Consider the following 62,500-nt stretch of genomic DNA (forward strand, 5'->3'; position numbering starts at 1 on the left):
CAGTTACTAGTGCCATATGGATTACACGAAAACATGTACCTCTCTGGGACTTACCTGCCAGGTTGGTGGGCACCCAGCTGAGGGTAAAGACCCCACTTACCCTAATGAGAGTGTGATGATGACATAATAATGAAAACCGTGGTATATTTGAATACTGCAAATCAACAAAATTTTGCAAGTATTTAACTTTCGTAAATTTCATAAGCATTCTCAAGTTTACTAAAGTTAAATACTTACTAATTTCTCTGCTGCTCTCGGTTTTAGTAACACTTCAAATAGTACAACGCGTGCCAGACAGACACACCTGATGAGATAGGACACATGCCTACGCGTTTCGTAGATATTTATGCACGGCGCTGTGGTTTTGATTTCCTGTTGATTTCGTGTTAATGTTCTGCACAGAAATGTGGCTATGTTCAACAAACTCACACTGCCAAATACCCCTCTGAAGACTGCCATGCACTGTAAATGTACAACAAAGATTCCACAACTTGGAATTTAGTAACATGCTTATGAGCCCCAAAGAGATGTCGTTATTCAATGTCTACTGACAGTCTGTATCACAAGCAGAAGGGGAGTACAAAAGACGAGTGACCCTGCCGTGAGCTGGGCGTAGCAGTGTAGTACATTCGTTGAGTACGACTCCCGGTCACGCAGTCGTGACTTCTGCCGTTAGTACAATTTTGTACTTCATCAATGCAACGCATAAGAAAGTTTGCTGCTTACGAAATGGCAAATTTGGACACTTATGAAAATTTCCACTTACGAAACTTTGTTGATATACAGTATTCGACTACATCACAAGAGCTAACAACAGTATATGTATACTACATATATGATTGCCCATATGTTAACTACGTAAGCTATATACGCACATTGTCAATCTAGAAATAAATTAGAGCTAAGTTACTATTAAAGTCACACTGCAGAGATATGTGCTAGGCTATTGGCTCCACCTTCACTCACTAATGGGCATTCCATACCAATGAAGTTGGGCATCTGAGCGCTATCTCAGAGCAAACCCGACAGATGTACGTTTCATAACTTAAAACTGACAAGTCCACTTCAAGAATTTTGTCTGCCAAGTACAGCATTTTTGGGACAAGATCATATCACTTGAACATGACGCAATCAAGTTCCCAGAAATGGTGTCGCTGTTGTTTCTGTCACTCCAAGCACTGTGGAAACCGTCGTCCTACTTTCAGACTTTCTAGAGACTGACCTTCTTTACATGCAATATATTTCCGTACGACAACAATCAAGAAAATTAGGGTTTAAGAAAGTTTTGGTGTTAAATGCATGGACACTGTTGTTGATCAAGTTCTAACAGTTTACAAGGCACTCATCCCTACACAGGAACACTCTTGTGAACACTCTCCATCTCTGGACCTAGCTATTTCAGTTGTGCACTATGCTGCACACTACACGTTGTGCAGTTCTCCAAAGTGCACCTTTAAACTCTTGCCACTACACTGAGACAACCCTCGGCGGCAGTAAGTGAAATTAAGCCTTCTTTCTGCAAGCATTAAAGCTAGTTTTTGACAAAAGTTGTTATTATTCTGCCATTTCCTCCAATGCAGGAAAGTACGATAAGCATGAATGACACAAGTTCTACCTGAAGAACCCTTTGCTCGTATTTGCAATGTTTGTCTTGTTCATGTTGACGAAAAAAGTGAATTAAGTGACGAGGAAGCACAAGACAGACAATTTAAAAACCAAGACGTCAAAAACATCTCCAAACAACCTGCCCAAACACCGCGTGCTGAAATGTCTAACGAGCTTCTTTGTGTTGGCTGCAGACTTAGTTGAGCAGATGGCCAAAGAAATCTCAAACTTCATTATGGCGCAACAAAGGAAGCCACCACTGGGACAAGCCATTGCATGATCTGTGATAATGTTTCCAGTTGTAAGTAATAAATTGAATTAATTAATTAGTGTTTTTTAAATATTAATTAATTGTAAACACTAATAACTTACTGTCCCAATAACAGGAGTCCTTAATTAACTCATAATTAAAGTGCCTGGTAATTAAAAATATTGATTAACTATAAGGTGCTAGAAATGAATAGGATGTAATTAATTATAGTTACAGTTTGAACAACAAAAGGGCTCTTTTACGTCAGTAGTACATTTTCTATTCCAAGATGGTGACACTTTCTACAAAGATTCCAATCATCAGCTGTTAGTCGGTTGCAGATTTCCTATTCACATAGAGAGAGTGCTAGGTCTAACCTACCACCTTCATTTAATGAAACAACCAAAGTGTTGCATCACTCTTATCAGGTGCTTTCTACAGCAGTTACCTTGCTTCTTTTTTCTGTTTGATGAGATTCTGAAATGGATTATTGCTCTTCTAGAATTATTTTTGTATATGGTGTTGGCTGTAGCTAAGTTAATCACTAGCTGACAGATATATATATATATATATATATATATATATATATATATATATATATATGTATAGTAGAGCAACAGTCAGTTTTCTCTCTGTGCCATTCAATGGCTGTGGCTTTGCTTTTGTTCTTGAGTGAACTATTTCAACTTGTTCCTTTGAAAAGCTTTCTAGGTTCTTCCTTTGCTCCTTTGCCTGTCTCTCTTCTTTCGTATTTGCTCTTTTTTACCTTTTCCTTTCTCTTGCTTTTTCTGTAATCTTATTTGCCAAGTTTTCCTCACTGATCAAGACGTATCTTAGTTTCTGGTGTATTTGCAGCCTTGTGAACAACCTCTGGAATGCATGGAAGATGTAAAGTGGGTTGCTTAGTATACTGTATAGGTAGTCTCAATTCGTCCTGACAGACCTTACCACAACAGAAAATTGAACACCTGTTACCAGTGCCCTAAAGTATCTGTATTTTATGGGAAGCGTGTTTCAGAGTGCTAGGGCTGTGTATTGAGATACCAGATCGTGTGGGTTGAGTAGGCTGTCTCAAACTGACAACATCTTGTTCTGCTCTCACATCATGCCTAACATAATTTATCACAGTTCACCAGATACTATACAGTACATTTTAGTACGCAACATTAACAGACAAGACAACCAACATAGTAGGCTGAAAGAATTTAAGTTAATTAAGATTAAAATCTCCTTGTAACTGCTATAGTCACCTCCCTCTTAGAAACAAAAGTACAAATGGACACCCACAGCATCAGTGGCGTATATTTATGTATCACATAATCACTAGGATTATATTTATGACACCCAACTGACAATTGATTACAGCAGACTATCGAAGCCTGTCCACACTGTTTGCATACTGTACATGCTCACGCAGTACATGTATGTACAAGAGTGCTTATTGTATTTCCACTGCTAACAACAACGTGTATTCATTGGTGTGCCCACATAACGTCTCCAGATAGTGCAAGTACAAAAGTGAAAATTAGTTATTGAAACTATAATTAATTAAATTAGAAGGCTCTCTTGCTATATGCAGTCTTTCCCTTGTGAACTGAGGCAATCCAGGTGACTTGCTAACAGTGACAATTCGACCTTAGTATTTCAGTCTAAAAAATGGCTTGATCTTGCACTTCTTTCTGCGCCCACATAGTCTCCATCTATCCTCAAGTTCCCGTACATTATCGCCCCGACTTCGGTCTAACTGTTCACAACAAGATCCTACCAACTTGAATAAACCCATCAAATCACTACAATATTTTAGTGTTGTCATTCCATGGTCGCAGAACACTAGACTTGTTCACTAAGGTGTCCAAGATTAGGTCACGTGAGCCAGCATCCTGCAGGCGAGTCTGAGAAATGAAAGGAAAGCAGTAGAGTGAAGATATGACAGATGAAGAAAGAAGAGACGTCTACCTCTCAAACAAGCCAACCAGTGGTGAGATACCTTTACTTTTCCCACATGGGAGCATTCGTCCGAGATTAGATGCTAAGTGTCCGACTATTAGACGAAAACACTCTGAGAGGTTTGTTGGAACAACGGTACAATAGTTACCGACATTTCTCAGCCACAAAGTTGGTCAACACTGGAGCTAGCGATACAGCAACAAAACAAATGCAGATCGCAGCAAGCAGAAGGCGTAGAGGTGTCTGAGATAAAACGATGTCCGAGATATGATCTGGGAGTCTACTATTAAGATGGAAAAACAAGTAGATGTAGACAATGCTTATATGCTGAGCACTAGATTTGCACCATTAAGCAAGCAAACAATTTTCCCAAAACAAAGTGATAAAAAACAACGTATTCGTGCAAAAATTCAGCACCAATCAATACAACAAAAAGCTGTGACTTTTGTAGTAGTTACAAGCACTACATATCAATTAGGTTAGAATAGGCTTACACGCTGACATCATGTGAGAAGAAACCCAACTGCACCACTCTACCTAATCCAGTGCATTATTGGCTGACTAAGTGTAAGTGTTGGCTGTTTTCCACTGCTCTTCAGTCTACTCTACCCTCCCGCCCAAACCTGTCATTTATCATCTATAATAAATACACTAGTGATAGGGTAAGCACAACCACCAAGAGTAACAATGTGCCAAATGGCCAGTTGCCACTGTAAGCAAGACTGCCGCCTGGGGTAACATGTGTTACCTTCACCAACTGGCCACACCCTATCCTGTCCATGTTTCAATCCAACAACAGTATTATCACTGTGTATGCATGTTGTAGCAGCTACTACTTATATATTATCACTTCTAGCTGTGATGGATAATTATTAATTATCATGTCTCTTTCATACCAAAGTAACTGTTCACAACTGCTAACCTTTACTCTTGTTTCTCTTGACAATTTGCTTTTCTCACACCAACTACTGCCTTTTGTACCAGGTCCCTTCAAAATAAGCAAAATAACAAGCAACAGCTCCACAAAGTGAATCACACAATTGTCAATTACACAACAATTGTCTCAACACTAACCACATCAGTAGCAAGCAGCATAACTACAAAATCGGTGATGACTTCCTGTCTCTGTTTAAGAACAAGACTTGGCACTGCTTCAGCCACAAAGCGCAATGACATAAGAACAGTCAGCAGCTGGGCATCACTGGTGTCAAGACGATTGAACAATTTCTAGATTAGACAAAATAAGCTGTGTTAGCAGCATATCTGGAAAAAACTAATCTATTTCACATCACTATCACTAATGTGAATCTCTATTACATTAGTATAATTCTGGCGTTTTGCAAGACCTGTTCACAGTGCTTCTACAAAGCAGTACTTACGTAAACTGTAGAAGCACTACCTACTAATAGAAATTCAGATAACTAACTGCTGACAATACCTAAACAGGATCAGTATCCTGTTGCTTACTATAATTGTTTGAGACAAGAATATGAATGGCCACAATACAAATATAGCAAATTCAAATGAGATGAGGCACTGTCTTTATGTAAGTAACTCTGTAGCAGATATTATTATCCTTCATGATTCTGCTTGATTTTGTTTGCTCGCTTCCTGCTTCTGCCAGACACCCAATGGCTTGATAAAGAATTTAGCTATACTTGCTAAAATGACTGAGTTGGTAGACAGACTACTCAAATACAAGCAGTATAGAATATAGAAGTCCCTAATAGACTATTTGTCTCACAAGTTACAAAACATTATTCACTGGAATGCTGACAAGCATACCAATAAAACAAGCAAACAACAATAAAATTTGAAAGAATATTTCCCACAGTAATGTCTAATTAGACTTAGCTCACATTGATAAATATATGTTAATGACATAAATGTAACAAGTAAAAGTTCTAACTAGAATCTGATTTGTTCAGCAATGCTCAAGGGCATGACAAATACCAGGTACACTGAACGTACCAGCAGGCACAATTGCAACAACATTAGTAAAGTAACAGCATGATCAAAGCAACAAAGTGAAACTGCAGATTGACGAAAAGATCATTTATGAAAAGAATGAGTCTTACTTAGGCCACACCAAAATAATTGTCTGATTGGGGTAACCCGACTGCCCGTGTTTGGAGGGCCACTGAGTTTTTATTCTTCGTGTGTCTGGCGACTGTGTCTTCATGAGGTATTGCAGGAAGTTAGATTCAGTGATCGACTGGACGATGCACTCAGTGCGATGTGTTTGGACGGTCGCTGTTTTTGCGCATGCACATGCTGAGAAATAAGATGTTTCTGTTGCCCTGTGCATATCCTTGTCCAAGGGGCACACGTTTTAAAAGATGGCAAGATTCTTCGTGTGTCTGGTGACTATAGTCTGTGTGGGGTGTTGCAGACGGTTGAATTTGGTAATCAAGTGGACGATGTACTCATGCAGCATGTGAACTACGACTACACACGCTTCCTCCAAACAAGACGCTAAGTTAGATAATTAAAAAATTAAAAATAAAAACTCCAATCGCTTGCTCGCTTGGCCGCCTGCCCGCCTGTCCGTCTTTTTCCACTGTCTGTTACCCCAATCAGACAATTTTTCGGTGCGGCCTTATTTAAATTTAAAACTTAATGAGACTACAACATTCATTCTTCTACTGCATACCAAGAAATTCAACAATTAGTAATGCCAGGGCTCTCATTCTGTTCAGCAAACGCTTATCACAGAAACTCATAAACAATTGATCCAAAATTAGTAAACCAAAAATTCTGATAGTATACAACAAGCACAATATCTATGTACAAAACTACCATTTACTCAATGACAAAAAGGGATATAAAATGACAAGACCAATTCAATAATTCATGCTGAGATAGTCCCAGACTTTCCCCAGGCATACCAAAGAAGTGCGGGCCCACACTGCTTTCCTCTTCAGCCCTTCCTTCACGCCATTAGTCAATTGCCAGTACAGTAACAGACAAAAGACTTGAACAGGTAAGAGAAATTTAAAAACAAAACCTAATATGTAATCAAAGAAGAAATTGTGTACGAGACGACTGCCTAGAGCACAGAGCCAGTAAAGAAATGAACCTATACATGCAAGCAGCACCCACGTTAACAATTCAAGATGACCTTCTACTGAGTGAATGCAGATTGGTAATACCTAAAGGGTTGAAAAAAGAAATATTGATGTGTCTACACAACAAACATATGGGAATTGTTATAGGGAAAATCCAACAAAAACGTACTTAATTACCTTGTATGAGTAATTCTTACAAAGACAAATCGATTGGTATAAGATACTCAGTTATTTTTGTTTTCGTAACCAAGAACGAGCAATGTTTCTGTGATGTGCAACGCCCATGCGCTACTCCCTGCTTCCTAGTCATTTAAGCTGTGCCCACTGCAAACGAATCAATGAGTTTATGAACGACTGCTATAATATATCGAGAATGCCGAGAGTGAATGCAAAGATACTATGCCAGACTTTCTAGCAGAATTCCTCATTAATACAGCTTACCTAGAAAATTGTTGATCCTTGTTCTTTTAATATATCCTAAGAGAAACATTTAGATCACCGTCTAGAGTGTGCTACAGAGGACGTTTCTATTTGCACATCTGATCAGCAGCAAAAGAAAGTGAGCAGACCAAATGTAAAATAGAAACATCCTCTGTAGGACAAGCTAGACGACGATCTGCATGAAAGAGCAAGGATAAACAATCATTCAAGCAGCAGCACATTCTGTAGATAAACCGTAGTAACGCGGAATTCTCCTTGAAAGTCTGACGTAAAAACAGCTCTACTGACACCACTTTACTGTACCACTGACGGCGAGAAAGTAGATCTTCCTAATACTGTATAAGATGAAGTATCAGCAAGGAATATATTTTGGAGGGTTCGCAAATTTTTCAGTGAGCGCCAATATAAAATCCACCATTAATTTGGCCACTGGGATATGTTGCCATCATCACCCACATGGATCAGGCATGAAGCGCTATGGCACACGATCACAGCTTTCAATCGCAAACTCCTCCATGATGCGAGCACTTCACTAGTGGGTGGGAAATATTGTACATATATCAATTATCTAACAACGATGTCCAACAGCCAAAATAAAATCTCCCAATATGCTTTTTCCCATAATTTCTTAGGAAACCACCAAAATAAATTCCTGCCAATGTTTCATCTTATACGGTATCTTTGCATTCACATTCGACATTCTCAATGTATCGTAGCAGTCGTCTGTAAACACATTGCTTCCTTTGCAGTGGGCAGAACCTAATCGGCTAGGAAGCGGAGAGGAGGTGCGTGGCCACATCAAAAACATTGCTCGTTCTCGGTTATAAAAGAGTAGATAATGGAGTAACTTAGATCAATCAATTTGTCTTGGTAATATCTACTCACACAAGCTCGATTCATTTTTGTTGGACTTTCCCTTTTATAGCCAAGAAAGCGTAAACAAACAGTATGGTGGCCTGGGACAAGCACAGAGCTCAAAGAGTATGTGGAAAAGTGCGCAATTTGTTGCGAAGAAGGAACAACCCAACAGAACCTCTCCTTCCCACAGAATTTCCAAAGTTGTCATGGTAGACGATAACCACTGACCTACTAATGTTCAAGACAACGTTATATATCAATTTGTTATAGATTACTTCTCATGCTATGCCGAATTGGAAACACTGCAGAACATAACACCAAGAGAAGTGATCCAGCACCTAAAGAAACTATTTCTAGACACGAAATTGGTAGGTTTGACAATGGACCACAATATACTTCAGGAGAGTTCCAGCAATTTGCTAGAGACAATGGATTTAAAGGGCAACGTCCAGATGTTGTGCACAGAAAAGCTTCAATCTATCTTGAATTCTGTATACATGTTTTCAAGGTCATTAAAATAAAGGATCTTTAACAAACAACGCTTGTAGATCATGCTACAGTAGTACATTTTCTGTATTCTCACAAAAAGCAAAGATTCGGACGCTTTGCAGCTCACAGTTTGAGTAGCCATAGCAACCAAACCATAGCACAGTTCTTGTAGATGTATTAAAGTGTCATCTAATCTGAGGCTCACTGTACTAAGTAAATTGACCTTATCCACGCTAGTGGTAACCATGCATGGTCAGGATGATCACACAGCAAAACTCTTGTGAGAATGTGCTCACTTGGTTCCATGAACACAAACGTACTTACCAGCTGTCCAGCGTTCCCCAGTAAACCCTTGTACGTTAGATTTATCCTCCAATTGAGCTACATCCAGTTCATTGCATGTTCCTGGATAATATAGAGCTTGCAGTTCACGTCACTTAAGAAAGTGTGGTGATATCTATATATTGTCACCACCAGTGTTGTGTAACACTGATGCATAACAAATGCACATCCAAGAGTGCTCTAATCATTTTGCTGAGTGTCTCCCATTGCAAGAGTTGCAATGGATAGAAAAATCGTTTACTTCAAGAGCATCTCAACAGCTGCAGAACGTCTCACTATACAATGTCTGTATATGCATGTGTGATGACTTGCTAGCGTAGGCTTCGGTAACACAACACAAGACTGAATCTATATTTGGCAAACCCAACATATTCTTAATTGGACGGCGTACCTAATCTTGTCGGGGGAAGAGTGTCATGAGTAGCGTTATGCATTTGTTTGATAAAAATCATTATCATCATCATCATCCATGCACTGATATTCGGCCTCTTCATATCTGTTAGCATATGAGTCCAGTGAGAGATGTCTCACATCACGTCTTTGCTTCACTGGATACTGTCCTGTATGTTCTTCAGGCTGCTCTATCTGTTCTTGTGATACCCCGGGTCATAATAGTCATCTTCTGCTATTGTTCCTTCCTGAGCTAATTCTAGGTCGTTGTAATGCCTTTAAACAGTTCGTGGGTTTGTCCCTTCCATTTCACGACACCATTATGTGTCTCCTTGTTTGTCGATTATCACATATTTAGTGCTCTTGTAGAGTGAAAGTTTTCCTAGTCTCCTTCCGCTGGTGATAACTTCATTCGTACCACTTGATCACTTCATATGGAACACACCTCGTTGTATAGCTCGTACCTTCCGGTTTTCTTAACACTGTGCAATCTGCCTTCAACATTTCTAAATATTTTGTCCATTTTCTGAATCGAATTTAACACTCGCCTCCTAGACATTTCCTTGTGTGTCCTGTCACTTTTCCTATCCTTGTCTGACAATCTTCCTGATTGTGATAGCTGTCTAGCTAACACTGTTTCTAGACGTCAAGATGCCTGACCAAACAATAACTCTTGAAGAGTACATATCCAGTGGTAGCATTCTCTGCGGTATTATATGCAAACTGCACTACCTCTACTGGTCTAGGCCAAAAATATGGCTCATCATCTATTGCACAACAAATACTATCCACCAGCTGATTCTGTTGCTCAACCTGGGCTTGAGATTGTGGGTAATTTGCTGAACTCAATTTGTGTTTAATCCTTTAAAGGCCTACAAGACTCTTGAAAAACCAATGCTGTGAAATGAGTACCTCTATCTGACTGTACAATGAGAGGAATTCCAAACTGGCACACCAAACTCTCTCGAAATACTTGTGCAGCAGTCTCTGCTTTACAATCTCTTGTTGGTATTAAAATACAGTATCTGCTGAATATGTCTTGGCTAGCCAATATGTACTCCATTCCATCTGGAATTGAAGGGTCGCAGAAGTCCATTCGAACTTTGTCCAAAGGACATCCTGGAATATCTGTATTCCATAATGGAGCTCTACCAGGAAATTTTGTTCGCTGATGTACTGACACTTATTACATCCTTGTACATATGTCATCACATCTTTCATACCAGGCCACCAAGCTGCTCTACGAGCTCTCTCCCATGTTCTCACTTGTCCCATATGACCTGACAAGGGCAAATCATGCACTAGGAATAAGCGTCTTCTCAAAGATTTGGTAGTACCATCAACAACTCCTGTTTAACACCCAATGAGTGATTTCATGTTGCTCTACCCCAATAATTCACAAATCTCAATATCCCATCGGCAGTCAACTGTAATCGTCCCTTAGAATAAGCTCTCCCCAGATCACTATTGTGCCATTCTTTATCCATGTGCTATAATTCTGGATTGCTTCGATAACTTGATCTACTTCAGACTCCTTAGACTGCCCTTGTCAGATAGTATCCAACTCAAACAACTCTGACGTCTCCTCTTTCATAGTGACATCAGACCCTTGTTGTAAAACTGCAACTTGCCTTGTGTATAACCTTGAAATCATATTGTAGTAATAATTCTAACCATCGTCCACGTCGTCCTCCATGTCCAGTGCCTGTAACCACAGTAATGCCTAATGATCTGTAATTAAATCAAATGGCTTGCCCAGATACACTCTAAACTTCTTAATTAATTGCCCATAACAACCACCAAGAGTTCTTATCTGTTGTGCAATACTGTCTCTCTCCTGAAGTAAGTGTATGATGAAAGAAAGCTATTGGTTTCAGTTGACCGGTCAGTTGATTACCTTCTCTGTTTGCAAACATTGCACCAATGGCTTCATTACTACTCTTTATTCATCTTAACCTGGCTGATCGTAAACTCCCTATAACTTCACTACGCGATGTTCTGGAGAGACGATATTGGTATCATTCAAAACCGCAGAACATCCCATTTCTAAGTGGAAATGGTTGACATCAATCTAGCAGCGAGAGCTGTAGTGATACGACATCTGCATATCAAAGTTTCCTGCAACCACTAATGATCTTTAAAGATGTGATCTAACTAAACGTTACGTCGTTGTCAGTGATAGTCTCTGTACTCTCAATGTTTACAATGATGTATACCTGACACCATTTAGACCAATACAATTAACAATAAAGATCTAAAGAGCACTCCTAGAGCCTGACCTTTCTCATTACCTACTTCCGTCAACCAGGTCAACGCGAATGAAGAGTAGCATCTGCGACTAAAACAAACTTCTTCAAAAAGTTTTGAATATTCAAACTTCAAGTTTGCTGTTCTATCTTACAATACCATGAATGCATTCATTTCTTCTGTCCATATCAGCTTCTGTCTTCCATTCTTCTCTAAAGCTCCATACAAGAGTTTTTGCTATTTCTGCCATCCCCGGAATCCATCTCTGCAGATGCTCCAAGAGCTTTTCTCAACTCCATTACTGTTGTTGGTCGTTTCAGCTTCCAAATTTGTTCTACCCATTCTTCTTTAATTCTTACCTGTCCTGCTTCTATTACATAACACAAGTATTCAATTCGTCTAGCTCCAAAAATACACTTGCTTGGAGACTGTACAATTCCTACTGTCTTAATCTTGATTAAGACAACTCGCAAACAATTCATGTGCTCCTCCAGTCTCGACCCCATATCAAAACATCATCCAGACTTCCTCGTATTGACTATCACCCAAATTACTGTCATGATCCGTTGGAATGTTGATGGGGCTCCTGACAGGCCAAACGAGCAGCCTCTTTTCCATTGGTACAGTCCCCACAAATGCTGTCAGTTCTTTATCCTTGTCTCTAATAGGCATCTGATGATATTTTGATTTCAAATCTAGGGTAGAGAAGAAATGAGCATTGCCCAATCTATCCAACAAATCTTCTATCAATGGTATCGGATGAGCCGAATTTGAAATTGTCTGAGCATTCAGAGCTCTATAACCCATTGCTAGTCACAGCTGACCATTGTTCCTCTTAGCACACACAATTGGGGCTGACCAGAGGCTACTAAGTCTCTATAAGACCTTGCTGAAGTAGATCCTCCATCTCCTTTCGAACCTCCACCATTTCTGCCTGTGATAATCGACGTGGCTTACTCATCTTAGGCTTTACCCCCCTGCTTCAACTACAACTTGTGTTCAATCCCTACCTCTACCACAAGCAATGGCTGTCCTGGTCTCCACATGACAGTTTCATATTCTTGTATCACTGCTTCTAACTCCTTGCGCTGGTCTTCCATTAAGTCTCACTAGTTTTCGTCATTTGACGAGTTTCCAAAAATTTTAGGTCGTCAAAATTCTTAGTCTAGGAAGTCATGTTGATATCAATCATGGCATTTAATGGTATATATCGCCATTTTTTAGCGCGAGCACACGGAGAGGACTGTGTACGAGTCTAGTGCTAGCATACAGCACAGTGTTCTGTACTTCACAATGGCATGCAACCAAGAGTATCCAACACATTACCACTGAGCCAATGGATACAACGTGTTACACTAGACAGAGCTAAGACATCTTCAGAAAGACAATGGTGATAGCTAATTGAATTAGTGATTAAACGCATACCACCTCTCTTTGCCAAAACAAGGCGGGATTTCAACCACACTTCCACATATCACATTGCGGAAGTTGTCCGTTTCTTGCTACTAAAATCATACGTGTATATACCCTATTTCGACCTACAGGATTTACCATTGTCTCCACTTTCTCACGTCATAAACTTCATGCCTGTACTCTGTCGAAATCCTGAGATGGTTCTCGCACTCCCCCGTTTCATGATCCGGGATTAAGCAGTTTGTCGACGTATGCTGCTGGCGTAATAATTCATTACACCTACATGTCATTGTACGACATATGTCCCAATGTGAGCTTCAACCACGAAGAGGCGCGTGTTTCAGTACAGTACAGCGCTATCCGCCTGCATACTTAGAAAGCCATTACAAACTAGCCTTGGTGCTATAGTCGTCATTTGACGACCTAGACTACAATGCTAGTCGTCAGTTGTAGAATTTAACTCGTCAAATGACGACTTCACGACCTATTTTCAAGCCCTGACATAAAGTAGCAACAAATCCTCCCTTTTGAAGGATTTGTGACTGGCTATTAGCATTTGCTACTCAAGTTTCAGCAATTTGACTGAGGAATAACAATTAATGCGGTGGTTTGACCATTGACTCATGGCTTTTCAATGGTTCTACTACATATTCTTGTCCTTGCCTCATGCCTCGTGCTGTACACGAGATAAACATCTCACTTCCAGCTGGAACTGACACAAATTCCTGTACATGTGCATGTATAGTTTCCAACTTCTGTCCAACATCATTGTAGTCCCCTAACAATTCTTACTGTTTCTCCACTTCCAGAAACCAACTTCATATCATGAAAATCGAATGTCACCTTCCAAGTCTAGACATGAAGTCTATGCCCAGAATAACTAGTACCACTAATCCTTCTACCATCAATACCCGTAGCTGGAAAACTTTCAAATGTGTTCCAGTCAACTGGACATTTCTGCATCTTTGTCCTTTTACCTGAACCAACTCACCTCCACCACTCTTACACGTCATAACTGGTGACCCTTTCAGGCAGTTCAAACTATCTTCTGATAACCAATTTGCAGACATTAGGCTGAATTCCACTCACGTGTCTAGCATTGCAGCTATATTCTGATGATCCAGTACACCAGTAACAGAAAGGACTCTTAGGTAGTCTCTTCCTTGCCACACCAAACCATCTATGTCTATCTGAGGTATCACCAGAAACTTGTAGTACTGCTGTCGTCATCGTTGATCAAGCGTTATACCTTGTTTGACGTTGCTGGGTTCCCATTGAGAATTCTCTCTAGCTCTCTGGCAACAATTTCTATAACTGCCCCAGTGAATTTGTGGCAATACCAACATTCTATTCCTCGTTTTCTTGTCGTAGTTCTCTTTTGCGCTAGCTAGGGTTCCCATTGAGAATTCTCTCTAGCTCTCTGGCAACAATTTCTATAACTGCCCCAGTGAATTTGTGGCAATACCAACATTCTATTCCTCGTTTTCTTGTCGTAGTTCTCTTTTGCGCTAGCTGCCCCCTAGAGACCACTTGCCTGCATTCAGAAATTGTTTGACATGCGCAAGATTGTTCCATCCCTTGAGAGGCAAGAGCCAAACAATCATTTCAACCTGTTACTGTCATTGGTACCGCTGCTCTCATTCCCATTTGAATTGATCTGGCTTCTTCTGCTACATTGAGGATTTTCGTTATATTTTTCAGCTTCCCTTTGGCTGTTAAACATTTATGACACAAAATTTCCTGTCTGACAAAGTCATTAGTCATTCTTGCAATGAAGCGCAACAACACTGAGACTGCTTCCTTTCCGAGACTTCATTTGCAAATGCATAGACTGCCATCTGTCGCAACCGAAACAAATATGTGGAGAGAACTTCATCAGGTTGCTGCTGGACTTCTTCAAACCTCCGGATAGCCTGTTCTCTGCCATCTGTGGTCTCAAACCTCCTTTCCAAACATGCAATTATTTCTTTAATATCACTTAGCCAGGCTTCTCTGGCAGCTTCTGCTTGATTTAAGCACATTTCAATCTCTCCTGACAACTGCAAACCAACATCATGACACAGTACTCTGCATCTTTCCAATGTTGAATGTTATCTGCTTGGTTGATTCGTTGTACCATTAAGTAGTAACTCTTGAATACCAACCAATGTGACGGAGACAAGCTTTCACCAAATATACGTGTGAGACGTACCTCCCGACTTCTTAGTGTGTCAGTCCTTTCAGCCATATCAACACAACAAAGAAAAGAAACTAACTCCTGTCACCACTGTGATGACTTGCTAGCGTAGGCTTCGGTTACACAACACAAGACTGAATCTATACCTGGCAAACCGAACTTATATATAACCTACGCGACTGCACAACACTACTCATGACACATGTATACAGTGTATATATGGTTACCACCGTGAATAAGGTCAAGGCCATGACCGATTAAATGATACCAGAAATGAAGTAAATCTTACACCTGACTTTCACTAACCTCTGTAATTTCACACTCTTAAAAGTACTAGTTGATGCTTCTCCAACAAGGCTTCACATCAGTAAAGATGAGCTGTTTAGCACTTAGCATTTCGACAACCTGTTGACACTAATTGAAGATTTGTGTCCATAGAAAGCATTGACAGTTTGAATTACTTTAGTGCTTACTGCAGTTGTGTTGAGCAACAATTTACCAATCACTTACATCTATTGTCACGTCAAAGTGTCAAGTTCTCAGTTAGAGCCCACTGTATTAATTTACTGTACATGCTGACAAGCCACAAACGAAGACTTACTCAAGCAAGTACAATAATTAAAACACGTCTGATTAAAGTTGAAATTAAGCAACTAAATAAAATGAGTACCTTGTAAAGTTGTGTAAAGAACCGATCCACACCTGAATTTATACTTAAAACTGCTCTCAATCCACACTTTGCTTGATGGGGACTGCCATCAAGAGCCAGCTTGTTCACAACATTAGATACAGTTCTATACATAATATTCAAAATTACCAAGTCTGTAAGAGTATACACAAATATAAATGTTAATTAATAAATACTGTAGTGCATATAGCAATTTAGAGAAAGATTCAATCATTAGACAGCAAACACTAATAGTGAGTTGTGTTTCTGTTGAGTTACATACAGCGTTCTCCCAAAGTCCTTTGCCCTCATTCCATGCCATAAACTGAAAAGAAGACTAGAGATTGTGCCCACAGGCTTTCAATAATTATCTGCCTGCATAGTAAGAAAATTTTGCGAGGAAAAAATTCTTGCTCTATTTTGTGATTGCAGTTCATCTCACAATTAAATTTCACACTTTAGGGTTCTTGCTGTAATTATACTATAAATACACACATACTGTAATTAGTAGTTGGGTCAGGGCTGTGAGTGCACAAATTAATTCCGCACTAATAGTGATGTTCCCTGAAATCGCAAGATTTTTGCCCCACAACATTTTGTTCTTTCACGGTATGCTTTAGGAATGTGCTATGCCCTATCATGAAGAAATGTTAGTGCTGGGTCATACATGGCAACCACAGACAATGGATGATCCACCAATCATTACTGCCAGTGTCCATGAAAGAGTTTTTCTACCTGATCAGTGTAACCTATGTTGCAATTAGACTACTACTACCAGCTAGAAATAAAAACCAAACCTAACAGTCTGCATCTGCTAACGCAAATCAATCACTTTCCTAGCTTACTACATTTTATACAAGGATCTAACATTGCATATAACCAGCAACATGTATGTCCCATCTAAAACTCTTCTTTGACGAATACAGACTATTTTAGCAGTGCTATGGACTTCGTGGTTATGTGAAACAACAGTCACTTTGTATAATTTTAGATAGACTGTACAAGTAGTGTGCTTACAAGCAAATGGTATCTAAATTCATAATGCTTTGTGCCAATTCTATCATGATTTCAAAAGTCTCAAACCTGTAGAAGCAAGAGTGGAACACAGCTTCAGTTACTAGTACCAAAAATTTTCATTGCACACTGTCATGGACTACATGCACAATATATTCAAAGTATATTCAAGATATCTTTTTCGTCTCTGTTTTCTATACAAAACCTAAGCTTCTGGCTAGTCAAGACAATTGGTCAATTTTATTGCTGTCTTTAAACACAATACATAAAAAACTATGCATTACATTGCAAAGTTTCAAAAACCAATTCATACTACAAATGCCATCTTTAGCCTTCATTTCAAAACTTTCTTTGTTTTGCCACAAACACACATCCTCCTCATGCAATTTCCAACAAAAAGAAATAAAGACTATAGTACATGCGCATGCAAATGTAATGCTAGCTTTGTACCACAAACATCTGTATCATGCACTATCAGTGAAAATTCCTAAACCTTTTGTGCCAAGCCTTTCAGACTTACCGACCTAGACAAGTCTGACAGCTCGCGTGAAATTTAAAATTCAAGTCCATTACCACTTTCTTCCAAAACAAGCCAACACTATGTTAGAGACAACTCTTGGTTTGTTCATGACCATTAATCTGGTTAGCCAACACGTCAGAGAAAGACAGAAAAGAGTGACAATGGCATAGCAATTCAGAAATTACTTAAATTACAAGAACATGAGAATTTACTGAATGCTAAGTTCACACTCGTCAGTCTCTTTGTATACTTCTACATAGCCAACTATCCTTATAACCTACTAATAAAAGTAACTGCAGTCAAGCAGCTTGTAAGAGCCTGCACCACAAGACCACAATAGAAAAATAATAATAAGACCTAAATGCAATGCAGATTGGTCTCTGCTATGCCTTACTACATGTGTACGTCTAATAAATTGCTAACAAGTGGCACTGTGATCACAAAATTGCCCTTTCTATCATTATAATATGTTGTTTGTCCTATTTAATTAGAGAAGCAAGCCACCCTGCCTAGATTTTGCATGTCCCTTATTGAAACAAACACAAGCATTGACTTGACAAGATCATCTCCCTTCTTGATGAATGAGTGCAAGACGATATCAAAATAGCAATATCATTTTGAACTGAAATCAATAATATCAGTATGCTATTAATATCAATAATGATCTGCTCATTTTCCCACACAACTCTGAACATGCAAATATCAACTTATTAAAAAGTGGCATAAAACTTGTAAATTTAAGACATACCTAAACTAGATGATGATACAACTACAGCTATTTACAATGCACTTTATCATGCTGTTTTCATTACTTGACCAGATCACACTGTTACTACTATAGTATTTGCCAAATAAACATTAAGCACGTACACTATCTCAATAGTTAAATACCTGTACAGTAAGTCTGTATCAACATTTGATGTGAAAAAGTATGATTAGGCCCAGTGTGAACAAGCCCCAAGCACAGACAAGGAGCAAAGGAAACAACTTGTTAATTAATGCACTAAATTTGACTGTTCAGCTGCTCCTAATCATGATTAGTCTAATGTCTTCTAAACCTTGTAGAAAGCAACTTTACAACTCCATTAGTAGTAGTAGTGAAAGCACATGACAACAAATATGGAAGCTCCGCCGTTGGTGTTGTTTCTCTATTTCTGACCTCTGCATGAGACTCAGCAAACTGTTGATAGGGACAAAAAGCAGCATCAATTGAGGTCTGTAGTCTCCTGTTCCCTCCAGTCTGGTGACTGAGCTCTGCATTTGCTACCCCTGGAGTCAGAACCATCATTCCTGTCATCACCAAATGAGCCTTCGGCATTCATCATTTTTGACATCACTACATCCACCAGAGACTGCAGACTCCATCATTTGTGCATAGATCTCAAATATGGACAGTATCATATGTTGCACATGCCATGATGCTAACATATAGACACTCACGTGTGCTGCATGTGACTCACAAATCATAGCGATGCAAACACATTTGCTCTAATCCTGCTTACTCACAAGTACTTTAGCTATGATTTGCCTGTGAACACGCTCTTGCAGGATGAGACAGTTGCACCTATGTGTCTTTTTTCAAAGCAAACAGATACATAAAGGTCTGTTACTGAATGTTTATCAGTCACTGTGAATCACCACAAATAGTTTTTCTCTCATCTTTCTTAGGTTTCTGAAAGTGTAACATTACACTCCATCTCCCCTTATCCAGGCTGCTTGGAACCGGGCACTGTCCGTAACTTGAAATTGTCCAGATGTCATATATTATACCCTTACCTCTTATCTCAATCCATATTTCAAAGCATGCACTGCAGAAGGTCATACATACATTACATGTTCACTCTATGTCACTGGAAACAGTCACTATAACTAAATTTTGGGACAAAAAGAAGTGATCAACGTTTGCTGAAGGGACTCCATTTCTAGGCCACATGCTCCACACTAAAAACATGTGATGCGAGTAGGTGTCTGGTAACTGGATGTGCCCAGATAAGGAAAGTCTGGATAAGAGAAGTTTGAGTGTACTCTCTCTGCACTCTGTGTACCCGTTAGTACTAAAACTGAGACTAAAACTACATGTATCATTAAACCGCAAGGGTGAAAAGTAAATAAATATGACTAAGAGAATGCAGTGGCCTCAGAGAACTAGTTGCCTAATTTTGATAATTAGTTGCCTGACTAGGACAATTCATTGTCTGCGTCATATAATTTAAGTAAGCAAGAACTACTATGTAGTACATCCATACCCTGCAAGTCCTCGTAAAGTCTTTGTCAGCTCTTCTTTGCCAACCGCTGTCAAAATCTGCAACGATGTTGTTGCTGAATAAACAAACACATCAAACCATGTCAAATTCAACTCAGCTCTGAGAATACATAAAATGCATACCAACGAGTTCTTCCTTTTCATTGGCAAGAACAAGAAGAATGTGAATGGCATCTGATGTAGTAAACAACCAAGGACATACTTCACCAAGTATCTAGAATACCATGCAATGACATCATCACAACTGGCAACTCGTTAGTAGTAAATCCCATTTTTCATAAAAACTGATTTTCAAATACAGCAAAACGCCACTTATTCAAAATAATTGGAGATCTATGTCTTCATAAATTCAAATGTATGTATAATCAAAAAACAATTTTTACATAGTATGCAAGAAGTTATCTTTGACCGACGTTGACTAAAGCTTCCTGGTCAAAATGGTGCACTGTATCTCCTTTGCATATGCAAGTGACTTATACATACCTACGTGGTGGAGCAGTGGTCATGTAGAGCAGCGGTCATGTGGAGCACCATGTGCAATGGCAGACACTGCCACATGCCACTGATCTGCCAGTCTGATCGTTTCAATTAGAGCGTGCATTTGGAAAAATGAAAACATCCGGGACCTTGCAGGGTTACAGGTTCAAGTCACAGTGATGGCGAGCTATGGCATAATTTCCTTAAGCAAGAAACTTACACACAATTGCTTCTCTTGACTCAGGAGTATAAATGAGTACCTGGTCATTGACTGGGGTGGACATGACCGCTGGCTTGGCAGTCACATCATGCAGCAGATGGTACTTGCGGGCCTTGGTGTCCAGTCCCAAAGCTGCGCCATAGTCAGTCCCCTGGTTGACTTTGGCCAAGCTCCAGATGGATTGTAGCACTGGCCCTAAGCCTCCGCGTAGCGCATGGAGGCCCTGTCTCTAGAGGCAGGGGAGCTATCTCCGCAACTGACCTTAAGGTTGATGTCATTCACGAATGATGTGGAGGGCTTGACATTTGTCCATTGTGTGTGTGTGTGTGTGTGTGTGTGTGTGTGTGTGTGTGTGTGTGTGTGTGTGTGTGTGTGTGTGTGTGTGTGTGTGTGTGTGTGTGTGTGTGTGTGTGTGTGTGTGTGTGTGTGTTGATGCAAATCTTCAAAGCAGTGCGTCGTAGCTCCACAAAAGTTTGCTCACGCATGCCAATTTGACCATTGTATACACTGAAGGTTTCATTGTCTTCCAGAGTCATCCAACAATGTGATTTCTTGCCTATCAAACCCACCTCCAGCGCTTGAATTTCTCTAGAGTGGCACTTCAGATCTCCACTGATTCTGAAATGCCGATTCCTGACCTTGGACAGTACACACAAAGCGTGTTGTTTCTTACCAGTGACGTGAATACAAGCAAGATTCTTAGAGTATATTTGGGTCTTTTAGAAATATGAATAACCTTTGTTTGCCTGCGTATGCACATCAAATAGCTGTCAAGTTTGCTACACCTGTTCTGTGTAAGGAACATCGTCCAAGTGACAACGCCTAACAGAAATGTCAAAATACCTGCAAGATCAGACGTGTATACGAAATTTTGTGTTGTCCACACCCAATCCGAGACTTAGTGCTGCATGCAGTTTGTGTTAATTTGCCCGAGCAAAGAATGGGCAAATCAGCTAATAAGAAGAACATAAACCAAGACCACGCCTAACGGCTTCTTTCTGATAGGCTATCTCCTACTCGTAACTCTAGATTGCTACAATTTCATACTAAAAACCGTCACAAGCAGTATGAAACCCAGCCCAACAATGTCACCATCAAACTTAGTTCACTTTCAGAAAAAGTTTACCTGGATAAGATGAACAGCACTTGTCACATCAACCACTACACCATTGTCTCTCTTAGACCGTTTATCCTCACTCCCAATGTCTCCTGCAGCATGTTCAACATTTTCCAACAGCTGTTTTAGTTTTTTCAGCAACAGAAGGATAGCATTGCCATCAACTACTCTGAAAGATGCACGATGGAACAAAGAGTCCACCGTGTGACGAATTGGGCTTTTTTCTCCTAGTTTCCGTAAAGTTTCAAGCTAGAGAAAAACAAAGCCATAAAACAATATTGTACTATTACACAGCAAATTTACAAACCAGACAAAGTCACAAACAATAATATATAATAAACTTTTTCTATAATCCTAATTCTCAACTTTCTGCAGGCAATATTACAGTACAATTCGTTCAACACACATACTCAACACTAGCTAGCTCTCCCTGTGTTCTCATAAACAGTACTTAATCATCTCTGGTTTACTATTGACATACAACATCACCAAACGTTCTGCACTGACGAGGAAATTAACACATTCATTAAAATAACACATAAACAAATAAAAATATATTATCTATTGTTTCCTCAAACTCTCAGATAGCAGTAGACTCCACTGCAACAAACTAGTTTTAGATGATCGCAAAGTAATACATATATTACATACAGTAACAGACAACAACATGTCTTTCTAAACTACAAAGCAATTCTAAACTACAAAGCAATGGCGATCTTGCCAAATACGATCATATATGTATTTCTATCAAAAAGTTTGTAAACTGTAAGACATTGTAAGCTGTGTTTTAACTAGCTTCACATCAAAATAATTTAGCTTAAACAAGTTTATAAACTAAAGACCAGTGCAAGGAGACGACCGGTTCCACTAGGAACTTGTTCATCCAAGATGTGCGAGGTATCCGGACCAAATCCATTTGCAATGGCACAGTATTTCTGAAACAAATCTTGCTGGAACAACAATCAGTCATCACTGAGGCTCCAAATTCAACATCTAGGTACATGCAGTGCTGCTGATTTCTCTCCTTTAGTCAATGATGCTTCCCTCTTTCAAAGCAATCAAAACGATAGACATCAAACAGACTCTGTCAGAGACCATCTTCAAGTGCACACACTACTGTCACGTGACAACAGAACCTAAACCACTTGCTAAACCTACTACAAACCAGGTTTAGGAAAATCAGTATAAGTTCAGAATATAACTGGTTTAGTGCTGGTGGAAACAGGTCAATCAGTTGTATAACTGGCTCAAGCACTAGTGGAAACAAACCTTACCTGAAAAATTGAGTCAACTCAAATTATCAACTAATACTTGTATCCTACTTGCTAAAAGTAAACATAATTCTGAACTCGGGTAAGTCTCTTGTGCTATTTTCTGCTTGTCCAACAAGGCCCTTCTAGACCTCTTGCCTGTAAGAATGATCTGTTGCCACATGTATAGACTACAATTAATTAAAGATTGAGTGTCTGTGTGTAGTATTTGCGGTCTGAAGCCCACCATTAAACTTTAATCAGTCACTTTGGCCAGTTACCATATTAAAGAAGTCAAGTTTTCAACTAAGACCCCACCTAATACTTTACAGTAGGATGCTGCCCTACCACGAACATAGAACAAGTGAGTGAAATAATCTAAGAACACTTATAGGAAGCAACTGAAGAAACTGCCTTGGTTGAAAAAGTGGGTGTAGTAGTTCAAAAACATTCAAAAATGTTTAATTGGGTGTGTACATTAAGCTTCTTCTGCTGATCCGCAATTTAGCCAGCATAACATTAGAAGATTTAATAGTACAGGTAATCGTAGACTTGGTCAGTTGTTTTTATAATCTGCTACTTTGTTGCCGGTCATGTGATTGACACTAGCAGCACTCTTTAAGTTAATATTAACAAATGCCTCAGTAAAATTTTAGGGCTAATTACTCCTATGGTCTAGAAGAACAACAGAAACTATGAGCCGAACTAACACAATGAAATTGATAAACCAAACATTGTTTAATACCGCAGCCTGAGCAACTTCAGAACATGATGATTCTCTACTGGTAACAGTCTTCAGGCACAAACTCAAACGCTTATCGTTCAATTTGCTCCATAGCTGAGACAAATGTTCTTTTGCTCTTAAAGGATCTTCTAGATATGCTGCAACATCAAAAGTCATTACAAACAGTAAAGCACTAATAGTTCACAATTACCAGTGATACTCGACATGTGACACAAGAAATACTAATCAACACCAAAAGTTGCACAATTACAAAAAAATGTCATTTACAAAAGTTAGTGCTATATATGCGAAAATTTGTATAAGATTATTTGACATGAGTATGTCATAGTTAAAAAGCCATTAGCTACGTAAGTTAGTTATGTTAAAGTACCACCAAGTAAAGGAACATGCAATTCTGAAGCACTACGCTAATCAAATCATACAATTTCAAAAATGGCTCAATGCCAACAGCTGACAAAATGCAGTTCTTGTCGTACTGTATAAGAAAATTAAAAACTATCAATCAATCAAACAAAATATAGCCCCTCCCCCCAAAATAATGCCACTCTGATCCATCAAAGTGCTATAAAAATTGGCCAATCAAGCAAAGGGCATCATTGTCCCCAACAACACTCATGCATTCCAAAGTATTCATGATAAAAATGTAAACCCCATGTTCTATAGTAATTAAGACACACACCCATGTGGTCATCTGAAAACTTCACACAAGTACATTTTAGAAACATCTCTTGTGATAAACTACAAAAGTAGATTTCAAATCAAAAAAGTGCGAAGATAACTATTTTACATATGAGACTAAATCACAGACTTCAAAGAAATCATGTGACCTGGTAAGGAACATACTTGATAGAACTAAAATAACAATAATTGCATGTGCAGTGCAAGCATGTAAAGTAAACAAGCAAACGTCAGTCAGTAGCAGAATTCACATCAAATGTCATAATGTGAGTCACTATGCTACTGTTCCATCAAAACCTGACAGTACTAAAACCTGTAACTTCACACCACACAAGAAACGTTTTCAGCAAATCCCGCACTAGTAGTTAGGGTTTCCCCAAAGGGAAATCAGAGTGAAGCGCTCCCTCTAATACTGCATAACGTGTTGTTTTCGGTAGTATTCTATTTTTGTTAAATTTGGCGTGGCTTTTCTTCACCTAAATTAAGATAACACCTAAAATTTCCTAAGTACTGTACTCCACGTGCAGAAACCGCCAATAGAATGGAGTAACCGGATAATTCACAAAACACCCGGAAGTTTTGTACGTACTGATGAGAACTGCTTGCTTGGAGTTTCCCTAGAGCAACCCACAAACACAAGAGCTAAGGTGCACTATGTTCATGATAACATACGTAGTGGGCAAGTGGTATTAGATCTCATGTGACGCCCAAAATCTCTTTTACTTCTGCCACACCAAATATGTGCCTCGTCTAATTTCGGAAGGTATTTGCTTCTGAAATACCAAAATTTTAAAACACTAAAAATAACACGCTACAGTAGCTGGTTACGTTTCTACTTACATTTTCATTCATGTGATTGTCTTGTTACAGTCCATATGTACCTAGACAAATGCTTGCATGCCATTTTCTAAGCTGTGCTTGACACACTATTTCCTTTGGCTATTCCTCTGGTTATTTGCATTTTTTCGTTTCATGGCAAAATGTATGACTGATATCTAAATAAGCTGTACAAATGTATCATCTGCAGACCAGAGTTGCCAAATAAGGTTTCTTGACTTCAATAAGATAAGTAATTGGTAATATATATTAATCATGCACCATTTTGAGGTGATTGATGGGGAAACCCTGAAACTGGCAACTTGAAGCGCGTTTCTTTATTTCTCTTCTGCTCTTCTAGAAGAGGTAGACAAGCAATATTCAAAACAGGGCAGAAGAGCCGTGCCCACTAAAGCTGTCAAAAAAGCAATGAATAAAAAACAATCGGAAGAGGCACAAAGATGCACAAAAAGGCACAAGCATGCGTAGTAGACTCATCAGTCAGATTCAAGTCAAATTTAACACCTATATAAAGGAAAGTGGTCCATGGGTGCAGTCATTTTGAATATTTGTTTTGTAATTGCTCGCAAACAGTTGTTCTTTTTTGCTCCCACTTTAGCACATGACCTTTTCTAGATCCGTAAAGCAACTGGTGCTCTTCATGGTGGCTGGTGCCCTGTACTTTGCTTTGCGCTGGCATTTCGAAAATTGTGACGTCACAAAAAGTTTGTTCCCTATGCACTCACAAACCGCTGCACTTCTTCGCTGCTCCTTTAGCACGCAACCTTTCTCACTTTGGAATAGCAGCTGCTGATGTTTTCAGTACTCTGTGTCCTATACTTATGTGTTGCTGGCATTCATCTGTACTTCTTGATGTCATACTATGGCTCCTAACTGTTATGTCACCTATTGTGACGTCGCACATTCATTTTGGCGTCACAAATGCTTGCATCATTTCAGCAACCCCGCCTGTACGCTGTCAAAATGCCTCCCAAAAAGTGCTCTCTGTCTGCTATTTCATCAAAGGCAAATCAATGAAAGTTATCACTGCAAAAGGAAAAAGATGACAAAGCCAATCACTCGCCAATTAGAATAAAATTGACGTCAACTTGAGCCAGCTTTCACTATTCAAAGCTAACGATCGAGCGGCATACAAAATCTAATTGCATGTACATTAATGAAATATTCGCAGCTAATTACTTAGAACATCTCACTGTCACGTACTAACATTCTAGACAAGATACTTTCATGGTAATTCCTCACAATTGAATGCACCCGAGCAAAGTAGCCTGTTAATACATAAAACTAACTTTTATATGCTCTTACTCTTAGCAGTTCCTAACAAGCTGATACCGAGATCCGGCATGTGTCAACGTTAGGCCCCTGCGAAACCTGGCTTGCGAATCACTAGGATTCCACGACTCCAGCAAAGAGAAATTACACGTTAGCACGTCTATCACAGATTTGATGCTGTTCCCATACTCCCTGCCATCCGGTTTTAGAAGAAATGTGCATGTGTTGCCTCTTTTCTTCTGCTCCTCCAAGTTTCTGCTGAAGAGCAGAAGAGGTCACGAGACCTCTCCTAGACCTCTTCTGTTACCTTTGAAGGGAAATAAAGAAACAGTCGAAATACTCTACAGCTCTTCTAGTCTTCTCCAGAAGAGCAGAAGAGAATAAAGAAACATGCCCTTGCTTTAGCTTAACAAAAACAACACATGGTTCTGTAGATCAGACAACAAATCTGAAATCTGACTGAACCTTATTATAGACTAGTTCTAAAGTAATGAAAACGAGCACTACAGTGCTGAACCCTAGGTGCCAAGAAATTGACCATTTTCCAGTTCCGGATACTTTGATTGTATTCTAGCTACAATTAGCAATGTGCTTCCAAACGCACTGCAAAGCAGGAAACTTACATATGCGTGTGTTCCTAAAAGACCTAATGATTTTGATTTTAGCCACAACAACAAGGCACAGGTATGTACTCCAATCAAAACAACACCAAAGAGTTGCTGCACACGTACTGGCAAGCACCTACGTGCAAGCATCTACTTGCAAGAATGTGCACGTCTCTATTATAGACCCAAGATCCCAACAATTGTTTAGACAGGTGGCTGACAAGGAGAGGCAGTTTTATCATCAAACAGTAAATCACTTCAGTGTGCTTATCGCAGGTTGACTCTCTGTTCACTTAGTCTCCGTTCGCTATGACCTCGAAGGTACTTTCAAAAGTCACGATCAGTAATCAAAATTGGAACATAATGCGTGACTCAGCCCAGACTAGCGGACAAGCTCCAACAACCACACATATGTCGAGATTACACGAGCATTAATAACAATGAACGCACGTTATACATTCCAAAGTCGTTACATTGTCGTTTCCGTCGAGTCGGTATTTCCGTCAAGTTGGCCGCCACTTCCAGTAGAACGACTACTATAACCCTTGCTACGCCTAGGGTTAATGACATTCTGTGTGCACAACTGCCTACAAGTATGCCCAACTATTATAACTTTTTTCATGCAATGCAAAGAAGAAAATTCACACTTGTACAGTACCTGTTCGTAATGAGACGATCACTCACATCTAAAGTACACAAGAACTAACACTGGCAACTAACAACAACAAAATATCCACTCTAAAGCGTGTTAACGTTAACGCAGTGATTTCTGTAAATCCACATTGTAACAAGTAAAAGTAGTAATGAAAAATGATGAGGAGACACAACAAAACATTATGGTCCATACCTCCAAGAATTTTACGAGTACACTGTACATATTAATTTAGTATGTCTTGTCAAAGCCAAGAAATTTCTCTTAGCTCTACAGATAGTCTCCCTACCAGTATCTCAACCACGTCATGCATGAATGAGATGAGACATGACCAGCAAAACCGGTGTGCATGTATTAATTTGTCAATTGCAGATAATGTGGTGAAAAAAGTAGTGCTATACTAGGTAATTGATCACAAAGCAATTATAATTCCACAACAGGCAAAGCACTTCAAGTAGCACTACCATTAAATTACCACTGACCTGCTAGTCTTGTAGTAAGAGACATCCTAATTCGTTCTCTTTCCTTCAACACACTTCAATAGAAAAGTATCCGTAGTCAACAGTATAGTCAAAACAAACCTCTTCTTCCTCATCATCATCCTCAGTGTGTTTGACAACAATATCTTTGAAAATGCCACTAATGCTACAAACCAAACCAGTAAATACTGCAGTTAAAATATTCTTCAGACATAATTCAACATTAGGTAATATTACAGTAAATGGTTGCAATTTCCCATAAGGGTAAATCATCACTTAACTATACATAAAGCACTTCCACTTCACAACCTCATAAATTCGATTGCAATCTATATTAAATCAACTTCCTCTGCAATGATATTGTAAATGCCAAGTTGTTTCACGAGAAAAGAAACATGTGTGCAGCCTTATAATACCTTACTAAGTCCACAAAAAGCATTCGTTACTAGTTACACCATAACCCAAGCCTCTCAGTTTGACAAAGACATTCTAAAAGTCCAATACTTATGTCTCACTGGCATTAGTGGCAAGAAGGTAACTTTATTTTGCTTTGGAAAAACGCTCGTTCTGACGCAAGCATATAACCCACAGCTGGCAACCAACCATCAATGAATAATATCTAATGTTAGTCGAGATCTTTCTAGCCTGGGATGGCTGCTTTCATGATGCCACATGTTTCTAACTTCTGTCGGTTGTCCGCTATTTAACGATCCTGTTGCTTCGAAGATTTAAAAAGCACACCATCCCAGTTACAACCTTCCAGAATGAACTGACAATGTACCTCCATTGTTGTGTGTTACCTCAGAATCTGTTTCAGAGATACTAAACACTTTCTCAGGACTTCCAGCCCTGGATTTTCAAAGATAAAGTTCCAACACTTACTTGAAGCTATTCAAGGCACAGCTGTTCCATCTTCTCAGCATTGCTTAAACAACTTAACACGTTGAATCTGTTATGCATTATCTGGTAAATAGATTGACAAATTGCTCCTTGGCTTGTTGGTGCTCCACTTACTGCTCTCTATAAAAAGAAAGGTTTTCGAGATGTCCAACCAATCGCTGTAGAAGAAAGCTTACATGACCTAGTCATCAGAATATGCTGCCATTCAGTGACGGCCAAACTTCATTTACCTTAAAGTCAGATTAGAGATTCTGTCCAAATTTTAATATTAAAATTATATTAACACTCATGGTATGGTTCTTGAAAAGTGCTGTTTAAAGATCAACATGAAAAATACTTGGTATCTGGATGACGGTTTATATATTCGCAATGCTCTGCTTTCATCTCTGCTGGATCTCTTAAAAGAAAAAGGATCTCAAATTAGTCTTCATCTATCAAAATTTGAAAGTTATTGGCCTAGTAGAAATCAGTCATTTCCTGATGTTCCTGCAACAGTTCAATGAGTTGATATCAACACTCATTTTTGGAATCTCCAGTTTTTCGGCTTTGATACCTTCAATGACGCAAAGACATCTTACAATGATTCCTTCCACAACATATAGTCAATATTCCGTCAACCCACCAACATGAGATCCAAGAACAACTCGTTGCCAATGTTTGCTAATCATCTAACCTTTATGATCGAGCACACCTAAACGTTATTGCAGCCAAACATTGTGGTGCATGGAAATGCCAAATTCTTCTCAGACAGGACATGCCACCATAAGCAATAATCATTTCCTTACACATTCAGCTTCCACTACTACTGTTTCCCGCACATGTGCTTAACAAAACTCTGTTCTTGGATCATGTTAAATCATTTTGGAGAACACATTCTTGGACACAAACAGAAATCCTTAAGAACAAAGGCCACAAAACCCTCTGTGACATCAGTTTCCATGCTTTGCAAGAAGACAATTCTCAATGTCGGTGACATTTTTTCACCCAGACCTCAATGTGGTTGGCCAGTGCACTTTAATGCGTATGTGCGAATTTGTTGTAGCCCAAATTTTAGTAAGAAGCAATCACTGTGCTGGGTACACTGTTGAGGCAAGATAGAGAAATATTTAAAACACGAAGCATCAGTTTAAACTGCAGGAAAAAAATTCTTTTCCCTTATTGTGGAAACATTGAGATCATGGGAAAGCAAGCAGCCTTGAAGCTCTAAAAGCAATAGCCAAACGAATAACCTTTTGTTGCACCCACTCTGTCATGCTAAACTGTTACCAGCAACGAATGCTGGGCATGAAGCTCTTCAAATGCTGCAAAATCTCATCTTCAAGAGCACATTCAATATCTATTGTCCATCAAACTTTGGCTTTAGAAATCTTTGAGAAACTTGCATCAGACGATAGTGATGATACTTTTGGGTTAGTTTGAGACAGTTGAATTTGGATTGGGGTTGGCAATAAGTACAAACATAATAAATATCACACACACACACACACACACACACACACACACACACACACACACACACACACACACACACACACACACACACACACACACACACACACACACACACACACACACACACACACACACACACACACACACACACACACACACACACACACACACACTCACTCACATGCACAAACACACACACACACACACACACACACACACACACTCACACACACACACACACACACACACACACACACACACAAACACACACACATGCACAAACACACACACACACACACACACACACACACACACACACACACACACACACACACATGCACAAACACACACACTCACTCACATGCACAAACACACACACACACACACACACACACACACACACACACACACACACACACACACACACACTCACTCACTCACATGCACACACACACACACACACACACACACACACACACACACACACACACACACACACACACACACATTCCGGTTCTGAAGTTTCCCTTCTAGGCACTGTCAGCTTCTTGTTTTAGTCATCAGTTGTTTCTTGATGTCTTAAACTCATGTTCAACAGTACGTTGTGACATCTTTTTGTTGGGGGTTCTACGAGATCATACAACAGCAACGATCTGTCAAATACCTTACAGTGACTGGGCTTTGTTTCTCTTTTTCAATGATTTGTGCTGCCTGTTGTCATCAGTTTGAATGACCACATTAAGCTCAAACTTCTTCTCTGGCTCTGACTCTACAAAAAAAGGGAGAGGGGGAAGACAGCGACAATGACAAGCCACCTGTTTGGGATGAAGTTGACTGCACATTTCAACGGAAATTGGCTTGTTCTCTCTATTCAATGGTAGCAAGAGATACGGTACGCCTATTTCAACACATAAATACGCGTCATATTGTTTGCCGCCGATTTTCAGATGTGGATTTCTTAAACTTCCATCACTGTCACCTCTGTGCAGAATGTGGATTTGCGTCTAACAAACGTCTCTGTTTGTAGACAATCCTTGGTCCACGTCGGCCTAGATATAGGGATATGATGACGGATCCACATCTGTCCTCACAGATTGAAAAGAACAGTTGCATTCCTTGTCCATCTGTGTCACAACAACTATCTTCGCATTCACAGACAAACCATCTACACAAACAAGGACCAATTCCGTCAGCAACTCCTGAAGTTATTCCGTTTTCTGACCTAGTTATACAAGGGATCAGAGCTGCTGCTAAAGTCCATTCCAACAATACGTGCAGTGTGGAAAAATTACCAGATCTTGGTATCCTGAGCACTTAGAAACATGGAAATGATAACTCTGGAACGCATGTGAGGAGGTGGAGACACTGGTGCATTCTAAAAGTTAGGATGATGCTCAAATATGTTGGAATGAGAAGCTTCTGGAAAATTACAAATGTAGACTCCACCCCAGTCAGACATGGCCCATCCTATTCTAGCTAAAGAGTAGATGTAATCACCTTAATTGCATTTCTTAGAATACATTAGACAGCCAATTAGTTCCCAATGACGTCTCCAGAGTCACAAGTGAACTCCATTCAGAACTTTAGGAGACATCTGCACCTACTTTTGTCAGTAGCATTTCTGCAGCTGTTCTAGAATGCCATCAGAAGCTTGTAAATGAGTGTTTACATTGTGTTTAGCAGACATCATTGAAGTAGTTACGCTACTTCAATTCCTATTTTCCCCATTAGGCAGCCCAAACTGACAAAGTCCACACTCACAATTCCTACACTGCGCCTATTGTTGAAATGGACTTCAGTCTTGTTTCACCTGTAGATAATGAATTCGCCATCTTCTCAACAGTTATGAATAAGGTAATGATCCTTCATGTTGACAATGTTTCCCATATTTCATCTGATCGCCCTCTCCTAGCACAAGAATGGCTGAAGAGCTTCATCGTGCTTGTTCTGAAGATGGGATTTTACTCACTTTTTCCTATTCCCCAAGTCTTTTCTTCATTTGCCACATTGTGGAGAAAAAAAGAGAATTGTAATCTACTCTGTTAACTTGCCATCTTCACCAATGGCAGAAAGGAGCTGCCACTGCATTATGGGAGGAGGCCAGGTATGATGCCAAGCCTAGATCCCATACCATAAGAGATGTAACTTTCGTCGTGCATTGAATCTAGCTAAGGAAAGTCGATATGGCCTTGCTATGGTTCATTGGGCTATGTGCCCCCAATGATAATGAAGCTCTTAAAGGGGAACTCCAATGGAAATGCAACTTAATCTCAAAATGTAGCCTTTATCGTGAAACTTCGTGCTGCGCTACTTTCAGGCAAACAGTCGCTTTGGTAGCGGAGAAAACACAGGTTAGGTACAAAGCATGCGCAAGGCTGACACGTCATTGGCGCTAAGCTCCACCTACACCAAATGAATTGCATGCGTAGCTCAGTTACATGTATCTTGCCAATAAACTACACAAAAACGGAACGAGAATGGTAACTATAGAGGGATCTTGTGTTTTAAGAGCTCTTGTAACAAAAGTATGACGCTAGAGGCCGTTTTCTCCAAGTACACTTGACACTCTCCTCTCACAGAAGATCAGGCTAGCGCAATAACACTCAACGGTAGACTCGTGACCATGGCAGGCAATATACCACCCCTTCGTCATTCCCAGATACTCAATCCTCTATCCCGGCTCGTGAGGCACCTAGGAGTCATTCTGATCGCCACAGCTGGACTGCTACCTAAATTTGATGTGGACGTAGGACTAGAAAACAAGAAGGAGCGTGTCCACTACGCAGGTCTCTCAAAGAGAACGTCTACGCTTCCTTGACATACTTGAACCTCGTCTGTGTTTCCCCCTTGTAGATTAATAGATTAATAGAGCAAAGACTGAAGCTAATTACCGTTGAGTTTACTGCGCTAGCCTCATCTTCTGTGAGAGGAGAGGGTCAAGTCTACTGGGAGAAAATAGCCTCTAGAATCCTACTTTCGTTACAAAGAGCTCTTCTAAGACACTAAAACACAAGATCCCTCTATAGTTACCGTTCCCATTTAGTTTGGGGGTAGTTTACTGGCAAGACAACTGAGCTACACAGGCGATTCATTTAGTGTAGGCAGAGCTTAGTGCCAATGATGTGTCAGCCTGGCGCATACTCTGTACATAACAAGTGTTTTCTCCGCTACCAAAGCAACAGCTCGCCTGAAAGTAGCGCAGCACAAAGTTTCACGATAAAGCCTACATTTTGAGATCAGGTTGTATTTCCATTGGAGTTCCCCTGAAGAATTTGGTTAGTCGTCATCAAATTCACAGTCTTCCAACCTTTTATGATGACATCCCACCCTCTTTGATTGTTAATTCTACTACTATTCTTGCGGGTCTTAATGCCTTCCCAAAATGTTCAAGTCCTGGAGCTTCTAGATTGCAAGCTCAGTACCTCACTGATGCTATCTCTGGCACCATGTCATACACACTGTTGCTTGGAGCATCTGACAAGATTAATGTCTAGGTGCTTGTCTGATGGGTGCTCCTCTAGCAGCCCTTCGAATAATAGGGCAGTGTTCACTCAACTGCTGCAGGTGAGGTCCTGCAAAGATTAGTTAGCTGTGTATGCTGCTCTGCCATCAAGTCTCGATTGCCCGACATATTTCTTCCTTATGGCCAAGTCGGAGTAGGGGTTAAAGGTGGACTAGAAGCAACAGTTCATTCTATATGCTCCTACATGGTCATATTAAAGAGTTGTGTTGCTTTCAAAACAGACATGAAGAATACTTTCAACAAATGTCATTGGGAGGCATATCTCTGCAGTCTTCATCAAGAATCTACACATCTAAGTGGCCTAAGTATTGTGGTCATATCAATCAGTTCACTACGCTTCAGATCTCAGCAAATTTCAATCACAACTAGAGCAGGGCAACCCATTGGGTCCTATGCTCTTCTCATTGACCATTCTAGAGATTTTGGATGAGACTGGTCCATTCGTAGGCTTGCAGGTTTCATTATGGTATCTTGATGATAGTACATTTAATTGGTACTAAAGAGTCTATTTCAGAGTTGCTGCAGTCCTTGATGTCTAAAGGACCAAGCTATGGTCTGTGTCTAAACCTCAAAAGATGCAAGATACTTTGGCCTTCTGGACATCAAACTTTCCCTGAAATCGATTCAGAGATTAAACAAATTCACACTTCCCTTCATGGTGCTGAACTATTGGGATCTCCCATTGTTGGTTCCAAGAATTCTTTACCAAGTATTTCAGTGATCATGTGGATAAGGTTTTGAAAGCCTAGGGTATATTGCCAGAATTAGAGAATCTGCAGGTGGCATTCCATTTACTGCAGAGTTGTTTAACTAAAATTGTTTACAAGATAAATCACCTGACTTCAAACCATTTCTGGACATTTTATTACTGAGCAGCTTTCTCATTTTGATTCTGGTATGAAAAATTCACGATGTCAAGTAACCAACTCATTCCCTTTCAGATCCAGCTTGGACACAAACAACTCTGACTTTGTGCTTCAGAGGATTAGGTGAAATCAGCAGCAGCTGCTACCTTTCTGGGCAGGTGCAATGCTAGACGTGGGCTGGTTCTTCGATTGGTGAAGGCAGGGAGTTCTAGAAATGTCTCTACATTAGATTCAGTGAGCTTGTGTACTGTACCACTCCAGGGCCTTTTTTCAAACCTTCTCTTTACCAGGTAAAGTTAGGAAAAAAAGAACGATTTTTGTACAACTTGGATATCATGCATGTATTGATGAACCTGCCTTTTTGCTTCATCGCAAAGAGCACTTCAGTCACAGTTGAATGTCATTCATTTTCAGTCTCTCAAGAATATGAGCAGTGTGAGAAACAGAGCAAGGCTTAATACCATCTCTTCTGCTTATGCTGGGCATGGCTGAGGACCGTCAAACCTCAACTGTGGCCTACCCATGCTTCTGCATGAGTTCATTATTGCCATCAGAATTTGGCTTGGCATTCCTATCTTCCCGGATCCTCCTGACTCACTCAGATGTGTTTGTGGGAATATCATTGACTCTCATGGAGACCATCTGCTCAGCTGTGGCTACAATTCAGCTTTGTGAGACATAATTTGGCATGCTTTCCTAATAGACAACAAAGTAAGCTTGTCCTAATGACATCTATCAACAATCCGTAATACTGTCCAGGCTAAGCATGTCTGTGAAGCAGCTAAATGACTAGAGTTGCCGCAATTGCAGAATAAATGGACAAGGACCACAAACACAAGGACTCGGTATTAAAATACGGAAGACTGTTCTACCCTCTGGCATTGGAATCTTTTGGCTCCTGAGCTTCAGCAACCCTTCAAACTTTGACAATAATACATAGCTTATTCTTACATATACTGATCTACCCTTTTCATATTAGATACAACAGCAAACACTACTGATGGTCCCTTTAGTCATCATTTCTATTCCAAACAGCTAGCCTTTCAAAACCATCTTAGAGCATATTGCCACAAACAAGCAGACAACTGCTGACATAAGTAGGCTACTAATTGACTCCATGTACGTCCTCCATTTGTTAGTGCTCTCTTAACCATGGATTTTAAAATCAAGTCTACTTGGTGTCCAAACTTCCATTGTCTCCTGACCCAAAGAATAGAAGAAACTACTATACATATGATAAATGTGTATGTATGCACACACAAGCAATTGCATGTGCACTTGCATGTGTGTAGTTGACATCATGTGCGCATGTTTATTCAGACATGTGCACATACACTGAAATACTCCTTGTCAACTGCTACATGCAACTGCAACATGTGTCAACAACATAAAATCAAGGTCCCTACAAACTCACTGTGTCTGCGTTCTCAAAATCTCCCGAAATGCACTAAAACACAAAATTGAACATATATTAGCAACAATCAACTATTTAAATTTCTGATTAACATTAATATCCTTAATGTACTCAAAGAATCATAAAGCATTACTACCATGAAGATAAATCACAACACCTGTATCTAAAACATGTAGTAAACAAAATACTATGTTACACAAACAAGTACAAGATATGAAACAAAAATGTAGATGTGCCATTCATAACTTTCATTCAACTGGACAATTTGACATGAAATTAAATCAATATCAGAGATCGTCTAATCACAAGTGCCTTCTAATATACATGTCCAGAACTGCTGCACCCATAAGTGAAAGAGACGAAGTCTACTGCAAATACAAACCTCTTATCTAGAAAGCATACTGAAAGTTACACATTCACTACATCCTACAAAACTAAGTGTAAGCAAAAGTAATCTTTCATTATAAAACTAAACTTTAATTTACATAGGGTCACAGTAAATCTGATCAAAACAAAAATGTATGCAGATAACTTGGCTCTCATATCAAAGTCTCTTTGTGGTTTACAACAATCTGTTGATGCTCTACATAAACTTGCCAAGTGGGGTATCAACATTGACAAGACAGAAGTTCTAAGAGAGAGTCATGAACTAGCCGTCATTTTCACCAATCATCATCAGTTACATAATGTTGATACAGAATTGCTAAAGCAAGTACAACACTCAACTACTGGTAAAACGAATATTTACTACAGTGTTTTTTCAAAAACAGTCAAACTAGGAATATTCAAAGTGCTGACCCTCCCAACTCTTATGGTTGCAAGACCTGGCTGGTCACTCTTGAGAATATCAAACGGTTATCTACCTTTCATATGAGAAATATCACAACAATTCTAAAACAGATGTTGCAATGTCCCAAGCAGAGTATCAAGGCACAAGAAAGCAAATGATGTTGTAGTGACAATCTGGTTCTTCGCTCACAGAGATGGCTTGTGTTAACATTAATTCTTTCCACGTTCGGAACATGAATGAGACCGATTTGTATTAATGCCCTCTCTACCAGCCACACTACAGCAAGCTGACACAAGAAAACACAAAAGAATAACTGACTATTGTCATCGCTTTATGCACATCAAGAAAATGCATGACTCTCCATGCTATTGGCAATTCTACGCTACCCAGAGCTGTAGCAACAGTAAACGGTACACCAGCATCCAATCTTGAAAGAACCTTTACAGGCTTTGATATTCTACGTAGGGCTTAGTCACCATCTGGCACCACCAAAGTTAGCCTCAAACCTTCCAGACCAGAGAGCGCACAACTCTAGTTTGGGCCAAAACGATACTGAATGATTTCGGAAGTACACTGTACTTATCAAAAAGCCATGCTAAACGGTAGTCTACCAGCCTAGGGTCATTTACCTAGTTCGCTAATGAGATGGAAAGATACCGAGCTTTCGCACTACACAAACATATCATTTGTAAATGCCATGAGATCTCACGAATGAAGAACAGATATCTGTCGTGTACAGTGACATCTTGGTGGACGGCATGAAATGACGACTCTTTGATTCTGCGGCAGAATGCTAGATAGTCTAACTGAATGACTAGTGAGACTACCGCTCAACCAGTTGTCAAAGGTGATGGTCTAGCGATGCTGCTGTGCATCTTCTGTCACCACAAGCTTGAAAAGATGGAAGAACTGAAGCTGAAACTAAACCAAAGACGCGTGCATACACCAGTGTCTCTATTGACAGCTCTGGTGTGCACTTTGCCGTCCAGGAGAATTTCACACATGTGTAATCAGCATTACTCACTTAGCATAACTAATTATTGCTAAACCAATCAGAATTTACAACTGACACTCCAATCCTAAGACACTGATTCGCCCAAAAGGCTATTTCCAAAATCATTTTTGTAACGTTCTGGTCCAGACTAGAGTTACGCTCACTGGTCTGGAAGTTCGAGGCTACACCAAAGTATGAGTTTGAGTCCCACATTCAAGAAATTTGGTTCTCATACTTCCATGTCCCAAGAATGGGTCCTTACTGCTAAAGCTTCCTCTTCAAAAACTCCAAGCACCAAGTGTTTGAAATTTTCAGGAGCTGCACCAGACTTGCAGAGACCTGAATGGAGAAGAACCAAAGTTACCACTTAGAAAGATCAGCTATCAGCCAAAGAGTTCATTCTTGTAGAGTAGTACTTGTTTGGTTTTGTCTTGATGAAGGATGCCTGAATTAACAATGAAGTGTTTTGCAATTGACTCAATTTATAATTTTGCTTGAAGAAAAGACTGAGTCGAACAATAATCTCATCACAGAACTAGAGAAACTGGACGCTGCTGAGCCTTATCATGTTACCCTTTCTAGTGACATCAACAAGGTTGTTGGCATGTTGCAGAACAAAGCTCATACTGAGCCAAAAGATGACAAAGACATAATATACCAGCAAGCAGAACAAACTTTAGCAGCAATATTGCAAGCCATTAACACCAGCAGGCTTGCATTGTAGTCGACACTCTTAGAGTGCATAGTTCTCTCTCAAAGATGGAAAATTACCTCTCTGTCAAGATAGCATCCAGATGCAGTGGACAAGAAATAAACATTAGTTCTCACAACCGTTGCATCCAATGGTTGTGTAAGAAAGAGATGTGTTTTGATTATGGTTTGGTTTACAATACCTGCTTTATCACAATAACTAATATATCAGGGTTTACTTTTCAATATTAAATAGCATTTCTACTAACGAGTATCACCTCATACTACCAAACAATGGATATCTCATACATAACTCAAACCAATCAAGTAGGTCATAAAACCCTTAACTTAATTGCTAAGTGACGTCTGTGATAAACACAAAACGAGCAAGCTACTACAAAATCAGTTAACACGCAGTACTTTGCTACTCTTACTGACACTGCCAGAAAACAAAGTCTACATCAAATGTTTAGTTAAGATAGAAACAATTAGATATAAGATTCTTACAGCACATACAATAGAAGATCACCATGCCTATCAAAGTACATCTTTCTGATCTGGTTTTAGTTGTGTAATAAAATATCAATTTTGCTATAGCTGTAGAAAGCAGACTGCATCCTGCCTGCATCTCTAGTTAAAAACATGCTACCTACCGACATGCTGAATCATCCAGTGAGGAATACATAGTTAGCACCCTGTCGGATCGCTGTTGATCTGGTGTCATCTGTCGACCGTCTTCAGTTTCCTGCCACATGGGTATTACTTGCATGTGAACTACTTGCTCTACAAGCAACCTGTTACAGAAATAAAAATACAAGTTAAACAAAGTTTCATCCACACACATCTTCATACTTGTCTTCTATGCTTTGCAAGTAGTAACAGTGTAATATTTTACTAGGAATCCAGTTGATTTGTTGTAACCTCTCATTCACGCTTTCATCATAAGAACTAGCAACACATCAAAACAGGTGTAAAGCCAAACTACAGCAGTGAAAAGCACCATGTATAGATTATGACATAAATTAGCTACACTGCATGTCAACATGTCTTGTCCATTACATAAACTACTCCATTAACATCACAGAGTTCATATCATGGCAAACAAATGAGCAACACATTACATAAAACAAACTCCTTTCAGCAAGTTACCTTAGAACATGATTGTACAACTTCGCAAGACCCTTTACAGAAGCATGTCGCACCGCATACTAAACACACCAACTTAGACAAGCCAACTCCCACTGACAAAGTCTCTACCTTCTTGTCCCTGATTCTGTCGGCAACACCTTCTAGAAGCTACAACACATTGTGAATCAAAACACCTTACCATGCACAGTATACAAATATATTCCTCTTTCATTCAAATTATCTCAGCAAATATTTTCAATTCCAAAAGTAACATATTGTTTAATTCGATACATGCACACTTCAGAGCACATTCATAAAGCAGTACTAAATAGTCATTAACAGCTCTCACAAGACAGCCATAATTGATTTCTAGGTTACTACTGATAAAATAAACCCATGACTCAATATGCTCAACACATTCTGTACAAGATTGATATTTAGGAATTTAGATAAAGATTCATGCTTAGCCAACTAAACTAATTAAAGCCATTGTAGACACATAATAATCCTATTTCAGAACTAACGCTACTTAATTCAAGTGTGCTGCACAAAAATTTGAAAACACAGACCACACAAAAACAGCACCTCATCCCTCCTTTACTAGTGTAGTCTACACTGCACAATCAGTGCACACCAAATCTATAAGTCACTTCTTGTGTTCAGAAATTACAACAATCAGACATTAAACAGATGTCCTGTCTACCAACTACATCTGCGGCCAAAGTTTTTGGACACAAGAAAAATGTATGATATCTTAAGAGTTCTCCGTACTTGTATGGCAATGACAACCCACCTAGGCACCATGAGATACTCAAGTAGATATGTAGCCAATTTATGTCCATCAAATTGAAATTACTGAATTAGTAGCTGTAAATAAGTCACTGTCATGAAATAAAAAATTATATTCAGTCAACACCACAACAATAACAGCAGGAATGGCATATATACTTAAGGGTTACTTTTATCAACTTTGTGACATGAGTGTGGCAAAAATGGCAAAAGACAGAAGGAATCGTAAGCATAGTTAAGGGTCGGTTTCATCACCTTTGCAACATGACTGTGGCAAAAAGGAAAAAGGCACTGAAGCCGAGAGAATCAGGATCTAAGTGCTGCACAAAGGCCTCAGCTGCTGCCAAATTGACTACAGAGTTGGTAGGTCAGTCTGCTGTTGCTGGAGTGCTGTAAAAGTTCAGGTAAACTGGCAGTATAAACAACAAGCACCGCTCTGATTGACAATGTAGCACCACAACCTGCGATGGCAGAATTCTGTACAGGATGAGTTTGCAGAAACAAAAGTACAGCCATTGACTTGCACCAGCAATGAACTGAAGATGGCAACGTCAATGCATCTTTTACAACTACATGTCGAAGACTATTGCAACACAATTTAAAGTGCTGCAGAGCCCACATAGAGTCTCTCATCAAATCAGAATAAAACCACAAGGAACATGCCTGGGCAAGGACACACCAAAACTGGTCTAAGCGGCAGTGGCAGCGTTTTTTCTTTAGTAGGCAAGACCAGTATTCAGTTGTTTCCAACACCTGGAAATGTCAAAAGTTGAAACAAAGGCAACCCAATGAAAAATAGATCAAATCAGAATAAAACCACAAGAAACATGCCTGGGCAAGGACACACCAAAACTGGTCTAAGCGGCAGTGGCAGTGTTTTTTCTTTAGTAGGCAAGACCAATATTCAGTTGTTTCTAACACCTGGAAATGTCAAAAGTTGAAAGAAAGGCAACCCAATGAAAAATAGATCAAATCAGAATAAAACCACAAGAAACATGCCTGGGCAAGGACACACCAAAACTGGTCTAAGCAACAGTGGCAGTGTTTTTCTTTAGTAGGCAAGACCAGTATTCAGTTGTTTCCATCACTTGGAAATGTCAAAAGTTGAAAGAAAGGCAACCCAATGAAAAATAAATGAGGGCTGTATAACTCCAACTGTGAACTATGGTTCAGGCTCAGTAATAGCTAGGAACTGCATGTCTAGTTCACACATCAGCAGGAGGGAAATAAGTGAAGCAAACAATGACTTTTGAAAAGCATCAAGCTGCTCTTGCTGATGGCATGCTTTTATCTGCTCATGAACTGTTTGGAATGGTCAGAACTACACTTCCAGCAAGTCAATGCCCCCTGTCACACTTCAGTATCATCAAAAATTCATTTAAGAGGAACAACATGCCATGGACTGGTCACCCACAATCTCTGGATATGAATGCCATAGCGATTCTTTGAAAGAATCTCAAAGCAGCTGTTTGGCACTGTCAGCCTGTACCAGCAACACCCTTAATTAAGACAATAAATATTATACAAAAGGAGTGACAGAGGGTAACACCAAACAGATATTGCACTTTTGTGGAGAGTATGGCAGCGAGAACAACTGCTTCAATTGATTTACGCTAAAAAACTATTGAAGGATGTTTGAAACATATACTTGTTTTATTGTTGACACCGGAAAATAATACTATGTTGGCTGATCTTGTGTATCTTGTTGTTTTATTGGTTGGTTAAATTTAGTTTTTGAGTCCATTATTTATTGAAAGTAAATGATCAATTAATTGGCAAATAATTTTGTTGGTAACCAGCTATATCTTATAACAATATCAATAAAATGCAGATAACATGATTCATATGTGACTTGTGAAGTGTCTAAAAATTTGGCCATAGTTGTACTCTTTGTACATAGTTGCACAAGTAAAATTTTAGATACATCTATTACATAAGGTCACAAATGAGTAAGACACAGTGACTCTAAAAATGAGTAAGACAAATGTCACGAGTCTGCCTATTAAAGATAGAAAGAGCTAATTTGTCATTTTACACCAATTAAGCCTACATAGTTCTATTTTAGATATCTTTAATAGGTAAGCATCATAGCCTTCATGTTGTAGATTACACAAAGCAACTGTGTAAAGAGTTTTAGTCTCACGCGATAAACGGAGTACACCACAAATCGCTCCACTCATTGTACAGTGTACGTTAAAGTCTTCACCTTGGTTTGGTTTAATAAGCAAATCCAAGACCATGCTCAATTCTAGTCTATAAACCACGATTGTGTAGGTCCGAAAAGCAAAATTATTGAAGTATACATTACAAAAAGAAGGCTTGTGTCAAAGAGGTCTCTTTTCAGTGCATGTCTCTGCCCATGCATCTAAAAGTTTGCATGTGTAACAAGATGTACACTCCGATTAGAACAAGAGTTAACACCACACAAACAGAATTGTGGAAAAGCTCTCAAACTTTACAGTATGTTCCATGATACACTGAAGCAATAACCAATACTACTGAAGTACAGCTGCAGCATCAGTTATAGTAAAAGTTCACTATAGCACCTAATTAATTAATGATATAAATAATGTTGGACACTAATTAGCATAGTTAGATACTTAATTATAGAACTCTCTAGATCTTTCTACAGCACATGTGCATTCTAGAATATTAATTTTCTATAGCTGGTGTTTTACAGCCACGTGCGTGGTTGTTCTTGTTGCATTCTGCTCACACTTTGATGAGTACAAGAACTGTTCTATAGCTGAGTTGAGTCAACAGGTTATGAACCCAGCGTGCTTCCACTGTGCAGTTTCAAGTACTGAAGTATAGTGCGAGTCAGTTGGTGCCGGGTGAACAGAATTCGGAACTCGACAGTGTGCACAAAGAATGTTGAGATCTCTCGCAAGGTAAGCTATGGATGAAAAATGGACTACTGATAAGTTAGATGGAGGTAACTGGATCACCTAGAAATTCCAGTTGAGGCATCGCGAAAGACTTGTGGAAGTATGTCAATGGATCAGTTGTGCTTTCGCAAAATGCAACAGGAGAACACGAGCTAAGCATCAAAGTAAGTCACAAAAGGCATTTTCGATTATTGTTATGTCGATCAGTACATCTCAATTGTATCTGATAACCCTTATGAAGAACGACAGGAAGCCTGGGATGCTCTTAAAGCATTTCGTTAGAGAAACTCTCTCTAATAAACTCTTCTTAAGCAACAGTATTTTCAAAAGGAATTGAGTGAATTCAATTCAATTTGACACCCATCTAAAGGAAATGAAAGAACCGACGAACAAACTTAACTCAATGGATGCACCAATTCCTAAAGAAGATCAAGTAGTTACTCTTCTTGGAAGTTTGCCTTCATCATTCTCCACTGAAGTCACTGCTCTTGAAGTACGTGTAGATAATCTGACTATGAATTTTGTTCAGCAGCAACTAATCTATCATGAGAGAAAGCTCAATAGTCAGGAAGCGAAATCTGTAGATTTACATGATTCAGCACTAGCAAGAGCTCAAAGGCGGAATTCTCCGAAGTGTTAAAACTGTGATGAGCTTGGACATATTCAGTGAATTTGTTCAAAACGAAAAGACAAATACAACATCAAGCAAAAGTTATTGAAGACAAAATTGAATCAGACTGTGATGGTGAGGGAGCATTCCCGGTGTCTGGTGAAATTCCTAAAGATAAGTGGTTGGTGGACTCAAGTGCATCTAGTCACATGACTCCTAAAAGAGAATACTTCACTTGGTATCAATCACTCAACTCCTGAAAGGCTGTTTTTGGTGATGGTAGTGTTGTTGAAGCAGTGGGAGTTGGTACTATATGACTGAACATGCTGTTCAAGGCCAGTAATAGCAAGAAAGCAGTAATATAATCAATTGCACGTTCCAAGATTGTCCTGCACTTTGTTCTCTGTAAGAGCAGCTGTAAAAAGTGGCAATACAGTTCGGTCAATTAAGATGCTGGATTAGAGGGCCTACAGGAAGTTTCCAAGAAATGAGTTTTGTAGCTGGAAAACTATATCACTTAAAGTGTAAAGTTATAATTGGTGAAGAAAGTGATTCAATGGGGTCGGAAGATCTGCCAGAATTCAATCTATGGCAGCAATGATTGGGTCATTTAGCACAAAACAGAGGTATTTAAGAAATTTAAGTTGTTTGAGACAATACTGACAAAGAAGTGTGGTAAGCCAATGATGAAACTCAGGACAGACAATGAGGGTGAGTACATATCACAAACTTTTAGGCATATCTTACTAAAGGAATTAAACATCAGCTCACTGTACCGCACGCACCTCAACAAAATGGTGTAGCCAAACGAATAAACCATACCCTCATGGAATCAGCTTGGACAATGCTATCACATGCTAATCTACCCAATAAATTTTGGCTGAAGCAATAGCAACGGCTGCATATCTTAGGAATTGCATTGCTACATCTGCTAACAAAGAGCATCGGAGACCCTTTAAAAATTAGCATGGTTATAGACCTGACGTTTTTAGTCATCTTATGGTATTTGGGTGTACAGCCTACTGCCATGTTCCTGATACATAAAGGAGAAACTTGATAAAAGTCTCGAAGAAAGGGCTTTATTGGTTATAGCAAGAAACCAAGAAACCAAAAGGGTACAGACTGATCAATTTGAGTGCTGACGAAGTTGACACCAGAAAAGATGTTGTGTTTAACGAAATTGACTTTCGGGTCTTCAAACAAGCAGATGAAGATGTTTCAATCTCACCTGAATTATTAAATGTGTCTGGAGATAAAATGACTGAAAGTGAATCTCAACTAGAAGCGGTACCCCGAAGATCAAGACAAGTAATCCAACGTCCAGACTACTATGGATATTCTGAATCTACAGACGCCACAACGACTGCATATGAAGACACAGTGATGCCAGTTAAGCATTATGCTTACAATGTGAAGAGATACCTGAGCCAGAAACAATGGAAGAAGCACTCAGTAGTTCACATGCAAGAGAATGAAAACTGGCGACTGATTCGGAGTATCAATCGCTCATCAAGAACGATACCTAGGATCTGGTAGAACTTCCACAGGGGATAACAGTAGTCAGCTGTAAGTGGATATTCAAAGTCAAATACAAAGGAGAAGGCAATGTCGTACAATTTAAGAGTAGGCTGGTTGATAAAGGATACTCTCAAAGACAACGAAACTTCTTCACCTGTTGTGTGTTTTTCATCAATTCATTCTCTTTTGGCTCATGCTATTTAAAACGATATGATTGTCCATTAAATGAATGTAGAAAAGCTTAATGAGGAAATCTACATGAAACAACCAGATAGATACTGAGTTTCAGAACGAAAAATTGTGTTTGCAGATTAAAGAAATCTCTTCATGGTTTGACGCAGACACCTAGATGCTGGAATCAAGCACTAAAGGAGTCTATGATGCAAGCTGAATTTACACAGAGTAGTGCTGACTTTGTGTGCTCTTTCGATTTGATGAACACACAGTAATTATAGCAATCTATGTTGATGATCAAATCTTGTAACAGATGTTATAGAAGTCATGTTGGAAACAAAACAACACCTGTCTGACTGGTTCAAAATGAAAGATATGGGTGAGCTTCACTACTGCCTTGGAGTGAATGTTGCCACTGGACAGAATTGTGTTTGGCAACATCAGCAACAGTATAGCACTGCTACTCAGAAAGTTTGGTCTTGCAGATGCTAACACTATCTACTCCAGCTGATTACAATGTCAAGTTAGTCATGGATGATCACATGAGCAAACCTATTGATGCAGTTAATCTATGGATTTAGTCTGCTCTATGAAGCAACAGGTACTCGCCCAGATATCGCACAAGCAGTGGAAGCAGTTTCTAAATTTTGCTCTAATTCTACAGAAGCTCACAAAACTGCAGTGAAGAGAATATTTTGCTACCTCAAGAAAACAATGAATCTAGCGCTGAAGTATTATAAAGATGAAAAACCAGTTACAGGATTTCTTATGCTGATTTTGGAGGTGACCTGGATGACAGACACTCAACTACTGGAAATGTGTTTCTACTTGCTGGTGGAGCAGTAACCTGGCTAAGCAAAAACAATTAAGCTGTTGTTGCACTATCCACATCAGAGGCTGAATACGTAGCCTTGAGCACAGCTGCACAAGAGGCAGTATGGTTCCAGAAGCTGTTTGCTAATCTACAAAAATGTCAGCAGAAGCGATTATCATCAAGGAAGATAACCAAGGAGCAATTGCACTAGCTCAAAATCCAGTAGCTCACTCTAGGACCAAGTATATTGATACCCGCTTCCATCACACACAAGATGCATTGGAACAAGGTACTATCGATATTGTGTATTGTCCCACATCGGAGATAGTTGCTGATTTATGTACAAAGTCAATTCCTCGTGGCCAGTTTGAGAAGCTACGTGCTTTGATGGGATGGAAAGAATTTCACAACTAACTCCGCAAATTAAGTGGGAGTGTTGGAAACTAATTAGCATAGTTAGATACTTAATTATAGAACTCCCTAGATCTTTCTACTGCGCATGTGCATTCTAGAATTTCCTATAGCTGGCGTTTTACATTCAAGTACGTGGTTGTTCTGTTTTATTGCAATCTGCTCAAAATTTGACGAGTATAATAATTGTTCTTTAACTGAGTTGAGTCAACAAATAGCAGCACATGACCCCATCTAAAGACAACAGTCACATAGAATTGGTAAGTAAGAGTCAGACTTCAGTGTGTTAGCAATAGAGCTTTTTGGTGATTTCTGAGCAATACAGTACATCTAGGAATTACAGTTGCCTATCAGTTCAACAAATTTGAGCATTGGTACATGTCCAATAAATCAAAAGGCTTCTTGGTCTCACGTTTGTTAGAAGAAAATGGTAAGAGTCATAATTTGGTCTGGTGTTTGTAACATCTACTAGAAAGCTTCTGCTGTAACTCCACGATAGCATACTTTCATAATTAAAATAATGCAAATCAACACGAATAAACGTTTTTAAATACTAATGTTTTAATACAAGGAAAGATAAAAACAGTAAATCACTTTTGCATAAAGGAAATTGCTTCTATCTGTTCCTTGGTAGGAAACCAAAAAGTCAACTGAGCACAACCTGGCCACTAAAGTAACTCTACACAAGATAACAAACGTCAAATTCTTGTGAAACAATTTTATTGCCATCATTTGATAACGTCATAGCTGGTAGACATCACATCTTGAGGTAGCTGATTCAATTCAGAGTAACATACAAGTGCCAGTAATGCTTTAATGACAGCAACTGCAAAACCAGTCCACATGGGTCTACCAAACCCAATTCCAACCTTCATTGAGTTCTTACTTAGTATTCTTAAAGGGCAAATTCTTAAAGATTCTTACCATAATCATGCTTCTCAGTCTTTCTCTATAAAATTGTCACAGTTAACAAGAAACTCCTGTTCTATTCAGGTCAATAAGAATTTCATACGAGAAGAACAATACTATGATCCATCTGATCCATTTCAAATATTGAAGACCACGCAATGCCACAATAGTCCATGCTGGCACCTGATGCAAAGATAAAGTAGAAATTAATCTTAATACTTTTGATTAATTGACAGACCAAAGCCAATTAATTGGCACATGTGGATATGTGGCTGTTTCTCCCATAAGGCCACACTGAAAAAACTGTGAGTGCCGTGTCATCCGACCAACCCAATTCTCACTAAGTTCAAAAATTTCTTTTGGTATCTCATGGTATGCAAAGTTCAAACAATACATTGTCAAAATGTGCATCTATAGAAACAGACAGCAGCCTTGCAATGTCAACTGTTTGTGTTCAGTGCTGGAAGGGATTATGCTGTGTACTGGGGCAGCATTTGCTCTGTTTGTCTGAAACAGTGATATTCAAATATGTGTAGGATGAGGAGGTTGCTCCAAATGTCGCGAATTCAACAAATTCTGAGACTCATGACATCCAAGGTTGAGGAGAGTTGCAGTTAGCCATGAAATATAAACAAAGCTAGCGGTGTAAATAAAGGAACTTCATCAATCATGGCATTATTTGTTTCACCACCCAAGTGTCTCCAACTAACAGGCAGATTGGAAGTCAGTTCACCTCTCCATTGACGTGAAGCTCAGTCTGGTGTTTAGATGTTGTTCGATAATGTACCTGTTGGTACACACAACCTACTACCATAAAGCAGAAAGTTGTGCGAGGAAAAACTAGTGCTATTCTAGCAGAATTCCGAGTGAACAACTTGCAAACTTTGCACATGATTTGCAAACTTTGTGCATTTGAGGCAGCACGCATTGTAAAGGACCTGCACTAATTGTATAAGTATTGAGAAATTGTATCCTTGCAACCAAACTGTGTGATCTACTTCCGCATGATAAGAAAATCTTGTAAATTTCCTTTTAAAACTGCACAACATCTTCCTGCGCAACATTCTTCTTTTACGGTATTACTTGTGATTAGCGTTATAAACCTACAGTGTGTTTCACATCATGCATTGGACAAGCAACAACTGGACCAGCTGAAGAAGTTTACATTACTTCAGGGTTGCCACACCTACGAATAAGTTCACAGCCCGTGAATTTTTAGAGGGAGAAACTGCCTACGAAATTTCACTTGGGCCACAAATAAATGGATCATTGAACAAGTCCCAGCTGGCTCAGAAACATTATGGTGGCCAATTTCAGTTTTCATTTTCCATTTCAGTCATTTTGTAATGCAGATGTTTTGCATTAAGTCATTTCGCGTGCATGGGTCAGTTGGTTAGAGCACCATGTTGATAATTGATTCTGTGATGCCATAGCTGCAGAGGTCACACACCGTGGCGGATCCAGAATTTTACCGAAGGGTTAGCAATAAAAATTTTTACTTATGATGTCACTATGAATCAAGAATTTACTGTTCTTAGATTTAGAAGCGTGGTTTAAATCACATGTATTTCAGTAGATGCAAATGGATAGGAATTATGTCATTGTTACATTCAGCCCTACTCAAACCATGTTTTACCGTTTAATTAACATTCAGTTTTCTATTCAGTGTATGCATGTAGAACTGTTCTAAGTATGTTTCGAGAACAACAGGAGGTGATGTATATTGTAGAATTGTTGGTGTTGCCAGTAGAAAATACAAGAAGACGTGGTCCTGACAACACTAGAAATGGATGTGCCCCTGTTACTTGTACCGTATAACCGGTTAATTCTGCAGTCTTAATTTCTGCGATTTGAGAATTTAGACAAAAGCTTTAAATTACTGTGAATAAATTTCTGTGTTCTAGCCAGGAAGACAGTTAGTAGAACACACATGTACAAGTACAGTCGCATGTCACTTATCCAACGTTCACTTATCCGACAAGCTGGTTATGCCAAAGGTCAAGCTTGCCACATTGGACATGATATGACAGATGATATGACAGATGATATAACAGATTATGCATACTGCATATTATATAAATTTACGATCAATCATGAAAAGTTAAGTTTTTATCTCTAGATCAATACGACAATTGGTTCGTTACATTCACATCTACATTCAGTATACCTAATGTGGAAAAAATGCCATATAATATGAACCATAGTTGAGTTCGTAACAGCTTCAGTTATCCAACATATTCATTTTTCCAACAGAGTCCAATCCCAAGGGGGTAGAATAAGTGACACGCGACTGTACATGTGTATACATGTGTCTGAACAGTGACTTCTAAAGGACTCCGAGGATAAGCATAAATATCTGCAAATTTTTATTTGTGCGTTCTGTGATTTATTCGCAGAATTCGCAGAAATATCATGATCACAGAAATAACCGGTTATACGGTATTTGCCTACAAATTTTCGATGGAAAATGTGTGGCAACCCTGTTATTATACCTGCGGATCTCCTTTGACAACTAAGCATCGTTTTCTCTCAGGGGCTGAGAGATGTTCTGCTATGCATGTCCAAAAAACAGCCGGAAGTGTGCTGTCACTGGACCACTGAAAAGGCAATGATTGATCAACAGCACCTGCAGAAGTTTCCTTAATTAAGATGGTGTTACCATCTTCCAATGACTGTAAAAGTGAAGATGGTGGCAGTTGTTAGACAACCCATAAAACGTAACAGTTGAGGACTCACAGAACTGTACACAGTACGTGCTTTCACGTTAGTGTAATGAGTTTTCAATTAACTATGGTATGTATATTTTGAGACAATAAATAGCACGTATTTGAGAACACCTGTTTGCTTCAGTTTCCATTCTCTGTCATCTAAATGCAGGATTTTGTTTCAGAGTAAGTATAAGCCGTAAAAGTCACTACTGAAAGTATTCTTCCTCTACCACTTTATTTCAGCAAGCCATGAAATCGATTACCTAATTAATGTACCATTATTTAATTAAGAAAATAGATAGCATGCAGGTGTGCCAAATCTCCTAACTTTGTGTTTTCAATGTGCAGCTGCCTCGCAAAGCTCACACCATGTAACAAATAGCAGAAACAAATTGCAAAAAAGAACGTTTTTCCAACATCAATGGACAAACATCAGTTGATGTGGTTTAACATGCAATTAGGAGTCAGTAGTAATCTCTAAGTGAACTGCTCATTCTTGTGTTATTTAATTAGTTCCCTGTGCGTAACTTAAGAAGAGCATAAAACAGCAATACTCTCATAACTACATTAAGACCTCTTGTTCCTAAATCAATGTACCTGTTTGTCAATCTCACCAACCATTATTTGGACAAATACGATATTTGGAACTGTCACCTAAATGTAGTGCAAGCATGAGTTAATCTAGAAGAATAACTCCAAAATGCCATCAATGTGTCAGATAAATGCTCTTAGACCTCAGCCATTATGTGAAGCACCATCACACAAACAACCTTAACCTCCTTGAAGACAAACAAATATGATCAACAAATAATGACTAGAAATTCCTGGCACCCATTACATGTAGAATGTCAGCTTTGGCATGTTCCACAACAGTTCACTCCTCCCCAGTTGGATGGAATCAAATGCTAAATGCACAGCATGTACTCCTTGTATGAGTATATATTGCCATTCGTATATACCGACTATGATATGAGTAGTACACTGTACCAGACTATTAAAGGTCTAAACCAAACTGTAACTAGAAGCCATCTACGTATGATAGGATTGCACAGCTCGCATGCCAACTGTAAAATCTGTGTTGTATGTGAGTTACGTGTCAAATGGAACTCTACACACAAAAAATGCTTATAGTTGAAAAATGATAGTGACTACCTTGAAAACGTCCTTCTCAACTCAAGCAACACGGATTTGGAGTTGTAGGAGACAGCCACTGATGATGGTAAACTGCCTTGAGACTTAATTAATTAATTTTGAGTGCCCATTGTCAAATTAGTCCAAGATTCTGGCAAAACCTTCATATTCTGGAATTTCATATTGATATGCTGAGCCGTTCGAGATATTGTGTTTACAAACACAGACACACAGACACACAAACACAGAGACCTCTGAAAACATTACAACCTTTCTCCTTGGGCTGTAAAAGTACTCTACCAACATTGGCTAGAATATGCTTCACATCATGGTTCTTGCTCATTGCAAGTCTAGAAATCAAAGTAACCCTAACTCTTTCCCAAAATTCTTTCATTTACTAAACCATATGACCTTACAAAATTCCCTTTGAAAAACAAAATACCAATAACATTGTCAGCCAACCCACTAAACACAGAATAATGTACTAGATCTAATACAGGACACATACCATGATTACAGAAACTCCAATGGTGAAGTAGCATTTAATGTAACTCACCCTGTCTGAAACACAGTCAAGATTCTCTTTTGCAGAAGCCAACACTGACTGAACTGTTGCCAGTCGAACTTCGTCCATCCCATCAACCAAACACAGCTCAAGTTTCTCTAAAATTGTCACAGCATGTCACTAGACTCACACAAACAAACACATCTACACTACAATCAACATTCAACAGCCCATCTATTCAGATGATGGCATTACAATGGCATTACAATGGCATTACAATAAAAAGTGTTCATTGACAAAAGAAGAAACTGCCCGAAAACATGGTTGCCATTTATTTGTACGTCTCTTTTTGTCACTTTGTCTTGTGAACAATTTCAGATAAACATTTTCCTGTAGGACAAAATTTTCCTCTATTGCAGTTCTGTCTGAACTTTCACGACTGTGATTAAAAGGTATTAAAGGATTGCCCACAATTAATACACTGTAACGGTTGCTGGTTCATAGCCCGACACGGTTTACCTCTGATCTTTGAATTTTCTCTATTTCGACCATCACACTTGCCTCAGTGATTGCTCTGATTCCTTTGTACAAATGGCCCTCCATTGCTATTCTGGTAAGCTGCAACCAATTGGCACTTCTTCCAATCATTTAAGCTCTTCCATTATGCTGTCCCTCCGATAAAGCTTAACTCTGTGGGCTGGACGAAGAGAAAGTTGCCATCCATCGATTCATGATGCATGATTTTTGGAGCAAATAATGATCTTCCATGCTTGTAAAGTGTCCCAACCATCTTAGCCATTAGTGCCTCTACTCGTGTTTCCAGGCATCCCACCATTCGACGAATGTCATTTGACATTATTTATCCAACTTTTGCTGTAATTTATTGATATCGAACATTATTCTTTGACACTAATTTGATAAGTCGCCAGCCTTGAAATAGTGCATTTAGTTACCACCCACAAAGGGTGGGTGGTAACTAAATTGGTACATTTCGAACCATTGGTTCATTTGTACATTTAGGAACCATACAACAAAATTGGTACAGTCGCCCCAAAGAAAGTATTCCTTGCTTCAACTGCAACATAATAAGTCTAAATAAAATGTAGTCTCTTTCAAAGCTCCAAAACTCCAAAACACCGACCAGCCCACAATAGTCTCTCTGATAACTCCATGTCAAGTTTCATGTCATATGATACTATTAATCCCAGATGCCTGAAGAATGCAGTTTGCCTCCAGAGCACTTTATGTCACAGCCTCTTCATCGTGTAAGGTTTAAACCAACCCATTAAGTCTGCTTTGACAAAAAAGTACAGTCAAACCATACTTCCAAGTAATATGAGCAAATAATAGTAAGATTTTTTCTGACACCAAATCTGAATCTTCAACAAACTGCAACTCCAATAGCATTTCTAGAAGAGCCTTCTTCGTCCTTCTACAAGTCTCTTGCTTACACCACACTTGATTCAAATTCCTCTATTGCCCATTACCTCTCTCCATTCTTTCATCACACAATTAATGTAAACATTAAATGATGCATATAGACAAGTAAACCCCCCTGTCTCAATCCTTTTGCAACTTTAATTTCTTTGCCACATTGACGTTCATCTCATCATTGCTGACATTTGGTCATGAAATGATCTGATAATGTTAATCAATACAAATCTTTCTTTTGTAAGTCCATGTACAGTGCTTCTCCAGACACAGTCATAAAGTTATGATAAGCTATCTTGAGATCAATGAAACAACAAAGCGTTTACTATTATGCTCTGGAGTTTGTTCAACTATCTGTCAAAAACAAAAAACAGCATGTTCTCACAACTTCTACCTGGCCTGAAACCACACTGTGATTCCAACAAATGACTCTCGGTAAATCTGGCCAGACAACACTGCAGCAACTTTGCAACAGGAAATCTAAGAAGGCTATTCATGCCAGTTGTCACAGGATTCAAGACATTCCTCTTTGGTATAGGGACTATGACTGCATCTGTTAGCATTTCAGGTAAAACACAGTTGTGACAACAACCCCTACCTAGCTTCAAAGCCTCTAAGGCTTTTGCATTTCATCCAAGCATGAATGATTGGCAAGTTGAAACTTCTCCTCTTGCTATGGCAAGTTTTCTCTGTGCATCATATCGAAATGGCTTCTGGGATGATTGGCAAGTTTAAAATTCTCCTCTTGCTAAGGCAAGTTTTCTCTGTGCATCATATCAAAATGGCTTCTGATATTCAAGACTCCAGCAAAGTGATCAGTCCACTTATTCAATCGTTTGTCATTGCACTCACATGATGTACCATCTCACTTCCTGATTTCTTACTTGTAAAGGTACAGCACCGGCAATAAGTAACCTAACATTTTTTGGTATGTGTATCATATCCTATTACGTATGTATGGTAGCATCGAGTAGTCTAGCGTAGTGTATTGTATCATATTGCGTATGGTATTGCCTATCCTATCATAGCGTATTGTATCCTATTGCCTATGGTATCATAGGGTATCGTATATCATATTGCGTATCATATATGGTATGGATGGTATCTTATCTTAATTGCATGGTATCATCTTTTATCTTATTCTATCGTACATGGTATCTTTTATCATATCGTATGGTATCGTATCGCTGTCAGCTTACTTATTGCCGGTACTGTAGAAGGCCAGTTTTCCTCACTGATATGCTTTTACATTTTTCCATATATATATATATATATATATATATATATATATATATATATATATATATATATATATATATATATATATTCGAATGATCAAGACTTTTGGTCTCCCCAAAACTTGTACAAACTATTTCTGGCAGGTCTGACTTCTCTTTGGACTGTCTTTTGACAATCAACATTGATCCTTTGCAACCAGGTCCTTTGTTCAAAGCCAGTGGTGCAAAGCATCATTACGGGATTGACTTAGGGGTTAAATGACAGTAGCAGCATTGGCAAACAAATCAGGCAATTTCTTTATCATGACCCAGCACCTCTTTCGAAGTACTAGTCAGTGCATTCTTCATTTCATGTCATTAAACTTCTATGATACCATTGGCTCCCACACTGCTTGTATCTTGCCATACAACTCAGTTCAATATGCTCTTCAATAGCAATGTCCTCTTTGCAATGTTGACATACCACACAGTTTGACACTCGTCTTTCTTGAAACATTTCTAAAAGCCAAAAAGATATTCTGGCACAAACCAACAACAATCAGTCCAGCAATTTACACTACACATAGAGTGTATGATGATCAATCAATACAGCAATATTTCCTTGTTCTTGAGTGCTGCCAGCTAAGTCTGTTCTTATTTGTCTTCTCAAACCATGTGCTCATTACAAAGTATTCATTTCTTTGACAAAATGTCAACACTTGATCACCGCTGACATTTCTTTGACCAATTCCACCACATCGCAACAGAAAGAGTAAACTTGCATAACCACCTACTCAGTCGTTCCTGTCACCGACAATCAAGATATTTGTTATATACATTGCCTGGTTTAATGCTGCTTGTAGCCTAAATAAAATCGATTTATCTCATCTGATGATGCCTTCATTATGAGTGCATAAACTTGACACCAAAGTCCATCTTTGACAGTTATTCTTTAACTGATCTGATCTCCAACAACCAAATGCATTAACTGTTTGTACGTAAATCTCCTTCTCATCAACAAGACTTTGCATGTTAGTACAGGCACTTTGTGACAAATTTTGAGTCAACCTTAAACTAATTGCAACATATATACAGAAAAGTGTCCTCTATAACATACTCAAAAGTCTTAAGGAATATCTGCAGGGGAAAGTGTCAAAAAGTGGTCATACGTTAATGAACTTGTTGCCAATTCTACATCATTATATATATATATATATATATATATATATATATATATATTTGAGTGACACCCATATATTTGTATATAATACAGATAACACAAATAACACATATCCGCCCTAAGGACGAAAGCACTAAGAGTCAAAGTCATAATAATTAGGTGGATAGTCACTAATCAGTCGAGTTGTACTGCCATAAACAAACAGATAACTGTTCATGAAATTGCCTGGAAGCTTGGCCCAGAGACAAGCCAGATGATAGAAGAGACTTCTTTACAATTGATCTAAACACCTCCAGACTATGTGCAGCCCATACTCCGTATGATTCCACCACAAGAGGGTAGAACAAACAGTCATAACTTGAAACGTTAGCAAGATGGCGTTCACCTTTGTCCACTTCCCCAGCCTCAACAGCAGCACCAGCTTTTATGGCAGCATTAATAAGATGAGAGGGAGTGAACGAATTCCTCACGGAAATGTCGAAATAAGCAGCCTTGCCTAGGGAAAAGTCGGGATGGAAAACGTCACCTGGTCTTGTCATAGAATGAGAGGAACAGCGTTGTTCCGACGTACATTGGAGTTGTCTAAATGCAACCAGCGGAAGATGACGTCACATAAGGCATCATGTCCCTTAATGTCCTTCAAGAGGAGGAAAGAAGAAACATCATGTGGTAAAAGCAGAACTACTTTCACGTCTTCAGAAATGGCAGACAGGGTTAGAAGCTGCTTTCCACTGTCTTTCCAGCTTCATAGAATCACATGCAGACGATCAGGATCTCTGTTGTCTGAAATTGATTTCTCAATGCTTTCAATGAGTGTAAGCAAGGGTCCTTTCTCCAACGTGTACATACTCAATTTCTGAAGTTATTTGCATGGTCTCAATGGTCATATCACTGCCATGGAGAACTTCGCTTTGACAATGATGTCATTAGATCATCAGGGGGAGTTCAGCAAGAAGACCCTCTGGGTCCTCTCCTTTTTTCATCAGTTATCCTGGAGCTCCTTGATGATATTGATGGCATACCGGATCTGCACCTCCAGCTTTGCTACTTAGATGATGGCACCTTCGTAGGAAAACGCAGTTCTGCTGCTGCTTTCCTGGACTTACTGTCATCAAAGGACCCATTGCATGGCCTTTACATGAATATGAAGAAATGTGAGGTATTCTGGCCATCAGGTGACATTTCATTTCCAGAGTTCCCTGGAGAGGTCATACGAATCAGTCAGAGTTCAGAAGATGCAGAGTTTTAGGGGCTCCAGTTGTTGGGTCTGATTTATTCTTTAATCAATCCTTTGCCAAACGAGTGGACAATGTTCTCTCCTGTCAGGATCATCTCTCTGATCTCATAAGACCCCCAAGTAGAGAGGCACCTCCTACGCAACTGCCTTAACTTGTGCAAATTAAATCATCTAATCAGAACTGTCCCCCCAGGGAGAGTGACACAACAACTTAGCCGGTTTGATCATGGAGTGCGTCGTTGCCTAGAGAACACGTTCAATTCGTCTATGTCTGACACCTGTTGGAAACAGGCAACCCTACCAGTCCGTCTTGGTGGCCTTGATCTAAGCGAAGCCAGCAGAACAGCTCCAGCAGCCTTCATTGGAAGCTGCAATTCAACTCGCATATTACTAAGTCAATTGCTTGGGCATGCTACATCATTTGTGGATGGCAGTGAGCACTTCAACCTCGCCTCATTTGACCAGAATTTGATAGTTCCTGGTGAACTACCAACTCGAGAGACTTTAAGAAGTGTACTGTCACACTATGAGGATATTGATTTCAAGGCTTCTAACCAACGCAAATTCCAAGCCGTTCTTGACTCATCACTGCCACGGAAAATCAAGGCTAAAAGTAACTTACGAGATAAAGCACATCTCAACTCAGTCTCCGCAAGACATTCCGGGACATGGCTTATGCAATACCTACCCAGAAATTAGGACTGGTCATGTCTCCTCGGGAATTTATGGTTGCTCTTCATATGTGGCTTGGCATTCATGTGTTTCCATCTCCTCCTTCGTCCATTAGGTGTCCTTGTGGTACTGTCATCGATCCACATGGAGATCATGTCTTGGGTTGTGGTCATGGCTCACTAAGAAATAAAAGGCATAACACACTTTGTGACGTCATTTTCAACACAGTTCTTGTTGACAACCGCGACTGCAAGAAGGAGCAACGGTGCAACAGCCACAACAATGCCAAACCAGGGGATGTGTTTCATTCTGACTTCCTGCATGGCCGAGCTGCGTATTTTGATGTGACCATTAGGAATTCCCTACAAGCATCATATCTCCTAGAATCAGCCACCCAACCAGGAGCAGCAGCTGCTGGAGGAGACTCCAAGAAGATTGCATGGTATGAAGATGAAGTTAACGCAGCTGGATGTGATTTCTATCCTCTAGTTGTAGAGACACTGGGAGTTTGGTCTCCTAGTTCTTTAGAGATTTTAAAAATTATAGCAAGAAGAACTGTTTAACTACAGAGACATCAGTCTCTAAAGCTATCCAGCATTTACTGCAACAACTTTCTTTTAGTTTTTGGCGATATAATGCTAATCAGATCTTGGACAGACTAGCCATCTGTAATGTTGACAATGTTATGTGGGAGTATGTGTGATTTGTTTGCCCACTGTTAGTGGGTAAAATATAAAAAAATTAATATATATATATATATCAATGTTTTCGTGGGATTGTAAATGTATTTGAACTTTCTGTGTTTTTTGCAACTACTTACCTGTAAGGCTAAAGTATAATAAGTAGACAACGGATTTATGAGATGTAATAGTTATTATAGTCTTTAATATTATGTATTCAATCAATGTTACTTCCGGGTAAAGGCACATTAAATGTTTTGGCTAGCACCAAGGCACTGAGAACTGCATCAGCAATACAATAAGATGTGCTCGTACTGCTTGAGAAATTGCCTTGCCAGCAAGCATGTGCATTACTGCATTAAGTGCATAAATCAATTACAGCAATTCTTGTAATCCAGATGCAGCCATGAGATGGCCAATACACCCAGGTAACTCAGTTCTGTATGAAACCTCCCAGACAAAGAACAATATCTTAATTCACTTTCCACTGGCTCAGTTACAATAATTATCAGAGACTTCCAAAAAAGTGGTTGATCAAACGTGATAATGAGTGTAACATAGTGGCAACATGCATGCTTACATACATATTCCACTGTTGAGTAGACACATGTGACATCACTGGAATTCATGTCAATCATTCGTAGAAACATCACAGACGATCTCCCAGGGTGATTGCCTTGATGCACAAGTTGCATCATCCCAGACCACATTGGCTTTGGCAATCCAGTCATGATGGAAGTATTCCAAAGAATATCAAGATGTACTGTTGGATTCTGGGCTTTCGTTTCTTCCAGCTAGTGGAAAATCAGTGCAGTCATTCCAATGCTTTCTTCTTTGTGATACAAAATCGAAACTTGTCCAATCATCGCTATGTCATTCCGTGTGACTTTTGCCCTACGGATTGGTTTGCTTTTCTTTGTTTCAGGGTTTATGGCGGCTATCATTCCCATACCATGAAAGGTATTATTACCATCAATGTTCGGATGTTGTGGTCTACATTGTCTGCAACATACCGAACTGAGATGTGAAGTTAGGTATGTCTGTTCCATGGGTTAGCACAACGTTTCTTTCAAATTGGTGTACTTCCTGGTAGGAGCAGCAACAACCATGACAGTGCAGCGAGTCAATGAGGAATCGTGATGCGAAATGATGATATACCTGCACACCTAGACAAACCTGTTGTGGTGCCAGTAACACTCGTGGTCAAGCTGCCTGCAGTATTGCTTGTCCAATGAAGGCAATTTTTGTCTGAACTCCTTTTCCCACAATCAGTCCTTCAAGCAATACTCTCAAGGTTTCTGGTAGGAAGTTGATGCATTCATTAGAACCCATCTAATCACAAGTTGGATAGAGTCATAGACTTTGTAAGATGTTTCCACTGCTTTGATGTCATCCCTAATCAGTTCGGCAGCAGTTTCTACTATCTTCATTTTTCTGTGTCAAGATCAGCTTTCTGCTGACTGCAGAAGTCATGGAGCACGACTTTGGCCTTGTTTCTGAAGGTAACGACATTGGGCTTACCATCGATCTCAGTTTCAATGATAGTATCTCCAAATATTCCTAGAGTTTCTGCTGCATGTGTGGGTGGGTAGCTGTATGCACCGTGTTCTGAGTCAGCCAGATTATCTTCCATACAGCTAATTAGATCATGGATCGTGATCTGTTCGTCATCATTTTCTTCATGAAAAGTAGCAACCTCCAAAAATGCATCTGTTCTTTCTTTATCTTTTGGGTGACCTACTTTTGCCATTTTCGAGCTGTTCATTTCACGCTGATAAATTGCTGGTATCTGTTTCTTTGTATGAAATTTACACTACACCCTCCGTGGTAGACAGCATCTGTAGCATAAAGATCATGAACATGCAGTATTTGAATTACGTGCGTTTGACTTTGGGAACCCCGGATGACCAGATATGCCTGGTGGCACTATAAAGCCACCGGTCTGACCGGACTACTTTTCAATATTTGTACTTTCACCAATGGACTATTCCCGACAACTTCCGGAATAAGGCATAGCTGATTAAATAAGTCTTTATTAAATCACTTTGAGACTGTCTCATATCAAGTGCCTGCAGCCCCGCAGATCAGAACACATACAGCTCGTAGACACGTTCATTCTGGTTTTAGAATAGCAGATAGTAAGTGGAACCAGATTGTGTTGCTACTAGCTGTCACCTCCCTCTAATGACTCTTCTGGGAGTCTAAGAGTTTACCCTGTGCTGCACCGTACTCTGCACAGACCAAATGCATGGTTTGATACCTGATTGTCTTTTCACTACGACGTCGATGACACTCAGGACATTGCATTCTGTCATTACAGTACTATGTAACATAGGAAACAAATTATATCTTTTGTGTCTGTCTGCACATAAGCGTCTGTGCGAGCTTGTAAATTTTCAACTGGACCACTTCCAAACTGCCAGCTATGCCCTTGGTACAAGATAAATGTCAGGAGCTGCCATTAAGGTCACGTCACCACCCTTATGGCTGGGCTCCAGTGCACTAAGCAGGTCAACTTCAGGCCAGCAAGCCAGCCACTTCCAGGTACTAGCACGATCACTGGCTGGTGACGCCAACTGAGATTTTAGGCACCCTCCATCCCAACAGAGATCTAAGCGATTGATAGTCAAACCACAGCTGGTGACTCTTACCAACACCAATCAACAACCGAGTACTTATTTAGAATCCTGAGTCACAGAGGCAGAGTGTGTGAGTTCCTTGCCCAAGGAAATTACAAATGTGCTGAACCCAGACTTGAACTCATGAGACTTGAACTTGCTACCCAAAGGTCCCAAATGTCCCAAAAGTTTCCACTATCCAATGCAACTGTCTAATGATTGAGCTAACACATGCACACGTGCACACACACACACACACACACACACACACACACACACACACACACACACACACGGAAAATGGCAAATGGATAAAAAGCTACCATTCGTTACAAGCACGCCCCCAGCCAGTTGGCTGGGTTCCTGTGCACTACACAAGAGCTATGGGCCGTGCTAAGTAATCTCCTGGAGCCTGGCCAAGTACTCGCAGGAGCACCAACTTCGATGCCAACTGTGATGTGGACACCCAAAGTCCCACCTGGACCCCAGTGGCTGATGGACTTTGTCGCAGTCGGAGCCTTTGCCACCCCAGTCAATGACCAGGTACTCATTTATACTCCTGAATCGAGACAGGCAATTGTGCTTGAGTTTCTTGCCCAAGGAAATTATGCCATAGCTTGGCATCACTGTGACTTGAACCTGCAACCCTGAAAGGTCCCAAATGTAAACACTTCATACGACTCTAACCAACTGAGCCATCGCGTGCGCATACACACACACACACACACACACACACACACACACACACACACACACACACACACACACACACACACACACACACACACACACACACACACACACACACACACACACACACACACACACACACACACACACACACACACACACACAAACACGCAAACACACTGCTGACCTATTTCTAGCCACATCAAATCATTCTATAAAGAGAACACAAATAGGTTCTACTCAAAACCATGCATACACACACTGCACATGTAAACTTAGTTAGTTTAAAGGAGAACTCTCACCAAATACTAAAACTTGTTGAAAGAAAGATACAAGGCCTGGTATCTTCCTGCAGAAAACCTACTGTCCAGACAGCCACAGAAGCAGAGAATCGGCAATGAGTTGTTCAGACAATTCCCCGTATGTACAGGAAGTCTTACTCTCTCGAAGTAACTACTTTAGGTTTAACCATACCAAGTGCTCCTAATGCACCCAAAATTCAGTGAGACATGATCTATGAGCTAATCCAAGAAGAATCT

At 39.5% G+C, this 62,500-nt stretch overlaps 2 protein-coding genes across 2 annotated transcripts in view; both read right to left on the reverse strand.

Moving 5' to 3' along the window:
• The window catches only part of LOC134189909 (uncharacterized), a 30,494-nt gene extending 18,050 nt beyond the window's left edge, over window positions 1–12,444 (reverse strand). The window contains exons 1-11 of the mRNA XM_062658306.1: window positions 12,163–12,444; window positions 11,997–12,089; window positions 11,065–11,095; window positions 10,581–10,670; window positions 10,303–10,518; window positions 8,955–9,063; window positions 8,786–8,891; window positions 6,888–6,954; window positions 6,691–6,809; window positions 4,877–5,029; window positions 4,725–4,790 (exon numbers count right to left, since the gene is read on the reverse strand). Of these exons, the coding sequence (XP_062514290.1) occupies window positions 4,725–4,790; window positions 4,877–5,029; window positions 6,691–6,809; window positions 6,888–6,954; window positions 8,786–8,891; window positions 8,955–9,063; window positions 10,303–10,518; window positions 10,581–10,670; window positions 11,065–11,095; window positions 11,997–12,089; window positions 12,163–12,444 (1,332 nt within the window). The remainder of the gene's footprint in view (window positions 1–4,724; window positions 4,791–4,876; window positions 5,030–6,690; window positions 6,810–6,887; window positions 6,955–8,785; window positions 8,892–8,954; window positions 9,064–10,302; window positions 10,519–10,580; window positions 10,671–11,064; window positions 11,096–11,996; window positions 12,090–12,162) is intronic.
• A 1,202-nt stretch (window positions 12,445–13,646) lies between these two features.
• On the reverse strand, window positions 13,647–40,057 carry LOC134189911 (uncharacterized). Its single transcript, XM_062658309.1, has 17 exons — window positions 39,909–40,057; window positions 39,801–39,859; window positions 39,504–39,599; window positions 39,305–39,445; window positions 36,178–36,210; window positions 28,125–28,188; window positions 28,026–28,068; window positions 23,500–23,636; window positions 21,514–21,753; window positions 19,814–19,904; window positions 19,674–19,746; window positions 15,897–16,020; window positions 14,837–15,089; window positions 14,661–14,762; window positions 13,962–14,098; window positions 13,843–13,902; window positions 13,647–13,775 (listed from the first exon to the last, which is right to left on the reverse strand). The coding sequence occupies exons 4-17, from the start codon at window positions 39,418–39,420 to the stop codon at window positions 13,647–13,649; spliced, it is 1,602 nt and encodes a 533-aa protein (XP_062514293.1). The 5' UTR covers window positions 39,421–39,445; window positions 39,504–39,599; window positions 39,801–39,859; window positions 39,909–40,057.
• Between the last annotated feature and the right edge of the window lie 22,443 nt (window positions 40,058–62,500).

This window comes from Corticium candelabrum, chromosome 14, assembly GCF_963422355.1.
Source record: "Corticium candelabrum chromosome 14, ooCorCand1.1, whole genome shotgun sequence".
Lineage (NCBI taxonomy): Eukaryota > Metazoa > Porifera > Homoscleromorpha > Homosclerophorida > Plakinidae > Corticium > Corticium candelabrum.

Excerpts from the sequence above, each read along its gene's own strand:
- LOC134189911 (XM_062658309.1), bottom strand. The coding sequence starts at position 39,420 with ATGCAAGTAATACCCATGTGGCAGGAAACTGAAGACGGTCGACAGATG. Across the intron at positions 19,747-19,813 it reads TGAAAAGGAAGAACTCGTTG|CAACAACATCGTTGCAGATT; the intron begins GTATGCATTTTA and ends TTGTTTATTCAG. Across the intron at positions 13,903-13,961 it reads TGAAAGTTTTCCAGCTACGG|ACTTGGAAGGTGACATTCGA; the intron begins GTATTGATGGTA and ends CTTCATGTCTAG.